This window comes from Giraffa tippelskirchi, chromosome 5 (assembly GCF_054371585.1).
Source record: "Giraffa tippelskirchi isolate mGirTip1 chromosome 5, T2T-mGirTip1v1.2.pri, whole genome shotgun sequence".
In the NCBI taxonomy this organism is placed as follows: domain Eukaryota; kingdom Metazoa; phylum Chordata; class Mammalia; order Artiodactyla; family Giraffidae; genus Giraffa; species Giraffa tippelskirchi.
In genome coordinates, this window is record NC_137279.1 from 181,256,010 (window position 1) to 181,328,098 (window position 72,089).

At 45.0% G+C, this 72,089-nt stretch overlaps 2 long non-coding RNA genes across 2 annotated transcripts; one reads left to right on the top strand and one right to left on the bottom strand.

Moving 5' to 3' along the window:
- The first annotated feature begins 8,022 nt into the window (after window positions 1-8,022).
- LOC145505089 (uncharacterized) lies at window positions 8,023-60,309 on the top strand. The gene is made up of 5 exons (XR_014052830.1): window positions 8,023-8,666; window positions 9,975-10,157; window positions 15,131-15,271; window positions 38,635-38,738; window positions 58,420-60,309. It is a non-coding gene; the product is annotated as an uncharacterized LOC145505089 (long non-coding RNA).
- Window positions 60,310-63,341: 3,032 nt separating this feature from the next.
- Window positions 63,342-66,739, bottom strand: LOC145505090 (uncharacterized). The gene is made up of 2 exons (XR_014052831.1): window positions 66,236-66,739; window positions 63,342-65,480 (listed from the first exon to the last, which is right to left on the bottom strand). It is a non-coding gene; the product is annotated as an uncharacterized LOC145505090 (long non-coding RNA).
- Window positions 66,740-72,089: the final 5,350 nt, after the last annotated feature.

Below are 72,089 nucleotides of genomic sequence, written 5' to 3' on the forward strand. Positions count from 1 at the left end.
CTAATTCTGTCCTCGGACACAAATGTGTCAACAATTCTGATGGTTCTGGGGTGGTGTCTGTCTTGAGAGAAGCCACCAGTGCCTTCCCTAGGAGTTTTGGATTCAGAACCAGGGGTGTCAGATTTGTCTTTCTCTGGGACAGCCAAGGTCATCACATCTCAAGCCCTGAAGCTATTGGCAGCCCAACCATATGTTTCATTGTGTGGGGGGAGAAAGTCAGGCCACAAGGAGATGAAAGAATGTTGTCATGCAAGAAAGGGAGATGCAGAGAGGTCCAGCTGCACTCAAGTCCTGGGTTCTGGCTATTCCTCAGGTTCTTTGGGATATCCTCATCCTAATCAACTCCTTCCTTGCTTAAGCTAGTTTGAATAGGGCATCAGTCACTTGCAGCCCAAAGAGTTCTGAGTAATAAAGATGTGCCTTCGTTCCACGTGTCTATCCTGCCTTCCCACCTTGACTATGAGCCTCTCAGGGGCAGAGTCTATGCCCCTCCTTCTCCTTCTGCCCACAGTGCCAGGAATAGTGCTTGGCCCTGCAGCTGCTCCAGACAGATGTGTGGTTGACAAGGAGGCTAAATCAAATATTCCGCTCAGGGAAGTTTTCTATATATTCCCTGCATGATGTCACAGGACCACTTTAATCTAGGCTCTAAATGCTGGTTTAAATGTGCTAAAAATGTTTTGTGGCAAGCACTTTGAAACCTTTGGGAAAGAGCCCCTGGCAGGTATCTCATACAAGGCCTGGCGGAGTCTCAGGTTGATGGGTGTTGCTAGGAGGATCACGGTACTTAAAATGAAGCTGTGTCACCAGCCACTGCAAGCCAGACTCCCCTCCCCTGCTCCACCAAGCAGTCTATTTAAAACCACAAATAGCAAGGACATTGAGGCCACAACCTCGCCTTTCTGTGGTTGTGGATGCGCAAATGGTTTGATTCTTTCTCAAGGTTCTTTGCACACAGGATTCCATTTGACTCTTCATTAAGGTATAGAATCCACCAGGACAGAAATTTGATTTTGTATTTCATATACAACATAGACTGGGCTTTTCATTAAACATTCTTGACTTAGATCCTGCATATATTTGTTAAATGCCTCTGTGAGCCTGGGCCTGAGGTCTTTCTCATGTGCTCTCTCATTTAGCCCAGGAACCCCATGACCCATGACTTGTGATTTCTGTTGTACAGATAAACAAGCAGACACAGAGAGGTCAAGCAACTTGTGAAAGGTCACACAGCTAGCTGGTCAGTGACTGAGCTAGGACTTGCCTCCATGTCTAATGCTATTTCCACAATGATATGTGGGCTAACAAATGATGGAGGGGCCTCATGGGTGAGCTATTCTTTCAAAAACAAAAAAAGTGGAAAATGAGTCCCACTAACTGGGGAAAAATTAGTGCCTAGTGAGTTTTTTCTTTCTGATTATACAACATGAGCAGGATTGGGATCTAGGTGAGCTGAGTGGACACTCACCTTGATGCAAAATTTAAGAAAAGCCCCAAACTCAGTCATCAAGACAAATAATACTTTAAAAAGTCAAAATTAATTTTAAAAATCTATGCTGAACAAGATATCAGCATGTTAGTTAAAGATGGACTCTGTTGACAGGGCCAGGATTAGGGAGAGGGGGATGAGATGAACTGTGCAGGTGTGAGGCTGGACCTTGAAAGGTGTGGAAAACACCACTATGAATTCACCTAAAGCCATTTGTCTTCTTCCTTGGCTTAGAGACAACTCACGTTTCATTTTCCTTTGCAGTTGAGCTTGGCCCTGTGACTAAGTTCTAGTCAATAGAATGTCTGTGGAATTCATGTGAACCAATCCAGACCATCTCCAAGAACATCCCCAAGAAAAAAAAGGCAAAATGGTTGTCTGAGGAGGCCTTACAAATAGCTGAGAAAAGAAGAGAAGCAAAAGGCAAAGGAGAAAAGGAAAGATATACCCATTTGAACTCAGAATTCCAAAGAATAGCAAGGAGAGATAAGAAAATCTTCCTCAGTGATCAAGGCAAAGAAATAGAAGAGAATAATAGAAAGGGAAAGACTAGAGATCTCTTCAAGAAAATTAGAGATAGCAAAGGAATAGTTCATGCAAAGATGGGCACAATAAAGGAAAGAAATGGTAGGGACCTAACAGAAGCAGAAGATTTTAAGAAGAGGTGGAAAGAATACACAGAAGAAGTATACAAAAAAGATCTTCATGACCCAGATAGTCACGATGGTGTTATCACTCACCTAGAGCCAGACATCCTGGAATGTGAAGTCAAGTGGGCCTTAGGAAGCATCACTACAAACAAAGCTAGAGGAGGTGATGGAATTCCAGTTGAGCCACTTCAAATCCTAAAAGATGATGCTGTGAAAGTGCTGCACTCAATATGCCAGCAAATGTGGAAAACTCAGCAGTGGCCACAGGACTGGAAAAGATCCGTTTTCATTCTAATCCCAAAGAAAGGCAATGCCAAAGAATGCTCAAACTACTGCACAATTGCACTCATCTCACACGCTAGCAAAGAAATGCTCAAAATTCTCCAAGCCAGGCTTCAATAGTACATGAACCATGAACTTCCAGATGTTAAAGCTGGTTTTAGAAAAGGTAGAGGAACCAGAGATCAAATTGCCAACATCCGCTGGATCATCGAAAAAGCAAGAGAGCTTCAGAAAAACATCTACTTCTGCTTTATTGACTATGCCAAAGCCTTTGACTGTGTGGGTCACAACAAACTGTGGAAAATTCTTAAAGAGATGGGAATACCAGACCACCTGACCTGCCTCCTGAGGAATCTGTATGCAGGTCAAGAAGCAACAGTTAGGACTGAACATGGAAAAACAGACTGGTTCCAAATTGGGAAAGGAGTATGTCAAGGCTATATGTGGTCACCCTGCTTATTTAACTTATATGAAGAGTACATCATGAGAAATGCCGGGCTGGATGAAGCACAAGCTGGAATCAAGATTGCCAGGAGAAATATCAATAACCTCAGATATGCAGATGACACCACACTCATGGCAGAAAGCAAAGAAGAACTAAAGAGCCTCTTGATGAAAGTGAAAGAGGAGAGTGAAAAAGTTGGCTTAAAACTCAACATTCAGAAAACTAAGATCATGGCATCTGTTCCCATCATTTCATGGCAAATAGATGGGGAAACAATGGAAACAGTGACAGACTTTATTTTCTTGGGCTCCAAAATCACTGCAGATGGTGACTGCAGCCATGAAATTAAAAGATGCTTACTCCTTGGTAAAGAAGTTATGACCAACCTAGACAGCATATTACAAAGCAGAGACATTACTTTGCCAACAAAGGTCCATCTAGTCAAAGCTTTGGTTTTTCCAGTAGTCAGGTATGGATGTGAGTGTTGGACGGTGAAGAAAGCTGAGTGCTGAAGAATTGATGCTTTTGAACTGTGCTGTTGGAGAAGACTCTTGAGAGTCCCTTGGACAGCAAGGAGATTCAACTACTCTATCCTAGAGGAAATCAGTCCTGAATATTCATTGGAAGGACTGATGCTGAAGCTGAAACTCCAATCGTTTGGCCACCTGATGCGAAGAATTGACTCATTTGAAAAGACCCTGATGCTGGGAATGATTGAAGGTGGGAGGAGAAGGGGATGACAGAGGATGAGATGGTTGGATGGCATCACTGATTCAATGGACATGAGTTTGAGCAAGCTCTGGGAGTTGGTGATGGACAGGGAGGCCTGGCGTGCTGTAGTCCATGGGGTCACAAAGAGTCGGACATGACTGAGGGACTGAGTTGAACTGAACTGAATCCAGATCAGCCACAAGAATTTCCAGCATTCAATTATCCATGCTCTTTCCCTCTCCCACCTTGACACCAATGAGTGGGATGACCTCAGAAGGCAAGCAAGGACTGAAAATGACAGAACTACCAGATAAAAAGAACCTGGGAAATGAAGTCATTAGTGGAGGAGAGCAGCCCACTTAGGGTTGTATCAAGACCCTCCTTTTGGACTTCCAGGAAAAATTTTGAAAATATTACTATTATATTTTTAAAAAGCTGATAGCTGTTAATCTTCTAAGGTTTTGAGGGTTTTTATGCTCCAGAATCAAAGCATTACCTTTATTAATACAGAAATTGATACCAGAAGTAGGACATGGCTGTTATAAAAACTTGAAATATGTGCATTTTGTTGCTTATCAGGTGACATACAGCAAGGAAAATATGGAGACCCATGGTTGCTTTTGTTTACTTGCTAAGTCATCCCCTACTCTTTTGCAACCCCATGGACTGTAGCCCACCAGACTCCTCTGTCCATGGGGCTTCCCAGGCAAGAATATTGGAGTTGGGTTGCCATTTCCTTCTCCAGAGAATCTTCCTAACTCAGTGATTGAACTGGCATCTCCTGCACTGGCAGGGAGATTCTTTACCACTGAGCCATCTGGGAAGCTCGGAGACCCGTGTTGTAGAGGGCCAAACCTTTGGTACAGTTGTTACCTGTGATGACTTGGAAGACAGACCAATGTCTATGGAGCCTGTTGCTCTGGGGGACACAGTTGGAAAGAGCCAAAGTGACAGGGTGCTGGATTTACTCCCTGTCTTTGTCAATGTATTACAAGAAAGAGATGAGCTCGAGAGAGATTTGGCTGATTAGTCTTAAATCAACTCCTGAGTTCCTGAGCCCACACAGGAAGAAAGCAGCTGCAAAAGTTGCACAAGCTTAAAGGAGGGAATACTCTTCAACACCCACTTCATGTGTGGCCACAGAAGGTAACGGACAAGGAAGAATCTCTGAGAGCCCAGAGTCAGGAGTCACCAACAGGTATGAATGTGGGAGATTCTCCCAGCAGCAGAATCAGCATCTAATTAAGGAAATTTTCCCACTGCAAAGGCAGACATCTCTTTCCTTACTGTTCTGGAGATGGTGGCAGATTATTCATCTGGACCTCTCTCACCCTACCATCACTGGACCTTGACTTCGATACCTCAGTGGTGTGTAAACTGTGGGTAAGCGTATAGTGTGATTAGCATTTCACATTCCACTAGCAAACAATACAACCTTTTCTGGAACACAATATACACCAGGAGACTTTCAAATGCTTATACTCTTTAGATCTATTATTCCATGTCTAGAAATCTAGTCCAAGGAAATAACCTGATGGGTAAATAAAGATTTAAACATAAAGGTATCCAACACAGTGTTATGTAAAGGATTAAAAAAAGAAAAATCCGAGGCTACCTAAAATGCCCAAGAATGAATTACATAAATGATTTAGTAAATTTACAGTATATTTATGGGGTGGAATGTTCTTCATCCATTAACTTTTTTTGTACATGGGAAGTTTTTAATGACTCAGAGTAATGCTCCTGATGCAAAATTGTAGGCAAGCTAACATTTCAACTATGTAAAAGATACAGACACAGAACAAAGGATGAAAGAGAATGTTTAAACTGACGTGATTTTATGGGGAATTATAGGGTTTACCAGAGATAATATCTTGGAGTTTTTAGTAATACACAGATTTCTCACAAAAGGCATAGATTGGTTTTATAATTAAGGAAAAACAGCCTCCCTTGAAGGAGAAACAATTGATGATCTATAGAAGTGTTAGCCTACCTGCTCTTCTTATTCCAACAACTGGCTGGGCAGACTGAAGACAACATTGGCCAGAGATACAGGAGCCCTGAGTTCTAGAAGGATTTGCACTTGGGTCTGTTGTTCCATTTTTACAAAGAAGGGGCTGCCTGGGACAATACTGGAATGGCCTTTCCTGTTCAAAAAGTTTATATACAAATGTGCTGAATCACCCCCCTCGTTTATCATTCCTTTTCATTCCTTGAGGTAAAACCAACTCCAAATCTTGGAGCCTGACAGACTCTGAAATTGGCCCTCATTTTAATTCTCAAGTTCTTAGCATGAGAGCAACATTCAATATGGTTCTGAAATATCTCATGCAAAAAAGTGCCAGAGTCATAGACTGAAATATTTATTTGAATATAAATGAACTCAGATTTGCCAAAATACGTTCCCCCTGTTGTCATGGACACAAATGCCTGACTCTCGGATTTACATTTCTTTTCTAATGGGTACAATATGTTTCAGCTCCTCATTGGTGCCTGGGTTGGATAGGAGAAGCTCGCCATTCTGTGAGCTCCCCAAAATGTCAGCCAGTGGGGAACTTTTGTGCCTTTGTTCTGCTTCACACACCAGCTGGGAGGACGTTTTTCTATCCCTTGGGGGTCAGGACAGCTGCTCATAAGACTTCTGACCCCTTCCTGCCAGCTCCCCTGGAGTGGATTTAGACATGCCAGGATGCCTGTCTGGGTCTTTTTTTTCCCCAGCCCAATTCCTCCTGCCTCTTGGGAAGCTTCACCTCTGCTTTCTTGTTCTCTAATAGTGAGGGTGGCAGGAATTCTTGCCGAGACATTCCTGGTCCCTGCAGACATCTGCTTCTTTCTCCTATGGGCTCCCTCCTGATCCTAAGTTGCCATCTGTCCCTTCCTCCAAGCTCAGATCCTCAGAATCACATCCTCCCTTTTCCTCTTCACTTGAAAAGAGAAATCCCTAAATCCTCCTCTTGACTCCCTGCTTTCACTGAGCATCCTTTCAATATTTTTTTTTTCCTTAATGCTAACAGGAAGAAAATTCTTTCCAAAATGCTAATGGGATCTTGTCACAATCTTTCTTAAAACCCTTTAACGGTTTGACCCTGATAGTGAGATAGAGTCCCAAATCCTCACCCTGGCTTTCGAGGCTCTGTTCTGTCTCTCTTTTCAATCTCATCTCCAGCCACCCTCTCCGGTGCTCACTCCGTTCCAGGCACGTGGCCACTTTGTGCTTTTTCTGCTGTGCTGTCTTCCTTCTCACCACACAGCCTTCATTCCCTTGGAACATTTTGCTTCTGTCCCCTGAGCAGATACTTCTTAGTTTCCAGGTCTTACCTTAAATGCTGCTTATTCAGGGAAGCCTTCTCATCTTCCCAGTAGAGTATATGTTCCCTAGATATAGGTACTCATCACCCTCCGGGTTTTCCCTCAGTTGATCTGTCACAATTGGAACAAAATACTTATCTAATGTTTATCTCTTCTGCCAGTCCAAAGGTTCCATGATGGCTGAGATCATGTCTGGTCTGTTCACCGTTCTATCTCCAGCCCTCTATGGAGTGTGGGATGTAGTAGGTGCCACATAGTTACTTGAATGATGGTGAATTCTTCAGAGTGATTGTCAGAATCAATTTATGAATCACAAATAGGACTGCATAAGCCCCCATCCCACAACTCTTCCCTCCCCTGACAAAACCAAGAAACACAGAACTTATCCCTGGGCTCACTGCTCATGGAGAAAAAGACTGAGCTGCCAGCATCCCATGAGGCCACATACAGTCTGGCTCCAGCCCATCCTCCTAGCAGAGTTTCTTCAGGCTCCTGTCAGGTCTCTCCACGCCCAAGGCACACCCACCCCCTGAGAATAGTCTCCAGACTGGGGCTTCTGTGCCTTCTCTGCTGGATTCTTCCTACCCCTGTTTTGGGTGGAGAACTCCAATACAGCCTTCAAAACCCACCGGATGAAGGCCTGATGCCTCCTCCAGGAAACCCCTCCCACCCCTTAACCAGCTCATCCAGTCCTGCTGGATCTTTACTCATGTATTAGTTTTAGCGGACTTCACCCTCGTGTGAGTCACTGTGGAACACGAACCACGTCTTATTCTCCTCCTGTCACCTATGCCCACCATGCCGTGAGGATACGTTTCTCCTCCTCTCCTCCTGTCTCCTCTCTGCTCAGAGATAAGAAAGCACTGGGCCTCCCTCCCTCCAGGGGAAGGGCCCCCTCTCAGCCCTCCCTGACTGAGCACCTCCCATCACGTGTTGATAATCTGGTCAGAGTAATGACATCCTCTAGAACAAACTGTGCTAGTGGATGGGGTGTCTGTGTCTTCAAGGCAGTAACAGAGGCTCTGCACCTCCTCCGCCTGTTAATCCCGTCAGACACCCGCCCAGCCACACTCCTCTCCTCAGCTTCTGCCTCTGAGCCCGGGAGGAAGTCGTGGGGGTGGGGGTGGCGGGGCGGCGCAGAGGGACTTCCGGCTCAGCTTCAGGAGCGCGGAGGAAGGAGACCTTGCTAAGGCCTCATGGCAGAGCTTTCCTCCCTGCCTCAGCATCCTTCTGTAGTCCTGCACATGAGGGGGTGAGGAAGGGACGTCAGCTCCTGGCCAGTTGCTGGGAATAAAGGGCTGCTTTATTTTCCATTTGACGGTGGTGCCTGGCGTGTTTTCTTCACCAGCCAGGCACCTAAGACCCACGCTGACTCCCCATGTGGACATTGAGGACAAGTGTTCTCAATGAGGAGTGCCCAGGTTCAAATCCCAGTTCGACTACCTATTGAAGGAGTGACTTTGGACAAATAACTAGGCTTCTGCCTTCTCATCTGAAACAATGGGGACAATTAACAGGACCTAATTGAACTGAAAGCTTTTGTGCAACAAAAGAAACCATCGACAAAACAAAAGAAGACTTGCTGAATGGAAGAAAATGTTTCCAAATGATATGACCAACAAGGATTAATATATAATAGCTCATATGCTCAACATCAAAAAATTAAACAACTTTATTGAAAAATGGGCAGAAGAACTGAATAGACATGTTTTCAAAGAGAAATGCCAGTGGCCAATAGGTGCATGAAATGATGCTCGGCATTGCTAGCCATCAGGGAAATGTAAGTCAAAACCACAGTGAGGTATCACCTCTCATCGGTCAGAATACTATCATCCAAAAGAACACAAATAGCAAGTGTTGATAAAGATGTGGAGGAAAGGGAACCCTCATACACTGTTGGTGGGAATACAAATTGGTGCAGCCGCTATGAAAACAGTATGGAGGTTTCTTAAAAAACTAAAAATAGAACTACCCAGCAATTCCACTCCTGAGTATATATCCAAAAAAAGCAAAGACACTAATTCAAAAAGATACTTGCACTTCAATGTTCATTGCAGCATTATTTACAATGAAAAGATATGGAACCTAAGTGTTCATTAGCAGATGAATGGATAAAGAAGATGTGATATATTACACATACATACATATATACATACAATGGAATACTACACAGTCATAAAAAGGAAAGAAATTTTGCCACTTGCAGCAACATAGATGGACTTGGAGAACATTATGTTAAGTGAAATAAGTCAGACAAAGAAAGACAAATACTGTTATGATATCACTTATATGTGAAATCAAAAAAATAGAACTAGCAGATATAGCAAAAAAGAAACAGACACAGGTATGGAGAAGGAGGTAGTAGTTACCAGTGGGGGTGGGGAGGGGAAAAATAGGGGTGGGGTAATGGGCAGTACAAACTACTGGGTGTAAGATAAGCTCAAGGATGTATTGTACAACATGTGAATCTAGCCAATGTTTTTTAATAACTGCAAACAGTGTGTAACCTTTAAAATTGTTTAAAATAATTAAGAATTAAAAAAAAGAAAAAAAAAAACCAGTAACATCAATAGTATTGACTTCTTAGGGTTATTGTGAGGATTAAATGAGAGATTCTGAGCACAAATGCCTGGCACTCAGGAAGCATCAAATAACAATTAAGGATCCCTCTTAAGGCAGGGAGGTGATGCGTCTCTCTTGTTCAGGGTTGTATCTGTCATGCCTGGACTGAGCCTGACACAGAGCTGGTACTCAATGAATGCTTATTGTATGAATTATTATTGTTGCTATTGTTCACAATGTGTAGGAGATACTCAATAAATCTTTTAAAATGAATGAATGGATGGATACATGAATGTCTAAAGTCGATCTCCAGCACACAAGCTCACTAGAAGAGACTGTTTTAGTAAAACCAGATATATGGACACAGACCAGGGAGACCTTAACTTTGAAATTCTCTGATATGCCAGCAGAATTTTTAGGTTTGAATGGTACTGGCATTTTAGGAAAAGCTAAAATGGTTTTTGGAGGGTTTATCTCTTTTAAAATTTTTATATTGGAATATGGTTGATTTACAGTGTTGTGTTAGTTTCAGGTTTCCAGAAGAGTGGTTCAGTTACATGTGGCACCGGCATTTTGGAACAATCGCATGATGGAAAAAGTGTCACTCACTCATTCCTGAGGACTTGCTGAGTCCCTGTCCCATGTCTGAGCCCCACAGACACAGCTGAACCAGGCACTGTCCCTGCCTCAAGGAACTCCAAGCTCACAGGTGAGAGCCTGGGCAACACCTGGGGGATGGTCTCAGGTGCCCACCCTGTGGGGTCCCAGCTCCAGCTCTGTCATGCCCTTGGTGCATTACCAGAAGATGCCCCTTCCTTTCTCCGGATATTTTCGGATGGGTCTGGACTAGGTCATTTTTGCTCATTCAAGCAGAGGAACCCTTTGCTTCAGGGAGAATGCTGTGTGAAAGGTGAGAACGTAAAGCAGATGAAAAGGGAGTTGGTGGGAAGGGAGAGACAGGCTCCCTCTCCCACTGCCCCACCTCGAGAACTCTGAGACTGTTGAACAAAGGGCCCCCCACATCAACAGCATTATTCATGATTCCGAGGTCATGCAAAAAAAGCAGGTCTGTCTTGGACTATCTAAGGAGGTTTTCTTCTGTTTGGTTTTGTTTTTGAAATACGTTTTTATTTTAATAGTTTAGAGAAAAAGTCTGAAAAAAGTCCAGAGAGTTCCCACACCCAGGTCCCCATCATCATATCTTACCTTAGTATGGTAGATTGATGCCACTTAATGAAACAATATTGATACATTTTTATTAACTGAAGTTCACGCTTCATCAGACTTCCTTAGTTTCCCCCTAATGCTCCTTTTCAGTTCCTGGACCCCACCTGGGATCCCACGTTACACTTAGTCATCCTGTCCTCTTAGGCTCTTCTTGGCTGTGATAGTTTCCTAGATTTTTTTTTTTTTTTTTTTTTTGATGTCCTTGATAGTTGTGAGGAGTGCTGGTCAGGTATTGTATAGAATGTTCCTCAACTTGGATTTGTCTGATATTTTTCTCATGCTTAGCCTGGGTTATGAATTTTAGGAGGGATGACCCCAGAGGTGAGATACCATTTTCATCCCATCATATCAAAGTACATACAATCCACATGATTTATCATGTTTATACAAACCTTGATCACCTGGCTGAGGTTGTGTGGGTCAGATTTCTCCACTGAAAAGTGACTCTTTATTCCTCCCTTCTGTACTGTCTTCTTCAGAAAGATGTCACTGGTCACAACTCACATGTACGCATGGGGAGTTAAGCTCCACCTTCTTGAGGGCAGAGCATCTACATAAGTTATTTGGAATTCTTCTGTGAGAGATTGGCCTCTTCCTCCTATTTATTGATTCATGCACGCCTTTATTTATCTCTGTATGGACTCACTGATATTTGTTTTATACTTTGGCTTATAATCCAATACTGTTTAAATTCCTGTGTTGCTCAAATTGGATCCAGGGAGTTTTAATTTCAGAAAGACTTGGGTATTGGATGGTCCTGGCCCAGGAAAGGACATCACAGCCGGGAGACAGAGTTTGGTATAGAGGGGGGTGGAACGCTTGGTTCTGGGAGGTTTCCACTCTGTGTTCTGTGCTGCAGTGGGTCCAGGCAGCTGCTGCTGATGACATTTTGGGGAGGTAGGAGAAGTGGAGGCACCCTCCCTCCTACACCCTTTGAAGAATTAGAAAAGAACTAGAGAGCTAAAGAAAAGTGGACCCGGATGGAACCCACTCTTCATTCCCCTGAATGGTTTTGATTACAGGCTTTCTAAAGGCAGCCATGTGTGCTCACACCATCTCCTGTTACTGGTGTCACATGTTGAGATGCTACATTAAGTGCTTTACATGCATCATCTCATTTCATCCCTGTAACAAACCTGAGAGGTCAGCGGCATTATCCCTATTTCACAGATGTGGAACCAGGTTCAAGTACGGTGAGCCCAGCAGATAGGGGAACAATTGTCATTGAGAAGATAGTTTGCTACTCAGAGTTTCCAATAGCTGGGAGCACTCCATGCCTGGGAGGGCCACACGGGAAAGGACCAGGGCTGGTCAGGCATGCTGTCTAGTGCAAGAGAACAAAGTTGATGGCAGAGCTAGAATTTGAATCTTCTTCCCAGGACTGGGATGTTTATGATTCAGAATGCAGATCCCAGGGCAGATTCCCTTGAATGCTGTGCAACTCAGGCAATTTGCATCAGCTTCCGGTGCCTCTGCTTTCTTGTCTGCAGACAGGATGATAGTAGAATCTGCCATGAGGAAGGAGGTAAGAGAGATGGTCCTTGAAGGAAAGCCCGTGTAAGGAGAGCTGAGACAGCTTCAGGATGCAAATGCATACGGTTTAAGCTCATTAATTCAGACTTCAGTGGTTTGCAGTCTAGGATGATTTGAAGCCAGTAAAAACCAGGCTTCCTTTTCACTATTAATAAGAATGTAAACAAGATTAGGTGGGGTGTGCAGAGAAACTAAGGTAGACCATTGTTATCATAATATTGCAAGGGAATGTTAATTCACACAAGCAAACAAACTATTTTCAACTACTCCGAGGCTGCTGTTTACATATATCAGCGTGCTAATTGCAGATGACTCTCCTATTCCTCTGTGCAGCTTTGGGTCCAATCTGTTAGATTTTAGTGGGAGAACCTTTTACATGTGAAGGCAGCTAACCTGCTTTTCTTTTAAAATTTTAAAATGCTCTGTAATTCAGACTTTTGATTTTACCTTGGCATTCACCTATCATCTAAGGGTCTCTGAGATTCAAGGATGATACACACAGGAGAGTTCTGAGTTGGGGAGAACTGCAGAGAGCTTTAGGGCATGGAGATGCCCAAGTGAAGGCTTCTCAGGAGAAGTGAGGGTCGACATGGGTCTTGAAAGATCTTGAGTTTGGCCTGACTTGGATCCTGTTCCTCAGCCCACACCGCTCTCATCTGTCCTCTGCACCCCACCTGTCTGTTCATCCCTTTTTCTTTTTTTAAAACTTCTTATTTTGTATAAATAAAATATAGTGTAGCTGATTAACAATGTTGTGATAATTTCAGGTGGACAGCAAAGGAATTCAACCATACATATGCAGGTATCCATTCTCCCCTAAACTCCGCTCCCATCCAGACTGCCAACATAACGATGAGCAGAGTTCCCTGTGCTATGCAGTAGGATCTTGTTGGTTATCCATTCTAAATATAGCAGTGTGTACATGTCCCTCCCAAACTCCCTAACCATCCCTTCCTCCTGTTCTTCCCCTTTGGTAACCAACCATAAGTTTGTTCTCTAAGACCATGAATCTATATCTGTTTTGTGAATAAGTTCATTTACATTATTTCTTTTGTGATTCCACACATAAAGGATACCATATAATATTTCTCTTTCTATGACTTCACTCAGTATAACAATCTCTAGGTCCATCCAATGCAGCTGCAAATGATGTTATTTCATTCTTTTTAATGGCTGAGTAATATTCCACAGGGTATATACACTACATCTTCTTAAACTATTCCTCTATTGGTGGGCACTTGGGCTGCTTCCATATCTTAACTATTGTTAATAGTGCTGCAATGAGCTCTAGAGTGCATGTATCCATTCGGATTATGTTTTTCTCCGGATATTTGCCCAAGAGAGGGATTGTAGGGTCATATGGTAGCTCTACTTTAAGTTTTTTAAGAAACCTCCGTACTGTTCTCCAAGGCTTCCCAGATAGCTCAGCTGGTAAAGAATCTGCCTGCAATGCAGGAGAACCTGGTTCTATTCCTGGATTGGGAAGATCCCCTGGAGAAGGGATAGGTTACCCACTCCAGTATTTGTGGACTTCCCTGGTGGCTCAGATGGTAAAGAATCCATCTGCAATGCAGAAGACCTGGTTCAATCCCTGGATTGGGAAGATCCCCTGGAGGAGGGCATGGCAACCCACAGTATTCTTGCCTGGAGAATCCCTTGGACAGAGGAGCCTGGTGGCCTACACAGTTCATGGGGTCGCAAAGAGTCGGGCATGACTGAGTGACTAAGCACAGAACAGCACAGCCCATACTGTTCTCCGTAGTACAGCCCATTTTTCTTAACTTGGTCTACCTTTCACATGATGCTCAGCTGCCAGATTGGAGCCAACAGACCAGCCCTTGTGGGTAGACACCACTCTTAGAGAGATGCGGCCAGGCTGTGTGGATATGGAAAGTCCTAGGAAATGCCTCTTCTTTGAACTCCTAGGACAGGATGGGAGAGTAGTAGTCCTCAAATCTGGCTACACAGCAGAGTCACATATGAAACATTAAAATATATCGGATTCCCAGGTCCTACCACAGACGAATTAAGCCAGTAGGGTAGAACATCACAGCTGTAGGGTTTATTATTTACACTTCTCCAAGAGATGCTGAATCCCACTATGCCTCATGTGGTTGTCAGACTCCTCGGTGTGTTTTCCTTGCTTCTCCCTCATTAACGAGCACAACGAGCACAACTAATCCATTACGTAAATTAAATCAGCCAACTTTTACTGAGTGCCTGCTTTACAAGAGGAATGGAACCACAATTTGGGGCTCCAAAGATGGGTGGCATAATTTCCGCCCTCAGGATGTCACAGTTCAGTGAGAACTGTGGAAAGAAAATGGTACCCTAGCGTGGTTATTGCTGTTGTTGGTGAGGAAGCACTACTGTGTGGGAGCACGGAGGAAGCCATGGAGACAGCTTGGAGGGGGATGGGGAACACTTCCTAAAAGAGGTATCATCAGGGGTGAACGGTGTGGGAAAGTAGGAATTCTCCAGGCTAAGAAGAAGGAAGGGAATTTGGGGCACAGAGATGAACACACTTAAAGGCCAGGAAGTTTGAGACTGGTTTATGCATTTATCACTATATTGGACAGAGTTAAGCCTTTCACATTCAAGAACCCTTCATAATGTTATAAGGTAAGAACTACTTTTACCTGCAATTTACCAATTAGGAAACTGAGGCCTCAGGATGCTGAACAATGTGACTAAGCTCACACAATCAGTAAGTGGAGGAGTTGAGATGAAACCCCCCCTGCACCCAATCCTGGAGCAAAGAGTTACTCAAGGGGATGGGAGTAGGGTGGGGTGGGTAGGAAACAGGGTGGAGAGGTCCCTGGCCAAGGGTCACGCCAGCAATGGAATCTTGTGTTTGTTGACCATTGTATATGGCACCCCATGATTGCTAAAACACATTTTCTTTCCTTTTGTAACTAACAGTTCCTGCTTGGACTGACTTTCAGGGCACTGCCCCTCAGCAGCCCTCTCTGAAGCTATGTGGATCTAGCCATATGAGGCTCTGGACCAGAGGCAGGGTCAGCAGAACCTCTTTACAGGGGCCACCAGCCTTTGAGCTCCCAGGTGAGACTGTCGGGCTCCCTGGCTCTATGGGGGGAAATGTCACACTGTGATATCAGGGCACACATGGCATCATTTTGTGACTTCAGGAGTTCCTGTGCTTAAGGATTTGAGGCAACAAGGACCCTTGTTCTGGTACCATCTTTGGGTCCCCACTAAATGCCCACAGTTCCTCTGGAGGTTGTCCATGGAAGTGATACTGTGTGCAGATATCATCTATAAGAACGACATTCTTGAGACTTCACAGGTAGTCCAGTGGCTAAGACTCTGTGCTCCCAATGCAGGGGACCCAGGTTCAATCCCTGGTCAGGGAACTAGATCCCACATGCTGCTCCTAAGAATTTGCATGCCACAGCTAAAGATCCTATGTGCTGCAACTAAGACCTGACACAGACAGGTAAAATAAATATATTTTTTTTAAAGAATGACATTCTTGTGGAAGAGCTAAGATACGGATTTTTAAAAGCAAGAGTTCTGAACTTTGTTTTGGGTGGACCCTGTCTCCTTTTTAGCGCAATAAGTAAGTGACCTGCTCATGGGGCAGGAGCGGTAGGATGGCAGGGTTAAGCTGTTCACCAGGGTGTCATTTGTAACTCCTAAGGCTAGTTTCGAGGGACAAGGACCACTCGGTATTGTAACAGAGCTCAAATGGAAAGCTATACTCATAGACGTTACACTGACAAAATGGCTTGTTCAGAAAAAAGCATCTCTGGGAATCCTCGCTTGCGGAGCCAAATGAACTCATTTGAGGAACAGGCTCAGTCCATGTTAAACACAACAGAGATGAGAGAATTAATTAAAGGGACGGGGCAGGATTGATCTTGGTGCTTGAAGCCTGGAGCCTTGGTTTGACACATCCGTGACAGCGTGATGTTTGCGGTCGGTGCCCTTCAGAGTGTGTTTTCTCCACACAATGCAATAGAGAAGTGAGATCAGGAGGCATGAATGGGCTATGGTTCTTAGATAAGGCTAGTCTAAATGGCACCTGGGTGGGAAACCCTTCTGGAGCCCTTTCTGGAGGGAAGCAGCCTAACCTTTCTGGTGTGGCAAGCAATAGCAGGTGGATTTCTCTTGTCCCTTTGCTCCATGCCAGGCCCTTTGTGAACGCTGCACACCTGTGCCTAGCAGCATTGTTTGCAAAGATCCTGTGGTTGAAATTGGAGACTTTGAGTGTGAGACCACTCCTATAGAGGGGAACCTGGAGCTGACTTGGGAGCCAGATAGACCTGTGTTTGAATCCTGGCTTTGTCAGTGGCTGGCTTTGCTCCTCTAGTGTAAATTGAGAGTGGTCAGTACCTGCCTCCCCAGGCTGCTGGGGACAAATGAGATGGTGCAGGGAAAAGGCTGAGTGCAGAGCCTGTCATTCAGGGAGTGCTCAATGCAAGACAGTGTCAGCAGAATGGGTTGGGGGAGTTCATAGACCAACTATTTTTAAAAAGTAGACTTTATTGCTATTCAGGTATGGTGAGGGCAACATATTAGCACACAATTACCATTGAAAAGACAGTGTGTTACTTGCAGTTCCCAGGAGATGGGGGGTGGGGGAGGGCAGGTTACACCCTGCAAGACCAAATGGGGAAGGACCAGGTTATTCAGGAGGCATGAGCAGAGAAGGGCAGCGCTGGGCAAGGCAGGGCAGGCGGGTTTCGGAATGGCTAGTTTGAATAATTTCAGCAGGCTCGGCGGGTACAGGGCTGTCCTAAATTGTCTGATACACGGCCCTGGGGTGATTCTGGCCCCAGAGTGTAAGAGCCCCGAGAGAGTCCAATAAAGAAAGTGGTTGGAGGGTAGGTTTGGGTTGGTTGGTTTGATCTGAAAGCCTCAGTTGTAGGGAAGTCATTTACCGTCTCCAGTAATCAGCAAGCCCTTGGGAGAGGCAGTTTCTCTCTGGTGGGCAAGGCCCTCCATGTCAGGGCATCGAGAATGCAGAGAATAAGCAAGCACAGCTAATACACAAGTGAAGAAGGCAGGTGGGTAACAGGTGATCCCTGAGCACGGAGGTTGAGGGCTGAGTCTTGGTGCCAGACTGAGGGAAACAGCGACGTGGGGGAGGCTCCTGAGAGGAGGTGTGACCTGAGTCAGGACCTGAAGGAGGACACAGGCAAGGGCTTTTCCAGTCTAGGAGCAGACGGTGGGAAACAATCTTCAGAATGCTTCAAGGCAAAGGGCATGGCATCGGGAGAACAAGCCTGCAAATGTCCAATCAGACCTCTATTCCTGAGAGGCGAGGGCTCTGGAACTGTGTGTGTCTGTGTGTGCTGCAACAAAATATTCTGAGAAGGTACTTGTCCTTGCCTGAATCAGCTTTCAGCAGACTCGTGATGGTGGGTGTGGGCCTAAAGCTGTGGTTCTCAGCCCTGCTTGCAGGCTTGACTCACCTGAGAATCTGTGCAAAAATACTGATGCCTGGGCTCCTCCCCAGACCAGTGACAGCAGAATTTCTGGAGGACCGGTCTTTTTAAAAATTCCTAGGCGACTATAATACCTGCTTGAGAACCACTGCCTAGAGACAGAGACCAGTAAGGGGGTGTTGGCACAACCATCTAAAAGCAGTGGGTTGAAAAATCACTTTCATAAGTTGGCGCCGGCATTTTTATAGTAAAACATAGCATAGAATAAAACATAGTCAGAACGTGTCACATGTATTAAGCGCTATCTCTCAAAGACTTAAGTATAGTCCTACACACACACATATGTACATGCATACACAGACAAATGTGTGGGTTGGGTGGTTGTATGAAATGTATTTGGGTAGGTCTTAGTCAAAACCTAGAAGGAAGAGGTGGAGTCATTCCCCACCAAGGCCGCAGGCTATAGAGCATGCTTAGACACCCCAGGTGCTCTCAGGTGCCTCCCTTTCTGAAGGGCAGGGACTGTATCTTGGTCCTCTCTTTGTCCTCCTGCCTCAGCCTGGAACAACCAGGTGGCTGGACAGGAGCAGCAGAGGCCAAGAGAACGTGGAATTTGTGGCCAATCAGAGATATCACGTTCTTCCCCCAAGTCTTCCCACGAGAGGCCACGGGACTTTTAGCACACCAAGGAGACCTTCTGAGATGCTCCGTAGGACCTGACCTGGAAGCATCATCAGAGAAGCACCTGGAGGTACCTCTTACATGCTGGGAGATGTTATAAGAACCGGGTACTCAGCCAGGCAGTGTGTTAGTTTCCTATTGCTGCTGTAATGAAATTACCACAAATGTAGTGACTTAACACAAATTTATTCTTTTCCTGTTCTCGAGTCCAAAAATGAGTTTTATTTGCCCCAAATCAAGGTGTTGGCAGAGCTGCATTCCTCTGGAGGTTCTTCAGGAGAATCCACTTCCCTGCCTTTTCCAGCTTCTAGGTAGCATGTCACAGCTTATGATCCCTTCCTTCATCTCCAAAGGCTGCAGTGTAGCATCTTCAGATCTCTCTCCTTGACTCTCATCTTGCTGCCTCTCTCTTATAAGGACTCTTATGATTGTGATTACAATAACCTGGAAAATCTGGGATTATCTCTCCATCTCAAGATCCTTAACTAAATCACATCCACAAAGTGCTCTTTGCCATGCAAGATAATAATATAGTAGTTTATGTACTCAGTCGTGTCCGACTCTTTGTGATCCCATGGACTGTAGCCCACCAGGCTCCTCTGTCTATAGAATTTTCCAGGCAAGAATATTGGAGAGGGTTGCCATTTCTTTCTCTAGGGGATCTTCCTGACAACCCAGAGATCAAACCTGTGGCTCCTGCATTCCAGGTGGATTTATTGGGGCCATGTAAGGTAATATATTCACAAATTCCCAGACATAGGACCAAGAGATGGACTTCTTTGGGAGACCATTGTTCTGTCTTCCACAAGACCTATATGTTGCCTTTTTGTTTGCATTGTCTATATCTCCATTAGACCATGAGCTCTTGAGAATAGAAATTTTATAAGATTTGTATCCTTGGCATGTATCATGTTGCTTAACACAGTAGCTGTTGGCAAATAGTAGTTTTTTGAGCAAAGACACCCTGACTTCTTCACCATATGGATAACATCATTGAAGATTAGAGAGACGAGTGGCTTGTTAAAGGTTTTGCAGATCTAGTGGCAGAGCTGAATTCAGAACCCAGGTCACCTGAGTCTTTCCACTCTCCTCGCTAAATAGACAATGGCCCAAAGTCAGTACACATGATAGTTTATCCTGTTCCCCTGGGATGACACTGACATTTCTCCCAACCCTACAAGCTGAGGATATTTAGAAGGACATGACAGCCATACAGAATATAAGAAAGAGTCGAAACTACAGAACCTGCAACACTTAAATTTCCATCGTGCTTCCATTTTGTATCAGTTAGCTATTGCTGTGTAATGAACTATCCCATAATCTAGAGGCTTCAAGCAACATAATTTATAATTTCTCATTAGTCTATAGGTTGGTGGAGGGTTTTGTTGACATAGGCTTGACTTGGCTGATCTTGGCTGGGTTTGTTCATATATCTGTGGTCACCTGGTCGGTCAGCAGTGGGGTTGGCTTCTTCAGAATGGTCTGAGCTAGGACAAATCAATCGGCTCAGCTCCGTGTAGTCTCTAATCCTTCAGTGGGTAAGTCTGGGCTTATTTTCATAATGATAGCAGGGCTCTGAGACAGTAAAATTGCTCAAGCTCAGAATTGGCACATGGGAAACTAAGATCATGGCATCTGGTCCCATCACTTCACGGGAAATAGATGGGCAAACAGTGGAAACAGTGTCAGACTTTATTTTTTTGGGCTCCAAAATCACTGCTGATGGTGATTGCAGCCATGAAATTAAAAGACACTTACTCCTTGGAAGGAAGGTTATGACCAACCTAGCTGGCATATTTAAAAGCAGAGACATTACTTTGCCAACAAAGGTTCGTCTAGTCAAGGCTATGGTTTTTCCAGTGGTCATGTATGGATGTGAGTGTTGGATGGTGAAGAAAGCTGAGCGCCGCAGAATTGATGCTTTTGAACTGTGGTGTTGGAGAAGACTCTTGAGAGTCCCTTAGACTGTAAGGAGATCCAACCAGTCCATCCTAAAGGAGATCAGTCCTGGGTGTTCATTGGAAGGACTGATGTTGAAGCTGAAACTCCAATACTTTGGCCACCTCATGTGAAGAGTTGACTCATTGGAAAAGACCCTAATGCTGGGGAGGATTGGGGGCAGGAGGAGAAGGGGACGACAGAGGATAAGATGGCTGGATGGCATCACCGACTCGATGAACATGGGTTTGGGTAAACTCCGGGAGTTGGTAATGGACAAGGAGGCCTGGTGCGCTGCGATTCATGGGGTCACAAAGAGTCGGACACAACTGAGCGACTGAACTGAACTGAACCTTTGCTGCATCCTCGTGGCCAAAGCAAGTTGGAGACTGGATTCAAGAGATATTGCAACGTCCCTGTTTCTTTATGAGAGGACCTACAAAGTCACATTGTTACAAGGAGGGATGGAAAGTTGGAGCCAGTTGTATAATAAATCTATTCATGGCTTAACCTCATTTGACCTCATGACTGGTCTGTGCTGTGCTTGCTGCTGCTGCTGCTAAGTCACTTCAGTCATGTCCTACTCCGTACGACCCCATAGGTGGCAGCCCACCAGGCTCCGCTGTCCCTGGGATTCTCCAGGCAAGAATACTGGAGTGGATTGCCATTTCCTTCTCCAGTGCATGAAAGGGAAAAGTGAAAGTGAAGTCGCTCAGTCGTGTCCGACTCTTAGCGACCCCATGGACTGTAGCCTACCAGGCTCCTCCGTCCATGGGACCTTCCAGGCAAGAGTACTGTGCTTAGTGGTTCAGTTATGTCTGACTCTTTGCAACCCCATGGTATGTAGCCTGCCAAGCCGCTTTGTCCATGGGGATTCTCCAGGCAAGAACTGAAGTGGGTTGCCATGTCCTCCTCCAGGGAACTTCCCAACCAGGGATCAAATCCTGGTCTGCTGCATTGCAGGTGGATTCTTTACCATCTGAGCCACCAGGGAAGCCCCATGACTGATCAAGTTTCTTAATTTCTCTGATCTTTAATTTCCTCATCTGGAAAATGGAGAGTAGTAATAATATCACATTTGGTGAAAATTAAACGATATAAGACATGCAAAACACTGAACAGTGCCCAATGGGGTGCTCCAAAAGTCAGCAGTTGCAATGTTCAATAAGATTGGAAGTTACTGTGATTACTGTTGTTATTACTTTTGTTCAGTTCAGTTCAGTCGCTCAGTCGTGTCCGACTCTTTGTGACCCCATGAATTGCAGCACGCCAGGCCTCCCTGTCCATCACCAACTCCTGGAGCCTACCCAAACTCATGTCCATTGAGTCGGTGATATCATCCAGCCATCTCATCCTCTGTAGGCCCCTTTTCCTCCTGCCCCCAATCCTTCCCAGCATTAGGGTCTTTTCCAATGAGTCAACTCTTCACATGAGGTGGCCAAAGTATTGGAGTTTCAGCTTCAACATCAGTCCTTCCAATGAACACCCAGGACTGATCTCCTTTAGGATGGACTGGTTGGATCTCCTTACAGTCCAAGGGACTCTCAAGAGTCTTCTCCAACACCACAGTTCAAAAGCATCAATTCTTCGGCGCTCAGCTTTCTTCACCGTCCAACTCTCACATCCATACATGACCACTGGAAAAACCATAGCCTTGACTAGACGAACCTTTGTTGGCAAAGTCATGTCTCTGCTTTTAAATATGCTATCTAGGTTGGTCATAACTTTCCTTCCAAGGAGTAAGCATCTTTTAATTTCATGGCTGCAGTCACCATCTGCAGTGATTTTGGAGCCCCAGAAGACAAAGTCAGCCACTGTTTCCACTGTTTGCCAATCTATTTCCCATGAAGTCATGAGACCAGATGCCATGATCTTAGTTTTCTGAATGTTGAGCTTTAAGCCAACTTTTCACTCTCCTCTCTCACTTTCATCAAGAGGCTCTTTAGTCCTTCTTCACTTTCTGCCATAAGGGTGGTGTCATCTGCATATCTGAGGTTATTGATGTTTCTCCTGGCAATCTCGATTCCAGCTTGTGCTTCCTCCAGCCCAGCGTTTCTCATGATATACTCTGCATATAAGTTAAATAAGCAGGGTGACAATATACAGCTTTGACATACTCCTTTTCCTATTTGGAACCAGTCTATTGTTCCATGTCCAACTGTTGCTTCCTGATCTGCATACAGGTTTCTCAAGAGGTAGGTCAGGTGGTCTGGTATTCCCATCTTTTTCAGAATTTTCCATAATGATTATTCCTATTATTATAGTTATGACAAGGACTGTCAGAAAACCATGCTTCTGATAAGAGATAATGGATACTGCCATGGGAAATCTATTTTTTGGGAAAGGGAGGAGGCCAAAGCATTTCCATTTTCAAGCACCTCAAAAATTCAAGCATTATTGGGCAAGCACCATCCTTGTCTTTCATTTCATAAGGAGGTGACTGTTGTTATATATATATGAAAACAGCATTTTGGGATGGTGTGGGACTTAAATTCAGAGGACCTGGATCCAAATACAAGTTTGGGCAAATTCTTTACCTCTTCGAATCTCAATTTCTTTATCTATAAAATGGAGATGAGAGTACCTACTTCACAAGTCTGTTACATGAATTGAATCAATTGATACAGGTTAAAAAAAAAAAGAACATTGTAAGCAGGAAGGCATTAGGCAAATATTAGGTATTATAATCAGTCCTTTCCTTCTTGTCATTTGCATCTGTGCCCTCAGCATCTCAGACTGTCTCGGGACGATGGAGCATTAAGAAGATGATGGAAACTTCTTGGCGCTCTGGTTATCTATAGTGCAGGAATCTTATTTTCACTTGTGTGATTTTCCAACAGTTAAACACACTTAAAAGTTTTCATAAAAAGGGGAAAATTCCAAGTGTTCAACCTTCTAAAATCAAAAAGAATGACTCACAGGTCATTAGCATCCTTGGAACACAGTGGCTTCTGTTTTATCACTATTAAGTAGGGTTTAGCTCTATTTTATTAAGGCAATTTTTACAATCATGTGAGAGGTTAATGCATTTTGCACATAATCCACTGCCTAGCTCACTAAATGCTGAACCCATTAAAGCCAAGCCACTCGGGGAAGATTTCAAGACAGAGTGACAAATTATGAGTGGTGTGGAATGAGTGACAAAGTATCTGAGGGTGTTTTTTCTCTTCTAAGTTTAAAATTTGTTCTCAAGCAGAAAAAGAACATGGTTGTCCTGGCAAAAATACTTATTTTAGGAGTGTATTGCTGCAGTGGGTAAGTGCCACCGGACATCTATGGGCTGATGTCTAGCTGTTAAAACTGCATGCACTTAGAGAGCCTCCTTTATGCTGTTTCTAGCCTCTTTGCAAGCTAGGTCTCCTTTTATTATTCCTCTACATCCCAGGACCTGAAAGATAAAATCTGCCAAGAATACTGCATTTATTAAGCAATAATTGGTTTCTCCTCCCACAGTACTCTCTTCATCAAAGACATAGCTGGTTGGAGTTTTGAGCAGTAGCCTCTCATAGCGATCCCATGGCTCTCTGAAGCTGGGAGAAGGATTCTGAGGCCAGATCATGAAAAACTTTGTGCGTTTTTCAAGAGAGTTTGAGTCTTATCCTTTAGGACTTAGAAAGCAGGGCAAGTTTTTCTTTTTTTTCATTTTAAATCAATTTTACTGAATTATGTTACACACAGTAAAATATACCCATGTACACATTCTAAGTGTACATATAGTTTGATGAATTTTAACAAATGTATTTGCTCAAGCAAACACCACTATAATCAAGACACAGAATGTTTCCATCACTTCCCAAGGTTCCTGTGTAACTTTTCACTCAGTCCCCACTCCCACCCTCTCCACAGGCAACCACTGATCTGATTTCTGTCATTTTGTATGTTTGTTGAGCTTATTTCAGAATTTTGCAGCATGTGTTTGATTCATGTTGTTGTATGTATCATTACTTGGGTCCTTTTCATTGCTGAATAAGTAGTTCGTTGTATCAATTTCCACCATTTGTTTATCTATTTGCCTGTTGATGCACATTTGGGTTGTGTGAACATTCATGTGCGAATCCTTCTGTGGACATGTGTTTTCATTTCTCTTGGGTAGATGCCTAGGAGCAGAATTGTTGGGTCAGATGATAGCGTATGTTTAATTTCTATCAAGCTGTTTTCCAAAGTAGTAATGCTTAGTATTCCTATCAGGAGCTCTACATCTTTTAAATTTGAGCCATTCTGGTAGGTTTGTAGTGGTTTGGAGTTTTAATTTGTGTTTCCTCATAGAGTTTTAATCTGTGTTTCCCTAAGGATCAATGATATAGACATCTTTTGTGTGCTTATTGAGGACAGGATTGTAAGCAGTGGAACCATAGGATCAAATTTGTGAAGCAAGATGCCAACCATGTTCTCAAATTTATTTCTTCTCATCATTCCTGCTGAAGTGCTACTACCAAAGTAACAGGGACATTCTATGTGATTTCTGAAAACCACTAAGTGATCTTAGCCACTTATCTGAAATATCTGATAATTTTTGCAAAAAAAAAAAAAAAATTTTTTTTTAATGGAGGAGAAGAGGGACTTCCCTGGTGGTCCAGTGGCTAAAAATCCACTTTCCAATGCAGGGGATGCAGGTTCGATTCCTGGTTGAGGAACTAAGCCCATGTACTGCAACTACTGAGCCTGCACACTAGAGCCTGTGCTCCGCAATGAGAGAAGCCTGCGCACTGCAATGAAAACCTAGTCCAGCCAAAAAAAAAAAAAGGAGGAGGAGAATGCTGACAGAGGCAGGCTGTTGATGGCTTGCTTTGCTAGTCAGTGGTTGGTGGAGTGAGTGAAGTACATCCATTCTGCTTCAGCCCCTTAATTCTTCTTAGTACAGATGGAATTAAAGAAAGGAAAATCTCTATGTCGGAAACTTCTGGCAAGAGATGAAGAATCAGGGCTCAGTTTTCCTACAGCTACACCCAAGACTGCAAAAAATAAAGAAAGAAACTTCCATTAGTATCCTATTACCTAGTTTCCCCACCCCCACTTTTTTTTTTTGTAGCAGTAGAAGCTGAGAGTCGGACACAACTGAGCAACTTCACTTTCACTTTTCCCTTTCGTGCACTGGAGAAGGAAATGGCAACCCACTCCAGTATTCTTGCCTGGAGAATCCCAGGGACGGTGGAGCCTGGTGGGCTGCCGTCTATGGGGTCACACAGAGTCGGACACGACTGAAGTGACTTAGACTTAGACTAGAACTTTAAGCAGGTCAAGTGGCCATCTAGAATAAAATTTACATTTCCTATCCTCCCTTGCAATTAGGTATAGCCATATGATTTGAGTTCTAGCCGCTGAAATGTAAGTAGAAGTGGTGAGGGTCATTTTCAGAAAATATTCTTTATTTTCCCTCAGCTTCCTACTGCTGGCTAGATTATGGACTTGATGGCTGGAGTTGAAGCATTCATTTTGGATTATGAAGTAGAGACCATATGCTGAGAAAAGAGGATCAGCAAGGCTGAATGAACCAGAGACCCTGACATGTAGAAAACATAGCAAATCTGACAGCTTCTGGATTTCCCATACTTGAGAGAGAAATAAACTTGCATCTTGGAGAAGGAAATGGCAACCCACTCCGGTACTCTTGCCTGGAAACTCCCATGGACAGAGGAGCCTGGTGGGCTGCAGTCCATGGGGTCGCGAAGAGTCGGACACGACTGAGCGACTTCACTTTCACTTTTCACTTTCATGCATTGGAGAAGGAAATGGCAACCCACTCCAGTGTTCTTGCCTGGAGAATACCAGGGATGGGGGAGCCTGGTAGGCTGCCGTCTTTGGGGTCGCACAGAGTCGGACACGACTCAAGTGACTTAGCAGCAGCAGTAGCAGCATGTCAAGACCTCTCAAATCTCAATAATAAATATTTTAAATATTTTTTAATGGGCAGAAGATTTGAATGGTCACTTCACCAAAGAATACATATAAATGGCAAAACGCACATGCAAAAATGCTTACCATCTTGCGTCACTAGGGAAACACCAGTCAAGCCGCAATGAGATACCACTACGCATCTCTTGGAATATCTGAAATTAAAAAGAATGACCAACCAAGGCTTGGCAAGGATGTGGAGGCCCAGGAACCCTCACAAACTGCTAGTGGGAATGGGGGATGATCTAACAACCTTGGGAAGCACTGTGACAGCTTGTTAAAAAGTTAAACATACGCTTCCTATATGACTCAAACAGTTCACTCCTAGGCATTTACTTGAGAAATAAAATTATATATCTATACAAAAACTTTAAAAAAAATAAAAAATAAAAATAAAAAGCAGAGACATTACTTTGCCAACAAAGGTCCGTCTAGTCAAAGCTATGGTTTTTCCAGTAGTCATGTATGGATGTGAGAGTTGGACTATAAAGAAAGCTGAGCACTGAAGAATTGATGCTTTTGAACTGTGGTATTGGAGAAGACTCTTGAGAGTCCCTTGGACTGCAAGGAGATCCAACCAGTCCATCCTAAAGGAAATCAGTCCTGTTGTTGCAGAAACCAGTACTCTAGAAACCAAGCACCACCCTTGGAGAGTTAGAGATCTCAGGTTTATTATGCCGGCGGGCTCAGAGGAGTTAACACTCCAAGCTCTGAGCCCCGAACAAAGGGATTACAGGGTTTTTATAGACAGACTGTAGTGGGCAACACTAGATGTTAATAGGCTGGTTTAAACTAAGGGTTTTTGCGTGCTCAGGAACAGCAGTCAAGGTGGGGAGGGAGATGCCTGACCTTTACACAGACAGGCATGATCAAGCAAGTTTGTAGGGGCCAGTTGATTACAAAGAGCAGGACAAGGGTGAGTGAGATAAACTCCAGTTCCTAGTATTGCAAGTCCCCACTTTCTGAGACTACATGACCTACGTGATCTAGACTTTGCAAGGGGCAAGCTGAGTTACAGAGACAGAAGGAGGAGGTTATGTAAAATTTTAACTTTTCCTCTTCACTGAATATTCATTGGAAGGACTGATGCTGAAGCTGAAACTCCAATACTTTGACCACCTGATGTGAAGAACTGACTCATTAGAAAAGACCCTGATGCTGGGAAATATTGAAGGCAGGAGGAGAAGGGGACGACAGAGGATGAGATGGCTGGATGGCATCACCGACTCAATGGACTTGAGTTTGAGTAAACTCCAGGAATTAGTGATGGATGGGAAGGCCTGGCGACTCAGTACATGGGGTCGCAAAGAGTTGGACAGGACTGAACAACTGAACTGAACTGATGTGTCAGGTACTGTTTAATCACTTTCTGTACATTATTTCTAATATGTACAAACCTTTTATTAGGTAAGGTTATGTTGTGCACATAAAGGAAGAAAGGTTCAAACACTAACAATAATATATCCAAGATCACTCAGCAGAGGTAATATTAGAACTCAGCATTATCTGACACCAAGTTTTGTGTTCTTCTCATGAGATTATATAATCTTTTAAAACTAGGTTTTGTAGGAACCTAAATGGTAGAAGCATATTTCTATCTCATCACTTCTTTATAAAACTTGAGTAACCTCAAAGACATTTAAAAATAGTACAAATTTCATGGAAACTTTCTTCTGAACTGTAGGCCACCACAGTCCAATAAAGCTTTCTGTGATGATGGACATCTGTATCCATGGTGTCCAGTATGGCAGCTGCTAGCCACATGTAGCTTGAGGACATGAAATGTGGCTAGTATGCTGATGCAACTGACAAGGGATTAATCTCCAAAATTCACAGTTTGTGCAGCTCAGTATTAAAAAAACACCAGTCAGAATGGCCACCATCAAGAAGTCTACAAACAATGCTGGAGAGTTTGTCGAGAAAAGGGAACCTTCCTAACATTGTTGGTGGAAATGTAAACTGGTATGGCCACTAAGGAGAACAGTATGGAGGTTCCTTTAAAAATTAAAAATAAAGTTATCCTACGATCCGGTAATATCTGGGCAGACATCCAGAGAAAAACATGGTTCAAAAGGATACATGCGTCTCATTGTTAATTACAGAGCTGTTTACAATAGCCAAGACACAGAAGTAACCTAAATGTCCATTGACAGATGAATGGATAAAGAAGATGTGGTACATGTATACCAGCCACTGGTATATGTCAGCCACTGAAAAGAATGAAATAATGCCATTTCCAGCAACATGGATGGACCTGGAGATCATCATACTAAGTGAAGTAAGATAGACAGACAAAGACCAATATATGCTTATATGTGAAATTTAAAAAAAAAAAAAGAAGAATACGAATGAACTTACTTACAAAACAGAAACAGACTAACAGACTAACTAAGTCATGGACTTAAGACAACGAACTGACGGTTAATAGAGGGGATGGGTGACTGGAGGGGAGATAGACTAGGAGTTTGGGGGTAACATACGCACACTGCTATATTGAAAAGAGATAACCAACAAAGACCTATTGTATAACACAGGGAACTCTGCTCAATGTTCTGTAATAACCTAAATGGGAAAGTAATTTGAAAAAGAATGGATACACATATGGGTATAGCTGAATCACTTTGCGGTATATCTGAAACTCATGCAACATTGTTAATCAATTATAACCCAATATAAAAATAAAAATTAAACAAAGAAAAAAAAAAAACAAAAAACAAAAAAAACTTGCATCTTCTTTAAATCACTCTTACTTTCAATTTTCTGTCATTTGTAGCCGAAACTAATTCTGATTTATAAACCCTAGTGCTGATTGCCCTCATTCACTTTTGGAAGAAGATATAGTGATTTACTGATCATCAATGGACTATCCAAAGCAAACCAACCACAAACATCATCAACAAGTATGAGTAAATGGTGAAAAGCTGCTGGTATTGTGAAAAGACTTAGCAATTCAAAGAGAGGGGCTGAAGGACCAATCTGAACATTCAGCACAAATAACACCCAGCAAAAGAAATATTTTCAGGAAGTAGCGGGGAACTTTAAAAAAAACCTTTAACTATATTTTTAGTGAGAGTTGGGATGCTATTAAGTTGATTTAAAAAGATCAATCTTAAAATAATAAAGAGTTCTTGAAAAAGCACAACTTCCTTTTTTTTTTCCTAACTCATCAAGATTGTACATAGCTGAATGATAACTTCAGAAACCAACCTGGTTAATTAGAAAACCAGCTTGAGAAATTCCCCTAGAACTCAAATGATTATTATGTGGAGGAGGACCAGAAACACTGAAGGAAAAGGAAAGAACTTTAGAAAGAATGGGGCAAGTTAACCAAAAATTGGCACAGAGGGCTAGATCCAGGAAATTCACCGTCCATTTAAGGGACGTAAGGGAAATCCCAGCAGCAGAGAGCTTATGGAAATGAAATTATGATCTAAGAAACACTAGAAGAAAATGTCCTTGAGTTGAAAAACATAAAATCATCTTTATATAAAAATATGCACCAAGGGTCTAGAACAAACACTGAAGGAAGTTCAAAACTTGAGTTTATCCTACAAGTATCAGACAGAAAAAGCAACAAGAAAAAGAGGATCAGATTGTTGTCTGATTTATCTTTAAATGATACTCAAATATAATGAAAAACATTTATAAAATTTTGAGGAAAAATAATTGTGACCTTATAGTTTTTCTCTAAAAATAAGCCATTAGAATAATAACTGGTTACTTGCTACATGTCTGGCACTGTTCAAAGTGCATTTGCTGAACTATTTCATTTAACACTCACAGCATCTCCATAAAGGAGGTACTATCATCAGTTACACAGATGAGGAAATTGAGGCACAAAGAGGTTAAATAACTTGATTAAGGTCACATAGTATAGGTAGAAGGGACAGATTAGAAACTCATTTCATGCACTTTACCACCACACTACACTGCTTCCTAAAATAAGATGAGAAATATCAATTTCCTAGTTGGGCAACCAGATTTTAATCAAATTCTCCTACATGTATGTGTTAAAGTGCTACTATGATAAGTCATTAGGGGGTGCTATGGAATTTTTATGCTTGGGAATCCAGTCTGTTATTTCACAGATGAATGACTTACAGCCTGCTTATTAAATGCTTTCTTTTTATCAAGTACTGACACCCAAAGCGGAAAGCTAAAGAGAAGGACTTGGGTGACAATTTCCCACCTGCATGGAGCACAAAGAAACTCAGACTTGAAAGGGACCACGCCTATCAGAAGAGAGGACCACCTTCACCATTTCCAGAGTCTACTTACAAACCCCATCAAAGGCAAGCTCACTCCCTAATGCAGGATCCGGTGTCTTCATCAGACACCTTGGTCCTAAACAGTCCCGACTTCAAATCCCAGATTGCCCTTGAAGGTTTGAGATAGAAATTGATCTTGAAGTCTTGGCTGGTTTACATGAAAGTGAAAGGAACAATGCTCTTATCTCCCGTTATAAGCTTTAAATGTCTTTCTAAAGGGCAGATCGTGCTTGTAATAAAAAAGGAAGTGTTTATAAAGATTGTGATGCAGCTTCCCAGGGGCTGATTTTGCAGGCATGGCTCCTGGATGTCTGGAGAACCCTTGAGGGCTCAATGGGTCCCTCCATTTCCTGATTCACTTATGTATTCATTCATGCTTTCATTCACTGACTTTTTTTCACACACATCCATTCAATCACTCCTCCATGTATATGTTTCATTCATTCAGTAGGCACTTGCTAGGCCTCTATGGCTTATGTGCAGGTCAGGGAAACAGGCTCCATCTCTGGGAGGTTCTGCCACGCATATTCTCAGACTCAAGTTACTGACTGTGGAAAAGCCTGCAGGTTTCCAAAGTGTGAGGACTCTGTGAGAGTGGCGACTCCTCCCAGCATCCAGCTGGAACCAGGACCAGGACTGTGAACCTAGGGGCAAGGTCTGAGCACATGTCATAAATCATTTAGCCCTGCTATCCCATCCTAGAGAGGCAATTCACTGGAGAAATGTGGCCATAAAAACTTGTGAATAAATTAAAAAGCACTCAAGTTTACCATCTAGAGTCACATTTAACAATGAGGATCTAGGTTCAGGTCAGATTTTCCAGCACTGCTATCTGAAAACAAGGTATGACTCTCACTTTAGTGCATGTAGACAACATAGGGAACAATTAATTAGGAATCAGCTTGAAATCATTTACACTCTAACCAAATTTACAGTTTCAATATCTTAAGCCAGACGTGACTGGGGAGAAAGAGAGGGAACTAGAACTAAGAGAATATTCTGTGTGGTTCTAATGTAGGCTAGAGGATGAAAGAAAGGTCGAATACCTCTTGCAGGACAGAAGAGTAAGAGGTCAAGGGTCAGGGCCAGGGCCAAAGTGGGGCAGACTGGAGGAAGGAGGGAGAATAAAGCATAAAGAATAAGTGAAACTCAACCCAGGGATTTTGCTAGAATCTAACATGTAGTTGACTTCAGGGTTGGCTTGACACCAATAGCATGTTCTCCAGATACATCCTTTATGGAGTTCCTGCCTGTGCCTCTTAGTACCACCTGGGTGTCCCCCAAGGCAGGGATTCCCAGGTTTTCAGGAGCAGGACATGGCACAAGGAACTTCCCACAGAAACTATAAAGGGTCAGGTCCATGAGTGACCACTCCTATCACCATTTCTCCCTCTCTCTACCGCTCTCTCCTTCTCTTTCTCTCCCTCCGTCTTCCCTCCTTTCCTCCTTCCTTCTCTCTTTCTCTGTCTTTTTTCCACTTCCTTCTGAGTCCCTTCTTTTCTCTTTCCATTGATCTGACCTTTCCTTCTACCTGTATTCATTTTACATGATTGAAATGAATAAGCAGAAATGCCTTCCGATTGCCAGAGGAACAGAGATGGAAGGGTCAGGGTACCCTGCTGTGGAGCAGCTTGGAGGGGAGATGGACAAGTGAATTGCCAAGTTAGGAGGACGGTCCAAGGGCGGTGAGAGCATGGAGGAGGGAGTGATGATTATCAGTGGGTGTTACGGGTGGGGTGGGAGTGTTACAAAGAGGAAGTGACACTTGAGATGGGCACTGGCCAAGGGCCGGGAGCTCACAGGTGGATGAGGGAGAAGGGCCTGCCAGGGGGAGGAACAACATGTGCCAGAAGCTTGGAGGCAGGAAGAGCCTGGCGGTCCAGTGAGTCCGGATCTCAAGGGGTATGGACTTGGAGAGAAGTAACGGATCATGGATGCCAGCGATAAAGGCCCCTCTGCTTTATCACACCGAGGTGGAGACTCGTTCCACCCTCTGACCAAAAGTGTTCAGCACAAGTCCAAGTCCCTGGCCAGGAGGAATTTGGGGGAGGCCACCCCCTTTCACTTTCCAGTTGGAGGGAGCCGATGAGCTGTATATGGACAGAAGACAGAAGCCGGGTGCTGGGCTGCCTAAGCTCACCACTGGGCCCTGCCCTGCTTGTCCTGTCCTGCTGCCCGGGGAATGTCAGCTGCGGTGGGGAAGGGAGGCAAAGGGAATTGCAGGAAAGACAGCATTTTAGCTACTCACTCAGCAGCTGAGATTCACTGAGCCTATTTGCATTGGTTATTCAGAGTAAAGCAGGGACAAACTTTCGGTGAGGGAGAGGGGAAGGAATCACTTTTCTAAAAAGGAAGACATTGACTCCTTGGGCCAGAAGCCTTTTGTGTAACTGGGCTTCTGGTGCCCCTGTGCACGAAGCCTGAGTGATTCCCAAGAGCCCTTGTCCAGCGGTGGAGCTTTCATGGCAAAAAAATTGGCAGCAGAATGCAGCCCCAAGCCGGGGCTGGACCACGCTGCCTGGAGATCTGTGGCTCCCTGTGAAGCAAGACCCCGACAGAGACCCTTCATGAACACAGAAGCGCTTGCACAGGGCCCAGGTATTGGGACAGGGGTTGCTGCAACAGGCTTGGGACCCTATGGTCCTGCTGTATGCGGGTGCCTGGCCCCTTCCCACTGTATGTCCACGGGGAGCTCTCCTCTCCTGCATGCCAGGGGGGATGGTCTTTACACAGTGTCCCTGTACTGCATCTACCATGCCACATGGCCAGGTGTGTGTATTCTTGCTCAGCCTTGCAGCCCGGAGCTAAACCAGAGGCCTCCCCACTCATTGTGGCGGCTCTTCTGGAACTTGGCACTGTGACTAGTATTCCTCAAAGTCATAATTACCACCACTTAGCCTGGGTTAGTGATCTGGAGCAGGGAGCAGCCCAGCCTGCGTGGCCTCCTGCTGCCAGCAGACCGACTACTGGTGATAGCTTCGTGGTTCATAATAATCATCATGATGATAATAGCTGTCATTTATTGGACACTCGCTGCGGACCTGGCTCGGGGCTAGGTGCTTTACATGCAGAACGGGACCCACTCCTGCTCCTCCCCTCATTCTCTCCGGCCTCCTCCCCCAGCCCAGGTCTGGACCATAACCACTGATTTACAGCACAAGCTTCTGTTTAGAGCTGGGGAGGGCTGTTCTCGGCACCAGGCTGGAGAGGATCACATGTATTTTTTCCCATCCAATCCCTTGTGTGGTCTGGGTTTGAACCTTTTGGCCAGGAGGTGCAGGACAGACTCTTTTCTCAGGAGATAGCTGATAAGATTCTGGACCCGAAATCCTGGACAGACACGGACAGAAATCCAGGGAGGCTTTGAGATGCTCTAGGCAAGGTAAAGCGGCTTTGGAGGGCGAACCTCTCCCCACCTCTGCCTGGACCCCAAAGGTGGGTGGCTATGGAAATAGCCAGAAGCAGCCCTGGGGGCACAGACAAGAGCGTCCTTATGATGGACAGTGTTGGGGGGAGGCCCCTGTTGAAAGTGGAAGACTCCAGAAGCAGAGACTGATAAGGAGATGTTCTGAGGGACCAGCATCTCTGGAGGAGAGGGAGTGTGTGTGTTGTGGGGGAAAAGGGGTGGGCAGGGAAGTGGCTCAGGTCTGGGGCAAGCCCAGCCAGGCCTTAGCCACCACCACGGGGGGCTTTGAGATGAGTTTGCTCAGTGGAGTGTCCGTATCTGGTAGGAATGGTCACCCACACACTCCCACCTGGCACAGGCTGACTGTAGGAAGGGTGACGAGAGTGAAGCTTCTGAGTCAGTCCCGGAAGGAGCTGAGGCAGCTTCTGACCGCACTTCCTGTGGCCGGCATGCCCCAGGTAGCTTCATGGTGCTGGGGGCAGGGGGGTGGGGGTGGGGGAGCTGAGGTGGGCAAGCAGGAACAGGGCCGATACCAAGTGGTGAGGGCGGCCGTCTGGTTTTGTGAGAATGTGTGAGATTCCCTCTAGCAAATTTGAGAAAAAAAAATTGGGGGACACTTTGGGGAGACTAATGTTTATCCAGTGAGCTGGTAAGGCCTGGAGCCACCATCGTTTGGTCATGAGAAGCCAATGCGACCTTGTTTTCTCGTCAACGGCTGGTGAGATCACACATAAGGTATCTCTGGATTCCACACGCGAAGCCCACTTTATAGATGAGAAGACTGAGTCCCAGAGGGTGAAGCAGCTCAGGTGCTTGGGTCATGCTGGAGGCAGGACTTGAACTCAGGTCTGGTGGAGGCTGAAGTGTGCTCATTTCTGTTTCTGCCGCCTCTGGTCGCTGCTGCAGGGAGCTGGGGGACTCAGGCAGATGTCCCCGTGGAGCCTCACCATGATTATCTCCATTTCAGAAACTGGAAAACAGGACTTCATTCATTTCCTGGAGCTGCCCTACCAACATACACAAGTTGAGTGGCTTAAATACAACAGAGATGTATCGTCTCACAGTTCTGGAAGTTGGAAGTCCAGACTCAAGGTGCAGCAGGGCTGGGCCCTTCTGAGAGCTCAGGCCGGTCCCAGCTTCCTGTAGCCCCAGGCATTCCTTAGCTTATGGATACATCACTTCAGTCCTCTGTCATCACAAGCTGGCCTCACCGTTGGTCTTCACATAGCCGTCTTCTGATGAGGACACTGGTCACATCGGATTAAGGACCTGCCCTACTCCACTAGGACCTCATCTTGACTAATTACATTGGCAACCACCTTATTTGTAAATAAGGTCCCATTCTGAGGTATTCATATTCTAGGATTTTAATGCATCTTTTGGGGGACACAGTTCAAACCAGAATAAGGGCTTATAAAATCCTAGCTCCTATCTGTCTTTCCTGAACCCATCAGTTAATTCTTCCAGTGGCCTTGGTTCAGTCTGTCAAGAAAGCAGAACTCAAGTTTGGATTCAGCTACAAGGGTAAATGGTATCATGCTCGACCCTTCCTTGCTGGAGGACAGAATTGCCTCCCAAACCGATAATGCTCATGGCATCATAAAGCATCATAGCAGAGCCTCCCCAGAGGGGTAAACCAAACCCTGAGTCCCTGGACAGTAGGACCTGAGACTCATGCCTTTGTGTCCACTGTGGTGCTAGGCACATGGCAGAGTTTAACTGCAAGGATGCCCAGGAGACTGGCCGCTCAGGAGACTGGCTAGCCATGTCAAGTGGGGCACAGTATCTGATAAGATGAGAAATGAAAAGGTGACTATCAGACTTGACAAGGTGGCAGCCACTGACAATTTGGGGGAGAGCAGTTTCATGGAGGCAGAGAGTCAGAAGTTGTGTTATTGTGGATTCAAGAATCAGTGAGCACCGGGGAGAGAAGGAGGCGAGGGTCGACAGTTCTTTGGGGGGAGTTTTGCTGTGATTAAGACAATTTAGACAACAGCTGGAGATTGGGAATCGGGACTGTGAAATAAAGCGCGGTTTTTGAAGAAGGGAAAATGTGTGCTGATGGCAAATGCTGGGTATGAGGGTGAGCTCGAAGGTGCAGGCAAAAGCAAGGAGCAGGTTTGACTAAAGCTGGCAGGTTTCTCTACCTCTTCTTTTCTTGAATCTGTACCATCTAGAGACTTAATCCCCAATTCAACAACAGCATAGCATCCGTGGCAGGGACACGTAGGGAGCTGATGGGATCACCATTTGCATTTTTGGTCCCAGGATAGGGGCTGGGCACCCTGCATTCTGTCAGATGACGCCCTCTCCCTCCTTGGGCTGAGTCTGATACTCACAGTGGAATTTCTGTGATTTAGTTAGCGACCTCCCCTGTGATTCTGTCAATTTCTAGGCCCTCAGTCAATGTTTGCTGAACGGTAGATGAATGGACGGAACCCAAGGACAGGGTTACTGCGGAGCTCCCAAGCATTTATCTTGAATCTGGAAAATGTAAGAAAAATTGGCCCATCTGTTTCTGTATTATATCAGGGTAGCAAAAAGCTACAGAACTTAACTGTAGCCAACTCAATCATGTGTGACAACCTAGCAGTAACGCAGGATGCGTTTGTCTACAACACTCTGTGTGTGTGTGTGTGTGAGAGAGCGGATCTGCCAGAGTTGGATTTGACTGCGTGTAAAGTCATGTGTGCCTAAGAGTGTGCAAATCTGATTGTGTGTGTGAATGATTGTGCATGCCAGTGTTTGTGTGTTTGTCTATGTGTATGTTTCCAAGTGAACAGACTTGTGCAGGAGTGTGCGATTGTGCGTGTGTGAGTCCACATGTACATGCATGTGCTCAGGTGAGCAGGTGCCCTGCACACCGCTGTCTGGTTATGACCACACATTATGTCCCCTCCCCAAATTCTGTTGTTCCTGGTGTCCAAATGTATCTGATAACTGCCCTACCTCATTCATTCATTCAGTCTGAGCTGAGACAAAGTGGTCTAAATCCCAGAATACTGACTATTTAGAAAGATAGGCAATCATTACTGTACAGAATAGCTAGCAATGAAAGCAAGCTGACCTCCCACTCCGTACGGGCATTGCTTCATTCCCCAGTGCTGTCAATAGAACCTTCTGTGATGGTGGGAATGTTCTGTGCCTGCCCTGTGTTTTGCAGGACACACTGCTGTCCACACGTTCAAGCCTGGAAATGAGGCTGCTTTGAGTGAGGAACCAGATTTTAAATTTTAATTACTTTTCATTAATTTAAATTTAAATACCTAGAGGTACAGTGAAGATATGGACTGTGAGTTCCAAGCTGTTCTTTCCCCACTGGGTCCCCAGAGCCTCACCTAGGACCTGATCCTGGGATGCTACTGAGAAAACATCAGCTGACAGAAAGGCCTGCAGCCAGGGCAGGTCTTGGGGGATTTACATGACTGAATAGAAAACTGGATATAATAAATAGAAAAATAAATACTATTTGTAAAGAAATGAATGCTTCTGAAGGATCGGGTAAGTATCTTCGCTGGAGATTTAAATATTCTCTCTATGATGGAGTTTATCCTGAAAGTTTGTGAAGATTGTCCATATTTCTTCTCTGTCTCCACCCCTGCCACCCTCCAGCCTGGCATGAGCAAATCTCAAATTCATGTTTGCATTTCTCTCCACTGGTGGTTTAATTGGTGATATCATGAAGCTACTGTTACTACCCTTCACTCACCTTTGTATGCTCTTGTGAACTCTACCCCAAAGCCTGGGTTGTACAAAAGGACCCTCTATCTTCAATATGCACATCAGGGAAATGACAAAATCTCTGAACTGGAAGGGAACTCAGCAGGCATTCAAGCTAATCTTTGAAGCCCATCATTCTTAGGCTCACGTCATCAGTGGGTCAAAGTCAAATAGGGCAGTTGTCCAGATTCCGATCCATCTGGTGGCCCTCATCCCTCTGCCAACTGAGATAGAGCAGGAAGTCAACCATAACGCTTGTGCCTCTTTCACATCAGCTGCTGTTTCTTGGGGAGAAGACAATGGCACCCCACTCCAGTACTCTTGCCTGGAAGATCCCATGGATGGAGGAGCCTGGTAGGCTACAGTCCATGGGGTCGCTATAGCGACCTCACTTTCACTTTTCACTTTCATGCATTGGAGAAGGAAATGGCAACCCACTCCAGTGTTCTTGCCTGGAGAATCCCAGGGACGGGGGAGCCTGGTGGGCTGCCGTCTACGGGGTTGCACAGAGTCGGACACGACTGAAGCGACTTAACAGCAGCAGCAGCTGTTTCTTGGCAGACCCACCAACCCATCTTTGGGAAGTTACTGTTGCTCACCATAACTGCACGACCCCATGTGAATCACCTCCTGTGGACTCTGTGCCTCAGTGACTTTACCTATAAAATGGGGAAGATCTTAGGACACATTGTACCTACTTCACAGGGTTGGAGGGACAAGCAAGTGAATTAATGCCTGTGAAGTACTTAGACATGCAGTAAACTCTAAGCAGATGTTAATGATCAACATTAGCACTGTTATTTTATATCATTATTTGATATTTTTAGAATGATGATTGATCAGTTGAGATGAGTTTAATTGAGATACTATTGATGACTATCTTTTCTTTAAATAAAAATTGTGAAGTTGATACCCATAGTACTTTATGAATATCTTTATATACCATGCCTATGCTTAAGTCTATAAACTATTAATTTTAATATTTTTTAAAGCCACGGACTCCTTTATTTAATAGAAACTGAAAATGTACAATGGATATAATTGGAGTTTCTCTGGATGAAGGGAAAGTGGGACTTAAAGACCCTCTCTGGCCAAACTGTTCTTCCACAGGTTTTTTGGAAGACCTGGGCTCCAGGAACATCCTTTAAAACCAAGAAAATCATGCTTGGAGGAATGTCATTCACATCCAGAGTTCTTCTTCACACTGTGACCAGGTGACATGTGTCATTTCATTACTTTGTTTCTTCAAATGAGCTAGTTGATGATATCAGTTGACTTCATTTTCCATGCTTTTTCTCCCTCCCAAACTGGAGGCTTCATCTATTGTCTTTTGTTGATTTACACCAAAACCCCCCCTTCATTCTCATCAGATGGATTGACTCATAATTTCCGATATCCGCAGTTCTTCCTGCAGGGAGCGTTTTGGACACTCAATAGAGATGCTGTTACCTCTAAGGTTCCAGTGACTCATATGTGCCCCATGCCCTCCAGCATCCTGAGTTTCAAACACGAGGAACAAAGTTGAGGTCTTCTTTTCCTTTCTGCAACCCACTACAAGGCCAGACGCAAAGTAGGCACTCAATGAATATATGCCGAATGAGAGATTTTTCTTAGGAAAGAGTGAGAGTCTGAAGACCTGTGTTTAAGTCTGTTCATCTTTGTGACTCTGGGCAAATCCACTTAATCTCTGAGCCTCAGTTTCCTCATCTGTAAAGTAGGAATGTGTATTTCATATAAGGCTGATGTAAGTAGTAAATGAGGTGAGACAGGAAGTTCTCTGTATACTGTAAAGGGACGTGCACAAGAGGACTGTTGTTATTACACCCATAGGGACCAACTTTGGCCTGGTGAGCCTCCTGGGCTCCCTTCTGGGGATGAACAACAGGGATGGATTCATATGCAGAAAACACTTGCTAATTATTGTCTGGTTTGAATAATTATCCAAGGATCCTGGAAACAGCCCTTCCCACGGATCAAACTGTCACATCTGCAGCCGACCTTTAAGTAATCTGAGTGGGGGTAATTACAAAGGGCTGGTTTTCTCTAAATATAACTGTTCCCCAGCTAAAGGTCAGCTGGAGGGAGCACAGTTTGATAATTGCATGTGGTTTGATAATGAATTGGGGCAAACATTCCCAGGGGTGCTGTCAGTGGTTTCCTCTTACACAGACCAGGGTGTGGATGCCCAGATGGGAAGGACCTGGCTTTCTGGCCCCAGCAGGAGAAACTCATGGCTCCCATTTTATCTAATGTTCAGCCATAAAGTGATATCATTCATGGGGAAGTAATAATAGTGAAAACTTTTATAGAGTATAGGGTTAGCTCTTCTGTCCCTGGGTCCCAGAGTTCTGCAGATTCTGATGCTCTGATGTGGTCTTCTGCTTGTTTCATAGCTGTGTGTCTCATCTCTCCAGTGGGAGACAATAAGATCAAACACTAGAAGGTTTAGGATCAGAGACAAGCTGGGTATGTGTCTTGTTTCTGCCAGGATTCCTTGCAGGGGGTGGAGGGGCTTTGGAGAAATCATTTTCTCCATGAGCTCAATGTCCATCATCTATGAAATGGGGCTTGTGCACGACTGTTCTGACTGCCAGGACAGGCCATAGGGACAGCCAACAAAGAAGTAACTGGGAAAGTGCTTTGCAAGCCTCAAAGTCCTCAGAGAAGGAGAAGGTCAAGACAAACTTGTTCTATCTCCTTACTCTAGTTTTTAAGCTCCTTTAGGATGGCTTCATACTTCTCTTGCAACTGTCCACTGCTTAAGCTCAATAAAAAATTGAGGGGAGGGAATTGAAAAAATAAGAAAGAGAATAGGAGAATGAAATTGAAGACAGGTGATTGCCCTGCAGAATTTGAGGCTCAGTGGCTACACTCTGAGGGTCAAAGGCCCCACCTCAGCCCCCAGATGAGATCTAAGATCTAAGGTTTTCAAGATGAGATCATCCTGACTATCCAGGTGGGCCCTAAATGCAATGAGAATTCCCTTTTTCTTCACTAGACCTGTGCTCCACTCCTACCCCTCTTCTACCCCTACCTCCAGGCTGCCTCTTAAGTCTGTATCTTCAGTTCAGTTCAGTCGCTCAGTCGTGTCTGACTCCCTGTGACCCCATGAATCACAGCATGCCAGGCAGGCCTCCCTGTCCATCACCAACTCCCGGAGTTTACCCAAACTCATGTCCATTGAGTTGATGATGCCATCTAACCATCTCATCCTCTGTCGTCCCCTTCTCCTCTTGGCTTCAATCTTTCCTAACATCAGGGCCTTTTCAAATGAGTCAGCTCTTTGCATCAGGTGGCCAAAATATTGGAGTAATTTCTCCTATCTACCTGTTGTGGTAGCAACAGGTAGCCCCCTGTTGAATGGTAGCCCCCAAAATATATGCCACCCAGAACCTGTGAATGTGACCCTATTTGAATAGTCTTACAGACACAATTAAATTAAGGCTTTCAAGATGAGATCATCCCGATTATCCAGAGGGCCCTAAAGGCAATAAGTGTCTTTTTAAACAGAGAAGACACAGATGGAACTGGAGAGTACACACAGAGGAAGGTCATGCAAAGATGGAAGCACAGATTGAGGTGATGCAGCCACAAGCCAAGGAATGCCTGGAGTCACCAGAAGCTGGAAGAGGCAAGGAAAGATTCTCCACTAGAGCCTTCACAGAGTGTGGCCCTGTTGACATCTTAATTTCAAGCTTTTAGCCTCCACAACTGTGAGAGAATAAATTTGTGTTATTTTAAGCCCTTGCTTGCCCTCAGTTCCCAATCCCCCCTCCTTTTGTTTAAGGAATGATGAGGTTTTGTAGAGTTGGGCTGCAATATCCTATTTACCAGCAGGTGTCACCATTGAGCACAAAATATACTCCTTTATTCAACATGTTTATTGAGACAGGTGTGCTAGGCCCCCTTCCAGACATTACAGGTGCAACAGTGGACAAAACGGACAACTTCCTGCCCTAATGAGTAAGGATATGACTAAACAAACAGTTGGATATCTAATACAATATCAGACAATGATGAATGCCAGCAAGAAGGGGCAGGCTAAGGGATAGATACTGAATGGGGCATGAGGGCTATTTTAGATAGGGTGGCAAAGGAAGGCCTCTGAGAAGGTGATATAAAAAAGCTTGGGACTTCCTTGATGGCCCAGTTGTTGGGAGTCTTCCTTCCAGTGCAGGAGACACCAGTTCAATCCCTGGTCCAGGAACCAAGGTCTCACATGCCGCAGGGCAGCTAAGCCTGAGTACCACAGTTCTGAGCCCATGCACTGCAACTACTGAAGCCCTTGCACTCTAGAGCCTGTGCTCCGCAACTAGAGAAGCTCGTGCTTCCCAGCTAGAGAGTACCCTCTGCTTACCACAACTAGAGAAAGCCCACATGCTGCAGTGAAGACCCAGCACAGCCAAAAATGAATAAATAAAATATTTTAAGAAATTAAAAAGCTTAAGGTCACAGATGGCATGCCATGGTCACATCATGGAATGTCTAGCCATTTATGTGTGTAAAGCATATCACTTAAACATTTTTTTTTCTACTATTAAATTGAGTTTTTGACTTTGAACCTCTATTTCATAGAACTTAAGGGGGCAGAAATCAACCTCAACCTTCCTTTGGGATTCCTCTTGCAGGAAAGAGGTGCCTGGGCTCTTAGGCACAGCCTAAGCATTGGCAGGGAGGGGGAAAGAAGAGGCCTCTTGCTCTGGTCATTGGTCCCTACAGCACTCTTCTATGGCTTCCTATATGGTCCAGTGGATTTCTGCAGCTTCTGCTTGAGATGGGGGAATGATTAATGGGCTGTTCAGAGTTCTATCTGCCTGGGCGACCCTCCTGGAGGGGCTGATGAGAACAGGTGTTCCCTTCTCCTGTTTGTCTCTCCTCCATGCCCTGGTGGGGGAGCATACAGGGGTTTCCGTCTGGTCCTCTGAGGTGGGATAAAGCCCAGCTCTCCTCCTACTTCTGTCCAGGACACTTGTCCAGGCTAGAGGAGTACCTTCCCTGTGATACACAAAGGCCAGAGAGATTTTCAGGCGATTTGTGTTTTTGCCTGGCCGTATCTCTCCCCTGAGCCAATGAGCACCGTGCGGACTACTTGCTTGGAGTGGAAGTGAGCTGGGAAAATACAGGAGAGCAAAGCCACCGATTGGATGGATTCGTATCTCAGAGAATCATCTCAGCCACACCTGTGAAAGAAATTCTAGCCTTCCTTCACCATGTCTCCAGGTCCAACATTCTGTGTGTCACGGGTACTTGAAACAAGGGTCACGGAACAGTTGTGCGCGTGTGCCCCCACGCTTGGTTTCTCCTAGTTAAAGGGTGGAAGGAAAGTATTATTAATAGTTTTTCTTTCCCCCACTAAATGAACAGTGGTGCTGCCAGGCAAAAGGCAACAAGAAGTGTTTCACTAGCTTTCGGGTGACTTGGAAACTCTTGTCTAAAAATACGGACGAGCAGGAGTGTGAAGGAATGTGTAGGAGGGCTGTCCCCACAGCTCTCCACAGTCAGGACAACTGGGGCCACTTATGGGAAACACGCCAACATGTCCCTGCTCAAAGCCTCTTTTAAAATAAGCTCCCCTCCCACCCCGGGGTTTACAGGAAACTTCTCAGCAGATGTGGGCAATTTTCTCCAAGCCCTTGAAATGGAAGACAAAGGCAGCTGAGTGACAGGGCGTCAGAACGCAGAGAGAGCAGTTGCCGGCCAGGCCAGACCAATTAGCTGCCTTCTGCCCCTCGGCTCTCTGCGGTGGTCTCCAGGAGCTTGGTGGGGAGCTGAGGGGAGCCGGTGGGCCCTGGCATGCCTGACACCCAATTAGTGCTCATTCACCAGCTGACCGGCCAGCCTGCTCCCTTCTAACTGCTCAGCAGCCATCTCAGCTAGCAGCTCCAAGCACAGAGGATGCTAATTGGATGTGGAGACCCAGACGCCTCTCCATCAGCCCCTGTACTGGCCCAGGCTTTCTGGACCAAATTCCTGTTCCTCGTTTCATCACCAACTTGTCCTCCCTGAGAAGATGCCATTCCTCTCAAGTAGAAACAGATCGCCTGGCCCAGCAGGTCCTGCCGGGATTCTTGAAGCGTCCAAGTCAGGACAGAGTCAAGGTCAGTAGAGGATAAAGTGAGGGAGGGGGAACTAAGAGAGACCCTGGGGCCACTGGGTTCACTGGGGTGTTGGGAAAGCATTGAGGTGGGAGACCGGGAGCCTGCCACTGACCCTCAGTGGTGTTTTCCTTTCTTGGGCCTCAGTTTCCCTATCTGCACACAAACAGGATCCAAGGAGAGGCCCCGTAGGCTTCCTTCCCAGCCTGGTGTGGAGTTTCTGGACTAAGACCCACTGTGAGGTGGGCTTTGGGCAGCTTGGGATGCTGAGCCATCTGAGTCCTTCTGGAGTCCAGTGAGGCTCCTGGCTCTGAAAGACAAGGATCTAAACCTGCCCCCAGAAGACCAGGTTCTCCTGGACAAGTCAAGATACCTGGAACACAGATACTGGTACTGCAAATCCAGATGCTCAAGTTGTTCTGTTGTTTCAATGATTCCAGGAAGGTCACAGGTCACTGGGTCACAGTTGGGGTCACATGTGCTCTCTGGAAAAAAAAAAAATCACAGCCCCATTCCCCATTCCCATGGCAGCTCCAGATGTGCATAGAGTCACAGCCCCATCCCCCATTCCCATGGCAGCTCCAGATATGCATAGAGTCATAGCCCTGGAGTCAGGCTCACTCTTCATCTCAGGTGTGCCTGGATATTCTGTGGCAAATGTAAGAATGGATGTCCCAGAAGGAACTCAAAAGATGCTGTCTTTGTTGTTCCTATTCCTTAGTCCCTCCCCAGGTTAGAATGACACATCCCCACCCTTTGTCATGTGACTTTGCAGTTTCTGCGATCACAGTGGGAAGTATATAGTTCTGCGTCCCACTGGTGATCAGAGAACTTGGTCAGATGACTTGCTTTGGGCACTGGAATATGGAGAGTAGTGATCAGATGCCAGTTTGGAGCTGAGACCTGGGACGCAGCCCTGTTTCTTCTCAGCCTTCTTGTGTCCCTGTCATCTGCTATGAAAAGAGCATACTCTGGGCGGCTGATGTCCCTTCAGCCTGGGCCCCAGAAGACTTGCCCAGGAGACTAGAAGCCAGCCCTGAGCCTGGGCTCAGCCTGGTCCCAGCCTGGTCCATGTGAACTCACTCTAGATCAGACAAACCTAGGTCATCCTGTATACACATGGATTTGAAAACCAATGTGTGTTGTGGTAAACCAAAGCGATTCTGAGGTTGCCTTGTGACAAAGAACTGATGAATATACCTATGAAGGTGAGAAACAACCAGGAAAGGGCCAAGGATGAGGATTGTGCAGGGGTCCAGGAGCTGGGTGTGATAGAAGACTCCTCACCCATCAAAGCCAGGGGAGCAGGATGCCCCATCTAGTGGCAGACCAATCACGGATACCCCAGGGGCTGCCTCCTTCTGCCACCCAGGCCAACCCAAGCTTCAGAGGGACCTCACAACTCTGAACGTCTTGAACTGGTTTTTTTAGAACATCCCTAAGATGACACCTGAAAGTAGTAGATACTATTGTTATCCAGGTACTATGCCATGGACAAACCTGCTCAGAGGGGAAGAGGACAGAGACAAAATCCTCAAGACTGCCAAGAGCATCTGGGATGATTCTGGAAGAGTTAAGGTCCCTGTTGATTTGGAAGTCTGACCAGCAAATGTACTCACTGCTGAGATTCAGGGATGATGCTGAAACAGAGAAAGTGATTCCTAATCAGTTTAACGGGACGACAGATGACTCTTTCCTGGGAGTCTGCTGCACTGAGAGAATTGCTGTAATTGCAGGCACTTGGCAGAGAAATCAGGCGCCTGCCTCTCGTCCCTTAGCCTGCATCCCCTGGGGACCTCCAGTTCAGTGACTTGGTTCCCTGAGCTGAGCCGACCCCTGTGTGGATGTCGATCGCAACCTGTCTGTATATGGCTTGAATCTGGGTTAGGGGCTTTCTAATTACAGCCTGATTTGTCGTTTAAAATAGGCACAGAAATTATGATGCACATGGAATTTTGATGCTAGTGTCTCTTTGTGCTTGAGGAGACCAGGCTTCTGCCTTCTCCCAGGGAAGGCTGCAGAATATGCTTTACAAGGGAACCTCGGAAGCTTTTCAAGAGTTTCAATTTCTTGGGGAAGAGACGGCAACTGGGGCTAAATGTCAGCAGTCTAGTTTCCAATTCTGGCTCTACCATCAATGTTTGGGCAAGTCTGGTCATCGTGTTGCATGTCAGTTTCATTCTCTGAGCAATGGGGATAATAAAAACCAGATGTAGAGGGATGTTGTGGAGACCAGTTGAGATAATGCAAGTAAATGCTTATCACCACATCTGGCACCAAATGCCATGATATTATGGCATGTGGTACCTATCCAGTTGCTTCTGTTATCATTTTTAATAATAGCAAAGGGCTCAGCATATAGTAGGACCTCCCAGGTGCCTCAGACAGTGAAGAATCTGCCTGTAATGAGGGAGAACTGGGTTCGTTCCCTGAGTTGGGAAGATCCCCTGGAGAAGGGAATGGCAACCCACTCCAGTATTCTTGCCTGGAGAATTCCATGGACAGAGCAGCCTGGTGGACTGCAGTCCATGGGGTTACAAAGAGTCAGACATGACTGAGCAACAAACATTTTCATTTTAACGTGTATTAAGTATTCCATCAGTAGGTAGAACTATTATTATGATGATTATTAAAACAGATCCAATCATGGGCATCTCATGTCTGAAACCCCTCATGAATCCTCATGCCCTTAGAAGTGGTTTTCAAACACACTGTTTGGTGCCCAAGGAGTTCTGAGACTAAGTACTTGCCTGTTTGATGTTTAGGAAACCCGAGGCCCAGAGCAGTACCTAACTGTCCAAGGTCACTTAGATATGAAGTTACAAAGCCAGGAGGCCAACCCAGTTACCTCCACATTTCCTCCCAAGTTATCTCCTAGTCCAGGCACTCCGGATTTCCCTCTTTGCCTAGAGATCCTGGGCACCTTCATGTTTATACTGCTTTGCACCAATCATGCTCTTGCCTGGAAACCTCTTTCCACTTCTCTGTATGTCCAAATTACATCCTGGTCTGGGAAACCTTCCCAAGCCCCGCTAGTCAGTTACCACCTCATGCCGGCTATCTCTGTTGGAGCCAGATCTCAAGTTGTAAAGGTCTGTCTTTGCGCTGGACCGTGACCCCCAGGTCCCTGGGCCTGGCGCATTCCTCCCTGTTATCCCAACCTCATCAGTGACCAACTGCAGTACGAGCAACCAATGAGCCAACCTGAGGCTGATTCTCGGCTGTTATAAACCTGCAGAGAGGGTTTAGGCGAGACCATCTTCTCCTTGCATCACCCACGCCCTGAGCTCATATGCCCGAAGGGAGAGCCAGTGGGACGGCCAGAGTCCTGCAGGACCTCAAGTCCTGTACTGATGGGCTTTGCGTGATTCACCATAGTAGGGCTAAATCGCAGATAACGCCCTACCCCCAGTTTTTTAGTATAAGAATGTTCCCATGAAATATTTGGGACTTACACTGAATATTATTTGCTTTTGATCTGAAATTCAAATTTAACTGAGTGTCCTATATACTTTTATTTGCTGGCTCTGCCAGCACATCTACATAGGCACATCTATACACATCGCCCTGAGGAGGCATCCCAGGCACATCTCTGAGGCAGCTTCCCCAGGCATGTCTACAGATGCTAGCTCTGGGCATGTATCCATTCATACAGTCCAACTGACTTTCTAATATCATACCTTTCATAGATAGCATCTAAGACTTCCACTTCTTCCATTTTAGCATCTCTATAATTGGGACTCATCTTTGGGCACTGGTGGTGAGTTAGCCGTCACTCACTCAGCACGTGCAGGAGGCCCGACTGGACCCCAGCAGCCAGCCCCTAGGTGGGCCAGTCGACAACGTAGTCTGAGACCATTTGAGGAAGGAAATGTGTTATTTATTGGCCGAAAACCTTCCATTGACACCTTCTGAGAATGTCAAGAAAGAGCCAGCATTGCAAAGGCAAAATGGGTCAACAGCTCAGAAGTTCAGAAGAAAATCCCAGAGATTCTAGTGGAATGCTCTTTGAAGAAATTGCACACACTCTTGATGTCTCAGAGGGTGACTCTGGATGGGAAAACATGGACATTGATGGCTCAGAGTTGAAACGTGATCTAGAGAGTTGGACTTTGAATAGAAAGGTTAGGAATACCAGAGTATTCATGGCACCTATAATATTCTTTGCACTTATAATATTCCTTGATATATATTTATGTATCAATATATAAATATTTCTTGATATATATACTATATATAATAAGTATTAAGTAACACTTTCAATAGTAGAAAGTAAAAAATCTAAGCGGTAAGAAAGCATTGGGTCACAGCCCTTTTCCTTTCTCATGAATATAGGAAGAAATGGTTCCCTTTATGATCAGTGACATCTTAGATGGGATGAAACAAGGTAGTTGAATTCATTTAAGCCAGCGGTCAGTAAACCCAGACTGATTGACTTACGTTAAAAGGAACCCAGGAGGTCATGGACCTTCCCCTGGTGAGATGGTCTCTGCGGGGTTGGGTCTTGATAGCCATTTTTCAGGAAAATCCTGCTCTTTACATGAGGACTGCATGGGTTGGGGGGAGCTAGTGGCGTTTCAGAAGCGGCCTTTCTTCCTTGTCTGGGAGGGTTCTGTGCATTACAGGATGCTGGTGTCGTTGGCTTCTACCCAGTTCTCTAGTCCCTCCTAGTTGTGACAACAGCAGACAAAATCTCCAAAGTCCCCACACATTCCAGACACCCCTGGAAGGCACTACCACTCCTGGCTGAGTCCCCTTTGCTACAGGAAGTGGAGGGTTTGACTCAGACCTGCCGCTTGTCCGTTCAGCACCATCCTCCTGGCTCTGTAGCCTCTCGTACTCATCTTCCAAGAAGTCACGGCACTGCCAGGATTATTCAGGTCCGAGGGGTGTGCCCAGCCTGGCTTGGAGGGGCTGGGGGCCCGGCCCCGGGCAGGTCTGACTCTCTGCTGTCAGGCCCCAGCTGGCCTCACTCTGCCCCATGTCCTGCCAGGAGCATTTTCTCCGTGCTCCTCAAGGCAGCCTCTGAGAGCGCACGTAGCCTCCTTTTCATTTACATGGGGATTACTGGAGACCAGAAAAGCGCTTTAAAATGATATAATGTCTCTGCACCTCATCAAACCCTTCCCCTTCCACCAATTTCTGCCTGATTTACAGTTAATACTGCACACTCCCATCACCCTGCCGGAGAAGCGGTGATTATTTCTCCATTGCCATAAAGAATGTAAAGGAGATGGGAAAAATCAGGTGAATTCAGAGAAAGTTTAGTATAAAAAAGAGTGCTGGGGGAGGGGAAGGGGTGTCAGGGAAGGCAGTAGAATAATGGGAGGAAAAGCATTCCTGGAACCAATTTCAGAGTCAAGCGATTCCTCCGGGCCTTGCAGAGAAGCCAGCAGGCGTGGGGTTGCTGGTGTGCTTGACAAATGGCTTGGGAGCCAGGATGGAGGCAGGCCCTGGTATGGAGGCTCACCTGGGTGTTCATCCACCCCAGGGGTCTGGTCCAGATAAAGGACCCCACCAAGGAGTCAGCCCACCCTAAGGGAGGATGAGAGGACTGTCCATCCTTCCTCCCTGCCCTGGACAAGAGGGTCTGGTGAGCCTTTAGGCTTCTGAGTCTTTGAGAAGCAGAAGTTGGCTCTGAATTCAGAGCTCTTGGGTGCAGATTTGTTTATTCTGCTTAATTTAGTTGAACACTAACAGCCCAAATGTGGGGTCTGGCCTCAAATTCTGGCACTAATGAGTGCTGGCTATAAAGTTTCAAGCAGTCATTTCACATTGTTGAGCCTCAGTCTTCTTGTCTATAAAATGGGATAAACTGGCACATGGTAAGTGCTCATAAAAAATGTGGCTTTGACATTCTGTATCTCCCATCAACCAATCAGCACTCAGTAGCATCCTCATCAGCTCCAACCTCCAGCAAATGAGTGCATGTGATTATATTCTTTTGAATTTGCTGATTTTACCATCAGGGAGCTTCATTTGTGATTCTTCAGAGGAAAGAGATGCTCTAAGTCTCTCACATCATCCATCAGCCAGAGAAGGATGGAACCCACTGGGCTGACTTAGTGGTGCTGTATTAACCCAGTATTTCAGTTATCATTGCTGTATGACAAACTACTCTAAAATGTAATTACTTAACATACAACTGTTTATTTGCTCACAATCCTTGGTTCTGACTCTGGTCTGAGTGCCTCTGTCCTTCATGTGGTCATCTGGGGCATCATCACAGTGGCAAGCTGGCCTCAGTGTAGTCAGACATCTCACTCAGTGACTGGCATCCTCCTGAGCACCCCAAAACAGAAGCCGCCAGGACTTCTGCCTAGGTTCTGAATTTGCACTTCAACCACATTCTACTGGTTCAAATAGGTCAGGGGGCTAGCCCAGAATCAAGAGGAGCTGGGTTCACAAGGGCGTTAAACTGAGTGGTTTATTGCCAAACATTCAACCAACAATTTATACACCTAGGTCTTTGGTATCATTATTTTTTCTTTTTCTTTCTTCCATAATTAGTTTGCCTTTGAATTTTTACTTCTATGCTCACCATTTATTGCACACGGATCTTTACTGCATGGGTGCATACTAAGTTGCTTCAGTTGTGTCAAACTCCTTGTGACCCTATGGACTGTAGCCCACCAGGCTCCTCTGTTCATGGGGATTCTCCAGGCAAGAATGCTGGAGTGGGTTGCCATGTCCTTCTCCAGGGGATCTTCCCCATCCAGGGATTGAACCTGTGTCTCTTATGTCTCTTGCAATGGCAGGTGTGTTTTTTGTTTTGTTTTGTTTTTACCACTAGCACCACATGGGAAGCCCCATCTTTACTGCAAGTGACCTCAAATCAAATCTCTCTCTCTCTCTTTGTTTTAATTAGGCAAGAGAGCAGTAAGGAGGTATAGGTGTTTCGTGATCATGCCTGTCTGTCTCCTTGGCTTTCTGGGTCTTGGGTACCTGTTCCTGCTTCTGTAGCTACTCACTCAATCCATGAGCATCTCTCCCTCTCTCTAGGATCATCTTCATCTGTTCTGACCTCTGCACCTCTCATCTTTATCTCTTGGAGGCTCCTGTTTCTGTGGTTCTCCCTCCTCTTCTGTATCTCCCTCTCAGTCTATTCTGTGCACATTTTTTTCTGTCCTTATTTCCATTGGTCTCTCTCTCTCTCCCTCTGAATCTTCTGCTTTTTCTCTCTATCTCCCTCCATCATCCTTTCAGCCAGAGCCTTAGCCCTGTTGTTGTAAACTGGCCTTCACACAGGTAGCAACAGGGACTTCAAGTCATGTCTTTGGCGGAGAGTCCAGGGCTTTCCTGAGTCTGAGAGGCCCAGGCTGCCCCCGGGGCCTTGCCTGATGTGGAGAAGGTGTCTAGGGAACCTTTCTTCTTTTCTCAGCATCTGGCCTCTGGAGCCTAAGAACTGCCTGCATTCCAAAACCTTGCCAAACCTGTGGGGGTGAATACCTCTGTCTACAGGGGTCTCTTGAGAAGCAGAGGGATGGAGAGCAGGCAAGAGGGAGGGCAGGGATGCAATGAGGGAAGTGGAGGCAAAACTCTATGTCCCAGCCTTTGAGAAGCTGTAAAATGAATGCAGGTATGCGAGCCTCAGCAGCTGCTGAGACAGGAGGAGGAGGGTGAGAGGGAGCAAACAGGGCTGGCTCCAGGAGGATGCAGGTCTCACCCCAAACTTCTCTGTACCCCAGGACTTGGCCTTGTGCTGGGCACACCACACATTACCCGGTCAGGAAATGCTGAATGTCCTCACTTCTTAACAGCTGTCCAACAGGAACCAGTGACTTCAGAAGGTAGTGAGTTGCCCATCCCTGGATTTATGTAAGCTGAGGCAGAACAACCTCTGGGATACGGTCTAACCAGCTGCCTCTTCAGAAGACAGCATGATCCTGGATTTCCTCTTTGGAGATACTCAGAACGGGTGTGGAATCATCAAGCCAAGGCCCATTGAAACAGAGCAGGAGAGACTCCTCTGGTGGTTCAGTGGTTGAGATTCCATGTTTCCACTGCAGGGGGCATACGCCTGATCCCTGATCAGGAAGATTTCACATGCTGCATGGCGTAGCCAATAAATAAATAAATGAAATAAAATTACTATCTATAAAAAATTAAAAAAAAAAAAGAGAACAGAGCAGGAGAGTTCAGTGCCCCCACCCTGGCCCTGGCCTCACAGCCCTGGCCAAACCCTCCTCCCCTCTCCCCAGAGCCCACGCTCTGCAGCTCCTCCCTCCCTTTTCCCTGGAACCTGCCAGCAGAGTTGGGTTCAGGCTGGGCAGGGCCAAGGCCAAGGCCAAGGCAGCGATGGAGGCAGCCCTTAGTTCCCAGCCTGCACAGAGTGGCATCTCTGAGAGGCTCACCTGGAAGTGACCTTCCCCTGACTTTAGCACCGGATCACACGCAGGCTTCCCTGGGGTGCACACAGCATATCTCCAAGCTGCTGTGGGTAGCTTCCAAACCCGCCAAAACAAAGGGAGAAATCATGCAGGGTTTGGGGGACAAACATATCCCATTTTTCCACTTCCCAAACTGCTTTTCTGCTGAGTTTCTGAGAATGCTGGTGCAGGACGTGAGTCTGCAGAGCAGCTCTGCTAACTCCAGGGCTCCCTAGGTCTTCCAAGTAGAACCCTGACTGAAGGTGGACCGAGAAGAACAGACCCTGAGGGCCTGTGCATGCCTGGGCACCAGCACAGCCACAGACACGTGTGTAAATGAGCTGGTGCACCCACACTGACAACTGCTTCCATCCACAAGGTCAGATGCTGGAGGTCACACATACACAATGAGAAAGCATACCAGTATACCCCTGACACGCGGGTGTGGGGAAGCCCAGCTCCACTAACCAGCCCATCCACACGCACGGGCACATGGAAACACATCAGTGCCCATGTGCACGCCTGCGTTTATGAGAGGACGTATACAATGACACAGCTGGAGGCTCATGTGTGATTATGTTCATAAAAAGCGGCTACGAAGGCACTCAGCTAAAACCTCATGCCAAGGCAGATCTGAACACACACACAGCTGTGTACATGCACTCTGGTACACCTGCGTGTGCACACCTATGAACAACATATTCACTATTATCGTGTAGTATGCTGTGGCTGTGTTCATCCAACCGTCTCCCCCTCCCTCCCTTCATTCCCCTCCCTCCTCCCCCTCTCTCCCTCCCTCCCTCCATCCCTCCATCCCTTCATTCCCCTCCCTCCTCCCCTTCTCTACCCCCCACTTCCCCTTCTTCCCTCCCCCTCTCCCTCCCTCCCTCCCTCCTTCCCTCCCACAAGTGAGTGTCAGATGCAGCAGAGCATGGTGATGGGGAGGGTCTGGTCCAGACCTAGGCCTGCCACCTTCTAGCTCTGAGTGACCTTGAGCAAGTTATTTACTGTCTCCAGGTATCAGTGCCTTCATCTATAAAATGAGGATAATCTTGGGGCTTTTATGTTAATATGTATAAGGTTCTCAGGACAGTGCCTACTGTGGGGTAAGCTCCCCTGGAATGGTCTCCCCTATGGGAGCTGAGGAAGAGGTCAGAGAACACAGGGTTTGTGGCCAGACGTCTCGGGTTCCCTTCCTGGTGTTGTCCTTTAGGCCTCTGGGACTCTGGCCTCAAACGTCATTCCTCTGTGGTCTCTTGAATTCCTCCCCTGTGGCTGAGTATGGATGGCCTTGGCTTGGCTGCCTCCTGGGGCTGAGGGAAGGGACAGCCCTTCAGGAGTTGTCAAGGGGTGGCGATGCTTCAGAGAATCTCACCTGGTGGAGAACCACTGGCAATGGCTTAGGGGCGGCTGGTGTGCCAGCTGGAGCCCCAGTGCCCAGTGCCCTCATCACTGGGGGGCACTCACGTGGATCTGGGCTTCCCTGGTGGCTCAGTTGGTAAAAAATCTGCCTGCAATGCAGGAGACCCAGGTTTGATCCCCGGGTCAGGAAGATCCCCTGGAAGGGGGCCTGGCAACCCACTCCAGTATTCTTGCCTGGAGAAATTCATGGACAGAGGAGCCTAGCAGGTTACATTTCATGGGGTCGCAAAGAGTCAGACATGACTGAGTGACTATCACACAGGCACACACGTGGATTTAGATTGTTGTGTGTACCGAAGGCCAGTGCTGCTTGGAAGAACAAATACCACAGCTGGGAAATTCTTGCAGGAAAGTGCCAGCTGCTGGCACCCCCTGGACCACAGGGGCTCAGATTATGACACTCCCCTGAGGAACATGTAGGGTCTTCCGATGGTCTCAGAGGAAACTCCCAACCCCTCCTCCAGGCCTTCAAGGCTTTCCACCTCACCTCCCTCATTCATTCTAGTGATGAGAACTTTTAAGATCTATTCTCTTGGCAACTTTCAAATATACAATATTATCAAATATAGTCACCATGCTGCATGCATTTATTTTTTAAAAATTGGATTAATTTACAATCTGAACCCTTCTTCTGGAAGTACGCTTAGGAGGAACCTGGGAGTAAGTCAAACTCTATTAGAAAAGTCCATCTTCCTTTTCATTTAATTACCTACCTACAAGGACATAGGATATCCCAGTAAGAAAAACACAAAACTTGGGTCTGGATGATCTGAGTTCAGATCCTGTTTCTGCACTTCCAACTCACATGACCTGGAATAATTCATTCATTTGAGTCTCAATGTCCTCAACTGTCAAATGGGGCTAATGAGTCCTTCCTCCAAGGGTCAATGGGTAGGGATCAATGGGTTGATGAAGACTCAGAAGGCAATGCCTCTCAGGAAAGGGGCCAAGAAATGTCTGTCCTTTGGCCCACTAAGGTGTCAACCAAGTTATATCATTTTACAAAAGTAGAAAGAATCTCCAATGACAATGGTCATTGGCTCATGGCCCTTCTCAATGATCAGTGATCTCCGCCCTGCTCCCCCACCCCAGATTGCTGTTGTTGTTCAGTCACTAAGCTGTGTCCAACTCTTTGTGTCCTCCACTATCTCCCAGAGCTTACTCAGACTCATGTCCGTTAAGTCGGTGATGCTATCTAACCATCTCATCTGCTCCCTTCTCCTTTTGCCTTCAGTATTTCCCAGCATTAGGGTCATTTCCAATGAGTCAGCTCTTCGAATCAGATGGCCAAAGTATTGGGGCTTCAGCATCAGTTCTTCCAATGAATATTCAGGGTTGATTTCCTTTAGAATTGATTGGTTTGATCTCCTTGCCGTCCAAGGAACTCTCATGAATCTTCTCTAGCACTACAATTTGAAAGTATCAGTTCTTTGGTGCTCAGCCTTCCTTATGGTCCAGCTTTCACATCTGTACATGACAACCACCCCAGGTTAACTTGAAGCAAATCCTAAAATCAATATACTTATTTTCTCTTCTCCTGTATATGTTCAAAACTTTTCATGATATAAAGTAACAAAGTGAGGGTGGCAGGAGATAGTTTATGCAATGTTCCTGGTACTCAGCAGAGTTTTAAGCCATCCTGGGACAGGGAAGGACTTCCAAAACAAAGCAACATCTGCAACAGTGGAGAGTTAAAGGTTTATATATTTCAAGAAGCAATGGGGAATTCCCTGGTGGTCCAGTGGTTAAGATTTAGCACTTTTCACTGCTGGGGCCCTGGTTCAATCCCTAGTCCAGGAACTAAGATTGTGCAAGTTGTGCAGTGTGGCCAAAAAATATATATATATATAAAATAAAATAAAGGCAAACAAACTAAAAAACAAAGATTTCCAACAAATGTAACTTAAAAAGTTAATACCCCTATTATCTATAGAGAGCTCTGACAAGTCATTAATTCTACCACTTTAATTACAAAATGGGAAAACAAGCAATTCACAGAAGATTAAAACACAAATGGTCAATAAACATGTGAAAAGATGTTCCACTTTACTAGTAATCAAAGAAATATAAATTAAGACAAAATAGCATTGTTTCCTACCAAATCAGCGAAGATTTAAGAAATGATAATGCCCAGTGCCAGCAAGGATGAAGCAACGCAGCCCTCTTATATTCTACTGTAGATAATTTAAATTGGCATCTACTTTCCGGAGAACAAGTTGGGACTAGGTATTGAGACCTTAAAATACAAATTGGGACTATATTAAAACCTTAAAAAAAAAAATTCCTTTCAGGGCTAGGATTCGTCTCTAGGAAATACTCAGAAATTCAGGCCAAGAGTTATACACAATGACATTCATTATTTATAACTGAAATTTATTTTAAAAATGGAGACAACCTAAATATTCCACAGTAAGAGAGTGGTTAAATAAATAAAGAGTGGTTAAATAAAGAGAGCGGTGGCGCTAGTGGTAAAGAACCTGCCTGCCAATGCAGGTAAACGTAAGAGACGTGGGTTCCATACCTGGGTCGGGAAGATTCCCTGGAGGATGGCATGACAGCTCACTCCAGTATTCTTGCCTGGAGAACCCCATGGACAGAGGAGCCTGGTGGGCTGCAGGCCACATGGTCACAAAGAGTTGGACACGACTGAGGTGACTTAGCATGCACATCTATATATAATGCAACATTCCCTAACCTTAATAACTATATTTTCCAAGAATTTTTAATGGCATGGATAAATACTTACTCTCTAACGTTAAATGAGAAAAAGCAGGGTACTGAACTATATATCCGCATGCTGTAAAATCCCAATTATGTAAATAAGTAAATATACATAAAGAAGGGTGATCAGTGAGGCAGAACAAAAATACTTTAGAGAGATTCTACAGGTTTTAAGTTTCTACCAGTCTCTCGTGTCAAAGACAGAAGTCACCTTGGAAAAATGGTTCTTTTCTTTCTGTTTTTTCCTGTTTTTCTGAGGTTCTTTTTTTCCGTTTTCTTTCCATTTTTAACTGAAGTATAGTTTATTTACATGTTGTATTAATTTTCTTCTGTTCAGCAAAGTGATTCAGTTATACATGTATTATTTTTTATATTCTTTTCCATTATGGTTTATCACAGGATATCCAATGGATAAACAACAAAGTCTTACTATATAGCACAAGGAACTATATTCAATAATATAGGACTTCCCTGGCGGCTCAGTCAGTAGAGAATTTGCCTGCAATGCAGGAAAATACCTGCAATACAGAGACCTGGATTCTGTCCCTGGGTTGGGAAGATCCCTGGAATAGGAAATGGCAACTCACTCTAGTATTCTTGCCTGGGAAATCCCATGGATGGAGGAGCCTGGGGGGCTACAATTCATGGGGTCGCAAGGGTTGGACAAGATTTAGCAACTAAGCCAACCAACACCCAACCAATATAATGATAAACCATAATGGAGGTTCTTTAGTTACACAAATGTAGGACAAATATCTAGTCAGTAGTCTTGGGGGGGGTGGTTGTTGGTTAATACTGAGTTTGGGGGAAATACCCAAAGGCAATTGATGAAACTCAGAAGTAAAATATTCTATTATTATTATTAATTTTCAGAAGAAAAGACTCCCCTGGTAGAGTGGGTACACCTCTGGGAGAGAACTTTTTGATATTAACAGATTTTTTCTCTTTTTTAGTGGGGGAAGAACAGTGAGGGAATCTTGCTAGAAGGATCTAATTCTTTCATTCAATAAAGAATGATTGTCTACTGTACACCAAGCACTGTTCTAGACCTCTGAAAAATGTCAGTCATGACGGAGGCCCAGGTATCACAGGGGCTTACTCTAGTTGGGGAGACAGTAAACCAACAAAAGTGTAATATATCAGGATGTGATATGTGCTATGGAAAAGCAAAAGGCTGAAGGCCTAGAGAATTATGTTGTTGTTGTTCAGTTGCTCAGTCATGTCTCACTGTTTGTGACCCCATGGACTGCAACACACCAGGCTCCCCTGTCCTTCACTATCTCTGGGAGTTTACTCAGATTCACCTCCATTGAGTCAGTGATGGTATCCAACCATCTCGTCCTCTGCCACCCCCTTCTCCTTTTGCTTTCAATCTTTCCCAGCATTAGGGTCATTTCCAATGAGTTGGCTCTCTGCATCAGGTGGCCAAAGTATTGGAGCTTCAGCCTCAGCATCAGCCCTTCCAGTGAATTACGGGGTGGGTATTATTTAATGTGTGTGTGTGTTGGGTGGTGGTGCTGGGTCTAGAACCAGCCATGATGGTAGGTAGCTTTTGAACAGAGATCCGAAGGAGTGAGTCATGTGGACATCTGCAGGAAGAGCATTGTGGGCAGTGGAGGCATCAAAGACAAAGGCCTAAAGATGGGAATGCGCTTAAATGATATGAAGAGTAGCAAGAAGGCTTTTCTTAGCAGGATAAGGGGTAGAGATGGAGGAGAGATGGAGGAGAGAAACGGGGTCTGATCATATAGGCATGATGAGCACTTTGGTTTTTTTAAAGCAGCCTTGGTGGTGGTGTTAGTCACTCAGTCATGTCTGATTCTTTGCAAACCATAGATGTTGCCTGCCTGGCCCCTCTGTCCATGGAATTCTCTAGGCAAGAATACTGGAGTGGGTAGCCATTCCCTTCTCCAGGGGATCTTCCTGACCCAGGGATAAGACCCAAATCTCCTGCACTGCAGGCCCGTTCTTTACCATCTAAGCCACCAAGGAAGCTCACTGAGATTTAAATATGCAAAAAAATTAAGTATGGAATAAAATAAAATATATGCAATAAAATAAGGCCATTTTAAGTGTTTGCTGGATGGGTTTTGACAAATGTATATACCCATACAACTACCACCACCATCAAGATAGAGGACATTTCCATCATCCTTGTTCACCTTTGCCATCAATCCCTGCCCCTTCTGTCACCAACATTTCACAATGTTTGCACTGTGTCTGACTTCTTTTGCTCAGCATATTCATCCACATTGTGGTAATTTGTATGTTCCTCCTTCTTATTGCAGAGCACCTTTTCCTGTAGTTCGTACCCAAGGTATTCATCCATTCACCTGTTGATGACATCTGGCATTTTCTAGTTCGGAACTCTAACGAAGAAAGATGCTGTGAACATTCTTGTCCACTTGTTGGGGACATATGTGTTCATTTATCTTGGGTAAAAACCTAGGAGTGGAATTGTGGCTCATAAGGTAAGTGTATGTTTCAATTTATTAGAAACTGCCAGTCTTCTAAAGTGGTAGTGCCATTTTACACTTTCACCAAGAGTGTGCAAGAGTGCCAAAGGCTCCATACCCTCACCTACATTTGGTATGGTGAGTCTTTTTAATTGTCCTGTTCCATGGCTGTGTAATGATATCTCGTGTTTTACTTTGCTAGCAGCATCTTGATCTCAGACAATGTCCTGAAGTTCCCTGAACTTTGGTTTCTGTGTCTGTAAAACAGGAGTAATAATAGTTCCCACCTTCTAGTGATGCTGTGAGGATTAAATGTGAAACTGCAGGTAAAGCATTAGCTCAGGACTGAGCATATGGCTAGTGCTCAGTAGAGAGCTAACTATGTTATCTCTTGGCATAAGAGATGTTCTCTCTGTTCCCAAACACAGCCACCTCTCTTTTGTCATCAACCTCCTACGGTATTGCTGGGGCCCACTGACCCCCCTTGGTGAGCCTGCGTTTTCTTGTGTTCCCTTATCCCTCTCCCCTGACCTCTAACTGCTGAAAGAGAAAGCCTCCAAAGGAATAAACCACCTAATGAAATCTAGGTTGGGTCTCACCTTCTACACCAAGTACCTCTTTGAGGCATTTTCCCAATGAACTTCATTTTTGCCTGAGAAGAATTCTGGGGACAGCCATTAGATAATTTTCAATTATCGCCTCAAGCCCTGCCAAGACCAGTTCTTATGGGATTGAGGACTCTCCTAGGGACGCCTGGGGTAGACAGAGGAGCTGAGGCTGGTACCGGGCACGTCTCAAAGGAGAAGGACTTTCATGCGACCCTTGGGCTGCCTCCACCTGGCATCAGCGATGATCCCCCCCTCATCCAGCTCTCCGCGCATGCCTCCTCAAGGAGATCTTGAATATTTATCATGTATTAGGTGAAAAAAGAAGTGGAACAGGAGGAAATTGTGTTACTGCATATGAAATTTGCCTGAAAAGTTTCCACCTTTCTCTAGTCGGAAAATAGTTTTGATTTGAAATATGAAGCTTCTCTCCAACTTATTATCTCAGAGACAAGAACAGAAAGCGATGCTCCTTGGGCTTCAGGTGGAGCTGCCGGAGGTGGTGGGCGGTCGCGGGCATCACGGATTGTCTGTAGAAATTGCCCCTGTGCATCAAAATTGCAAATTTTCTTTTTTTTTCTTCTCTTGCTGCTTCCCCCTCCAAAATTTACCTCTCGCTCATAGGCAGTACGGAGCCAAGAGGAAGCTCTAGAGGGAGCAGCAGGGTCCCTGCATCAGACAGAACACCCAGGCTTATTTTGTCCTGGACACTCATTTGAATGCAGTAGCCTTTACTCCATTTCACTCAGTTCTAGGCTGGAAAGGATCTCTTAGATCAAGAGGCCAGTCCCCTCTACTGCAGATATTCTGTGCTTTACTGGGTCACTGCTTCCTTTGAGACTCAGTAGACAACCTGTGGATCCATGCAGCAAATAAGCACACATATACCCCAACTGGTGCATGCACCTTGATGAGGGGTGGGAAGTATGGATTCACAAAATTTAATTCACAGGACACCTTCATGTCAAGAACACTCTGTGAAAAGTCACTTCAGTTGTGTCTGACTCTTTGCAACCCTATGGACTGTAGCCCACCAGGCTCCCCTATCAATGGGATTTTCCAGGCAAGATTACTGGAGAGGGTTGCCATTTCCTTCTCCAGGGGATCTTCTCAACCCAGGGCTTGAAACCGCATCTCTTAAGTGTCCTGCATTAGCAGGTGGTTTCTTTACCACTAGGCCACCTGAGAAGCCCCCAAGACCTTGCATGACATTAAAAACACCACAATAAAATCATGATAGGTGTCTTTAAGGAACACTTAGGTACCAGTCACTACACTCAGCATCTCTAAATGAGTCAGCACAAGTGGAGGTGCTTAGCAGAGTGCCTGGCACTTAGTAAGTGCTCTTATGATTATAATTCTCATGTCATCCTCACAACAACCCCTCACTGCTATATTATCTCTATACTATAGACAAGATTCCAGAGGCTCAGAAACTTTAAGTCATTTGCCAAATGTCCCCAGCAGTAAGCAGCAGGAATAGGTCTTTCTGACTCCAGCCTTGTGTTCTTCAAATATTCATGGTACAGGTGGTCCTTGCCTCTCCTTTTACACCTCCTGTGGCAGGGCCCCTGCAATCACTCAAGCTGAGCATCTTTCCAGGTCTGGGTTGTCCTGACACTTAGAAAGGTCTCCTCCAAGGTCCAAATTTGTGCCAGATCTTAGCTCTATCCTCTGTGGCCGCATGCAGCATAGGTGCTACAAGGGTTTTGCAATAATTCTGCAAAGGTTTGAATCCTCTGACACTTTCCTCCAGCTCAGTTCTTTTCACTGCACCTCAAAGACTTGTTCAAGGTTATATTCCTGTGGAGGCAGGATTCTCACTGGCTATATTAGCTTCCTGGGAGTGTTGTAACAAACGAATGTAGACTGGGGAGCTGGAAACAAACGTATTCCCTAATTGTTCTGGAAACCAGAACTCTGAGATGGAGGTGTTGCCAGGAGTGGTTCCTTCTAGAGATTCCAGGAAAGAAACTGTTTCTATCACACCTTTTCCAGCTCCCAGTGACTGACAACATTCCCTGGCATGTAGCCGCATCATCTCTGCCTCTGTCTTCACATTGCCTTCTCCTCTGTATGTTTTCTTCTCTCTTAAGGACACTTGTTATTGAATTTTGAGCCCACCCAGATAATCTCACATGCTAGTAAAGTAATGCTTAAAATTCTCCAAGCCAGGCTTCAGCAATACATGAACTGTGAACTTCCAGATGTTCAGGCTGGTTTTAGAAAAGGCAGAGGACCCAGAGATCAAATTGCCAACATCCCATGGATCATCAAAAAAGCAAGAGAGTTCCAGAAAAACATCTATTTCTGCTTTATTGACTATGCCAAAGCCTTTGACTGTGTGGATCACCATCAGTTCAGTTCAGTTGCTCAGTCATGTCCGACTCTTTGCGACCCCATGAACCACAGCATGCTAGGCCTCCCTGTCCATCACCAACTCCCGGAGTCCACCCAAACCCATGTCCATCGAGTCAGTGATGCCATCCAGCTATCTCATCCTCTGTTGTCCCCTTCTCCTCCTGCCCTCAATCTTTCCCAGCACCAGGGTCTTTTCAAATGAGTCAGCTCTTCACATCAGGTGGCCAAAGGATTGGAGTTTCAGCTTCAACATCAGTCCTTCCAATGAATACCCAGGACTGATCTCCTTTAGGATGGACTGTTTGGATCTCTCAAGAGTCTTCTCCAACACCACAGTTCAAAAGCATCCATTCTTCGGTGCTCGGCTTTCTTTATACTCCAACTCTCACATCCATACATGACTACTGGAAAAACCATAGCCTTGACTAGACAGACCTTTGTTGGCAAAGTAATGTCTCTGATTTTTAATATGCTGTCTATGTTGGTCATAACTTTCCTTCCAAGGAGTAAGCGTCTTTTAATTTCATGGCTGCAGTCACCATCTGCAGTGATTTTGGAGCCCAGAAAAATAAAGTCAGCCACTGTTTCCACTGTTTCCCCATCTATCTGCCATGAAAGATGGGACCACACAATAAACTGTGGAAAATTCTGAAAGAGATGGGAATACCAGACCACCTGACCTGCCTCTTGAGAAACCTGTATGCAGGTCAGGAAGCAACAGTTAGAACTGGACATGGAGCAACAGACTGGTTCCAAATAGGAAAAGGAGTATGTCAAGGCTGTATATTGTCACCCTGCTTATTTAACTTTTTTGCTGAGTACATCATGAGGAATGCTGGGCTGGTGGAAGCACACGCTGGAATCAAGATTGCCGGGAGAAATATCAACAACCTCAGATATGCAGATGATACCACCCTTATGGCAGAAAGTGAAGAAGGACTGAAGAGCCTCTTGATGAAAGTGAAAGAGAAGAGTGAAAAAGTTGGCTTAAAGCTCAATGTTCAGAAAACTAAGATCATGGCATCTGGTCCCATCACTTCATGGCAAATAGATGGGGAAACAGTGGAAACAGTGGCTGACTTTATTTTTCTGGGCTCCAAAATCACTGCAGATGGTGACTGCAGCCATGAAATTAAAAGACGCTTACTCCTTGGAAGGAAAGTTATGACCAATCTAGACAGCGTATTGAAAAGCAGAGACACTACTTTGGCAACAAAGGTTCGTCTAGTCAAGGCTATAGTTTTTCCAGTGGTCATGTATGGATGTGAGAGTTGGAATATAAAGAAAGCTGAGCACCAAAGAATTGACGCTTTTAAACTGTGGTGTTGGAGAAGATTCTTGAGAGTCCCTTGGACTGCAAGGAGATTCAACCAATCATCCTAAAGGAAATCAGTCCTGAATATTCATTGGAAGGCCTGATGCTGAAGCTGAAACTCCAATCCTTTGGCCACCTGATGCGAAGAGCTGACTCATTTGAAAAGACCCTGGTGCTGGGAAAGATTGAGGGCAGGAGGAGAAGGGGATGACAGAGGATGAGATGGTTGGATGGCATCACCGACTCAATGGACATGGGTTTGGGTGGACTCCGGGAGTTGGTGATGGACAGGAAGACGTGGCGTGCTGCAGTTCATGGTGTTACAAAGAGTCGGACACGACTGAGTGACTGAGCTGAACTGAGATAATCCAGGATGGTCTCATCTCTAGATCCTTAATTAATTAATAAAGTAGCAGCCAAATGCAAAACAACAAAACTTATGAGAAATACAAAGAGGAAGAGAAACACAAAAATAGTGGAAGATTTTACTTTATTTTGCGTTTGACAGAGTAATTAGGCAAATGACAAACATGAATAAACAAGACTGAAATAGTATATTTAACAAAGTCGACATATATATGACAAAAAGAGGCAGAGAGAGAACTCTTCTGCTACAGTCTTCCTTTAGGTGTCCATGAGACATTTTCAAAAATTGGCCATTCCCTAGTGATCCAACAGTAAAGAACCCACCTGCCAATGCAGGAGATACAGGTTAGATCCCTGGGTCGGGAAGATCCCCTGGAGAAGGAAATGGCAACCCACTGCCTTATTCTTGCCTGGGAAATCCTACCGACAGAGAAGCCTGGTGGGCTATAGTCCATGAGGCTATAGTTCAATTCTCACATTTGTACATGACTACTAGAAAAATCATAGGTTTGACTATATGGCCTTTGTCAGCAAAGTACCTTAAATACTCCACCTAAAATTCAGTAAACAAGAATGACAATAAAGCATCCAACCACAAAGTTAGAAAAGGATAACAAAATAAACTTTAAAGTAGAAGGAAAATGTAACAAAATAATTTGAAAGAATAGTTTAATGATTTAGAAGATAGAATAGCAGTAGATAATTAAGATCCAAAAAAGGTTTAAAAGACAACAGTAAGACAGATACATTTAATGCTCTAAATAAAGAACAAATTTAGAAGGCAAATATACACAGAATAAGATAAAATAAAGAGGAGCTAGCCCAGAGACGGAGAAGGCAATGGCACCCCACTCCAGTACTCTTGCCTGGAAAATCCCATGGATGGAGGAGCCTGGTAGGCTACAGTCCATGGGGTCGCTAAGAGTCGGACACGACTGAGCGACTTCACTTTCACTTTTCCCTTTCATGCACTGGAGAAGGAAATGGCAACCCACTCCAGTATTCTTGCCTGGAGAATCCCAGGGACGGCGGAGCCTGGTGGGCTGCCGTCTATGGGGTCGCACAGAGTTGGACACGACTGAAGCAACTTAGCAGCCCAGAGACAGAATTAAATTAATTAAATAAATTAACAAATAATCATTAAAATTATTTGTTTAGCTCTATAAAAATAAATTTGAAAACCAGAATGGCTATGGAATTTTCTGACTACAGAAGACAAAAAAACATTCTGAATGTAGTGATATGCATGGAAAAATGGAGAAAGTTGTCAAAGAGTTATATCCCCAAAGTCACTAGGCTAAATGGCTTGACAGAAAAATTTCATCAGCTTAAAAACAAATAATTCCAACATTTCAATATTAATTACTCTGTTCTAGAAATTGAAAAAGGAAAAAATCCAAATTATTTAAATGAATCAAACAATCCATTGAGATTAAATCTTAATGAAAATTGAACATAAAAAGAAAATGCCAAACAAATTTCATTTATGAATATCAATTTTGAAATCCTAAATGAAACATTACCAAACAGAATTAGCAGCACTTAAAAGTATAATAAAGTATATCCAAGCACAATTTATTCTAGAAATGCAAGGATGGCTTAACATTAAAAAAAAAAGATTACATGATTCAACATATTGAAATGGTTCGTCTATGAAAAGGAAAGACCAATTCTTGTTTTAAAAAAATTCAATAAAATAGAAATAGGTGGATATTTTCTTAACATGAAAAAGAATCTATCTCTGCATCATAAGTAATAGGAAAATGCTGGAAGATTTCCTACTAAAGTGAAGAGCAAGAGAAGAAGTCCCACTTTCAGTACTATTATTTAATATTGTACTAGAAGCAGCAATGAAATTAGACATGAGGAAGAAATTAGAAGTATGAAAACTATAAAAGGAAAAATAAAATTATAATTCTCAGATGATATTATTATATATCTGGAAAACCTAGAAAGATACATTTTGGAACTATTGTCAAGAAGAATTAAATTCAATAATGTAGCAGTGTACAAGATAAATATACAGAAATCATTAACATATATATGAGCTTCCCCGGTGGCTCAGTGGTAAAGAAGCTGCCTGCAAAGCACAAGACGCTGGAGACATGGGTTCGATCCCTTGGTCAGGAAGATCCCCCGGAGGAGGGCATGGCAACCCACTCCAGTATTCTTTCCTGGAGAATCCCATAGACAGTGGAGCCTGAGGGACAGCAGCGGTCGCATACAGTTGAACACGACTGAAGCAACTGAGTAGGCAAGCACACATATATATACATATAGAACCATATGGACTGAAGGATGAGTGGATAGATAGACGCAACTAGTTAGAGTATATAATGGAAGACACAAGCTTATTTACAATATCAACAAAAAGATAAAATATCTAGTAATAAATTTAACAAGAAATGTTCAAGGCATACATGAAAAAAATATTTTTTTAAGACCTCCGAAGACTCTTGAACAAATGGGAAGTCTGTCTATATTCTTGGATGGGACAGCTTGAACTCATAACTATTTCATTTCTCCAAAGTTAATTTTTATCTAAGTTAATATTTAAGCTTAACAAAATCCTAATAAAAAATGCCAATAGTTCTTTTGGGGAGAGAAAGGGAGATTGGGAAATTGATAAGATATTTACAAAATTCACATGGAAAAATAAACAAGCATAATCCTTCTGCAATTTGTTCCTTCTTACTCAAAATTATGATTTTTAAAAAATATACCTGTGTTGATATATATACATCCTTCATTCTAAATGCAGCATAATACTTTTCTGTTGTATGAAGACACTGTAATTTATTAGTTTTCCTGTTGATGGATATTCAGATTGTTTCCTGGATTATGGAACTCCCTTAATGGTTCAGATCATCCTTTGTGTGTGTATGTGTGTGTGTGTGTGAGAGAGAGAGGCAGGATGGGGGTCGGGGGACAGAGGCAGCTTGGGCTTGAGGCTCCTATACTACCTGTAGCATACAAATTCAGACCTATACATGACAATCACCTGGGATTTTGAATTCTTTCAGACCGCTTGAATTTTCTGTTTCCGTAGTGATTTGCCTGACGCATCCTTGGGCTGATGGAAAAAGTTTTCCTTGACCCTTTTTAAGAATTTTATGCTCTCCACCTGCACAGACTGAAGGCCACAGTGCTGCCTGTAGATCCCAACCCCTATGATCCCAACCTAAGACATTAGGTTCAAGACCCTTGTGGGCCACCATGGTATCAGTCTCTGCTTCTACCTCCGGCTTTGAGGTCCCTTGTTTTATCTGACTTCTGGGAATTCCAGTTCTTTCAAGCTTGACTAGTATTTGTAATCTTCACGTTGTGCTTTACTTAGCATTTCTATGTGGCTGTAGGAGATGGGAGCCCCCTTTGTGTCAGCTCTGTTCAGGGCAGGGCTGGGAGTCCCAGGGCCACAATAGGTCCCCAGGACATTGCATCTTGTCTGGTTGCTCCAGCCAGTGAGTTCATGTTCTGCTTCTGGCTCACTGGCTCCTGCTTTGTCAGCCCTGGATGTCTTTATCCAGGTCATAGAGGGATGGAATCTGGGAAAGTGCTGTGCACAGCACCCAGCACAGAGGCTGCCCCCAAAAAGTGTGTGCTGATTTAGGACATGAAAAACAGACACTAAGAGGATTTAAACTGTTCTGCAGGTTGGCACTAACCCATTAACCAATATGAACAATCAGTCAGTTTCAAACCTATGGGATTACATTGCCAATCAGACCCTGAGCATCCAGAACCTCTGTATTCAGAGCCAGGGGAATGAAGGATGTGGCGACAGGGGAGAAAACCTGAACAAGGCCTGTCCAACTCGGGGGAGATGAACTCCCTTCTGGACATGCCCTACAGGAATCACGACCCTCAGGCTAGATGAAAAGCAGGTTTAGTGTGACCTTCAGATTCTTCTAAGGGCTCTGATTTGGGGTTTGGCCCATAGCCAGTGTGGTCTCTGGACCAGAATCCTTCCTATCATAAAAGATTCTGCAGAACAGGGTTTAGGGTAATCTATGTAAGTGGAGAAGAATTTGTAGAGGTTGGAAAGAGTCTGCCAGGGAGAAACTCAAGATGGGGCTCCATCCCAGGGACGTGGGGGGAGAGGGCAGCTCAGCAGCCCCCTGGGAGCAGCACAAACACTTACATTTTCTATCCACTGGTGGAGGGGTAGGTGGGGCTCCTGGTACGCAGCCAGGAAGCTCCCCAGGGCCTACCAGTGGAAAGGATTGTGGCAAAACATGTGACTGATGGGGTGGGAACTTTCAATGTATTTGGACAGTGTCACTCACTCAGACTTTTGCTCCTTGGAAGAAAAGCTATGACCAAACTAGACTGAGTATTAAAAAGCAGAGACATTACTTTACCAACAAAGATCCACGTAGTCAAAGCTATGGTTTTTCTAGGAGATGTAAGAGTTGGGCCATAAAGGCCAAGCACTGAAGAATCGATACTTTCAAACGGTGGTGCTGGAGAAGAATCTTGAGAGTCCCCTGGACAGCAAGGAGATCAAGCCTGTCAATCCCAGAGGAAATCAATCCTGAATATTCATTTGAAGGACTGATGCTGAAGCTGAAGCTCCAATACTTTGGCCACTTGATGCAAAGAGCTGACTCGTTGGAAAAGACCCCGATGCTGGGAAAGATTGAGGGCAGGAGGAGAAGGGGACGAGAGAGGATGAGATGGTTGGATGGCATCACTGACTCAATGGACATGAGTTTGAGCAAACTCCAGGAGATAGTGAAGGACAGGGAAGCCTGGCGTGCTACAGTCCATGGGGTCGAAAAGAGTGAGGCATGAATGAGCGACTGAACAACAGCTTGCTCAGAAGGACTCAGTGGAGCAGGAGATTCCATAAAGTGCTGGATCATCTTGAGGAGGTGGGGTTGAATTGTCAGTCACAGAACACTGTTCATTCTCTTCTATTCAGTAGAGGACTACTTTCTGACAGGGAGGGAGCGCAGATCCAGCAAACATGTTAGTCTTTGTCAGAAGAGTTCGTCTTGGAGGATGAAAGACATTTTAGGGGATTCAGGGGATGCATTAGGTAGTTTGTCAAAAGTTATCCTTATATTAACTGCCAAAGTTCCCACAGATTTGATCCAAAGAACAGTAGGGCCTCCTGACTGCAAGGGGCAGCCAAGAGCAGCTCAAGGCACAGAGAGCAGAAAGGAATCACTGGTCCATGAACCCAGGTGGGGAAAGAAGGGGAAGCATGTAAGCAGACATGTGGACAGAGTAGGATGAAGAGCCAACACCCTAACTGCCTCTGGGGACTCCAATGCTGTCTTCCTGCTACTCACCAGTGCCACCTTGGAAGGCTTGGGGGTGATACTATGCCAGGAGGATGCTAAGAAAAGATGTCCATCAGCAGACGAATGGATAAGGAAGCTGTGGTACATATACACAATGGAATATTACTCAGCCATTAAAAAAAATACATTTGAATCGGTTCTACTGAGATGGATGAAACTGGAGCCCATTATACAGAGTGAAGTAAGCCAGAAAGAAAAACAACAATACAGTATACTAATGCATATATATGGAATTTGAAAGATGGTAACGATAACCCTATATGCGAGACAGAATAAGAGACACAGACGCATGGAACAATTTTATGGACTCTGAGGGAGAAGGTGAGGGTGGGACGTTCTGGGAGAATGGCATTGAGACATGTGTATTGTCATATGTGAAACAGAGCACCATTCCATGTTCGATGCATGTGACAAGGGCTCAGGGCCGGGGCAATGGGATGATCCAGAAGGATGGGATGGGGAGGGAGGTGGGTGGGGGGTCCGGGAAGGGGAACACATGTAAACCCATGGCTGATTCATGTCAATGTATGGCAAAAACTATTACAATATTGTAAAGTAATTAGCCCCCAACTAAAATAAATAAATTAAAAAAAAAAAAAAAAAGAAAAGAAAAAAAAAAAAGAAAAGAGACCCAAGGTTTTATTTACTGGTTGTAGCCTATTTTGTAACACAATGGAGAAGGTACTTCCCACCTCCATCACTCATACATTTTGCCCTGATCCCTTCGACGGCTGGGCCTTGGAGAACTGCCCAGCTGAGTACCAGGAGTAACCTCCCAACCCCTTCCCTACTAGTAGATAGAAGATCCAAGTGGTTCTGTGGCTCCCAGGGGCCCACTGAGGTGCCATCTCCCAGGTCCCTGGGATGGAATCTCATCTTGAGTTTCTGCCTGATGGACTTGCCTGATTCCTGGAACCTCAAAACATCCCCCTTTTCACTCTAGGGGAAGCTATGCAATCCCCAAGTTGGGCAATTTTCACAAGGCCTCTCCTAATATCTTTTACTTTTCTTTTCTTTTTAAAAAGTAGTCTGAAACAGTGGTTCTCAACCAGGGGCAATTTTGCACGTCCCCCCACACACACCCCTAGGGGAAGTTTGGCAATGTCTGGAGAAGCTTGGTTATCACACTTGTAGGGACAGGTGGGTAGTGCATCTGTGGACCAGAGATGCTGCTAAACATCCTACACAGGAGACCTCACAACAAAGAACTACCCATCCCCAAATGTCAATGGTGCTGGGGTTGAAAAACCCTGATCTAGAATCATTTTCTCACTGAGTTTCTGTTTTTTCCAAAGGCAAGTGCCAAGCTCCAGGCCACTTTCGCTTTCAGCTCAGCCAATGCCACATCCCCAAGGCAAAACGCCCTGAGTATTTTCTTTAGAATTGGTGAGGAAAAATTACAGAAAATAAAATACTCATCGGTCTCTGATTCTCTGACATCAGGAAAACAACATGTAAATTAAATTTTCAATCCATTATTGTGCCACACCTTCAACCTGCCAAGCTCTGAGATGCTCGAGGACTTCCAATGCCACAATTTCACTTTGCTTCCCTTTCTCTTTCCACTTTCAGGTTTATGTATCCATGTGGGGATGCAAGCCCAAAGTGTGGGAGTGGATGAGATCACTCCCAGAGCATTCTCTCTATGGGGGATAGAGGGAGCAGAGGAGCAAGGACAGGACCCCAAGAAATGCAAGCAAAGAATGAAGGGCAAAGTGAGGCAGGAGAGGATGACATTCCACTGGGGAGAGGGGCAAGGAGCTGTGAGAGAGGCAGGAGGAGGACTTCATTCAAACATGTCACACATTTTAAAACACTGACTCTTGTGCCAGGCACTGTGCTAGAATTCAGAGATGCTGGCGTGAGTCAAGAGAATGCGGGATCTGTTCATTCATTCACCCACTCATTCATCCACTCAACACTGTTGAGTCTTACGTGTCAGACACTGTTCTGGATCCTGAAGTTGTGCTTGTGCTCAGCTGCTCAGTCGTGTCTGGCTCTTTGTGACTCCATGGACTGTAGCTCGCCAGTCTCCTCTGTCCATGGGATTCTCCAGGCAAGAATCCTGGAGCAGATTGCCATTTCCCCCTCCAGAGGATCTTCCCAACCCAGGAAGACCCGCATCTCCTGCGTCGACTGCATTGGCAGGCGGATTCTTTACCACTGAGCCACCTGGGAAGCCCTGGATACTGAGATCAGTGGTCATCAAAACAAAGTTTCCCCACTCGGATGATGAAGACATGGGGGAAAGGGTGAAGAAATGTTGCCAAAGAAGTTAATTGGGGTGAGAGTTGGAAAGAGGCCAATCTGCCTTCCCTGGGGGGCCACAGAGAGCAGTTCTGGGGGATGGATGTGTGCCAAAACTGGTGGCAAATGGCCCAGCCCAGGGACTTCCCTGGTGGTCCAGTGGTTAAGACTTCATCTTCCAATGCAGGAGGTGGGGATTCAATCCCTGGTCAGACAACTAAGATTCTACGTGTCTTGCGGTCAAAAAACCAAAACATAAAACAGAAGCAATATTGTAACGCATTCAATAAAGACTTTAAAAACTGGTCCACATCCAAAAATAAAACAAAAAAATGGCCCAGCGCAGGGGCCAAGGTGGGGACAGGGGAAGGCCTGGCATGTAGTGGGCCTCACCAAACGTTGGATCAACCAGCCAGTTTCTGGGTCACTGCCTAGAAATAGTCCCCATCTCATTCCCCAGTGATTTATTGAATCGCTGTTAAACAGCCTCTGCGACTTTTCTGAAAAGTTTTGTGGAGAGCAGGAGAGGAAAAGTGTCGGAGTCCTAGATTCAGAAAGAGGGAAGGAGGTATTTATTATTCCTTTAGTATAAAACAAGGCACAGCACCAGGAAAGGAATAATCAAAGTTGACAGCCCAGAGAAGATGACAGGAAATGGTTTGGAGGAGTCTCCTTTGGTCACGAATGCTAAGAGAATTTGTGCCAAACCAGGGAGTTAACTGTGAGAGATTTTGCCTCAAAAACATGTCTAATTTCATTTTTTAAACCCTGCTAGTAGAGGTGAAGCGGGCTTGTATCCGTGGATTATACCACCCCGGGAGGGCTTCATAACAGACATGAAAATAAATGAGTTATGACAGTCACTTCCTGAAGTCAGCAATGCTCCTTCTCACTGGAGATCCGGTGGCCATCAGAGTTGCAGTGAAAGAAGTTTCTGAAAGCTTTCATGTGGGTGGGTTTTAGAGCCTGGAATCAGAGAAAGTCCACAGTGATGGTAAGACCTCCAAATATGATAAGAACAAGAGTTGTTCCTTGAGGGCTTGTTTGGAAAAAAAAAAAAAAAAGATCTTGATACCAAACCCTGATGAGACTTGATGTTCACACCAAATCTGAAGCCAGGAGGCTTTTGTCTGTTGCCATGTGTCCACACCTGACCTCTCTGGGCCTCTGCAAAACCAGGAGATTGAGCCCATGACCTGTGAGGGTCTGATCTTGTTTGTGTATGTCTAGCACCCACTGTCTATTTGTTAGGTCATGGTGTGTCTATTTCCTTCAGGCTACCCCATCACCCATCATGAA